Source organism: Heptranchias perlo, chromosome 6 (assembly GCF_035084215.1).
Source record: "Heptranchias perlo isolate sHepPer1 chromosome 6, sHepPer1.hap1, whole genome shotgun sequence".
NCBI lineage: Eukaryota > Metazoa > Chordata > Chondrichthyes > Hexanchiformes > Hexanchidae > Heptranchias > Heptranchias perlo.
Genome location: NC_090330.1, coordinates 54,053,458 through 54,114,405, shown reverse-complemented (window position 1 = coordinate 54,114,405; position 60,948 = coordinate 54,053,458). Strand labels below are relative to the sequence as shown.

The 60,948-nt window shown below is 46.1% G+C and overlaps 1 long non-coding RNA gene across 2 annotated transcripts; it reads right to left on the bottom strand.

Moving 5' to 3' along the window:
• Positions 1-4,421: 4,421 nt before the first annotated feature.
• On the bottom strand, positions 4,422-31,066 carry LOC137322527 (uncharacterized). 2 transcript variants are annotated; one of them, XR_010963154.1, is made up of 3 exons: positions 31,018-31,066; positions 29,887-30,021; positions 4,422-4,559 (listed from the first exon to the last, which is right to left on the bottom strand). It is a non-coding gene; the product is annotated as an uncharacterized lncRNA (long non-coding RNA). The 2 variants fall into 2 exon arrangements; XR_010963153.1 differs by lacking the exons at positions 29,887-30,021; positions 31,018-31,066 and adding an exon at positions 6,848-6,888.
• Positions 31,067-60,948: the final 29,882 nt, after the last annotated feature.

The following is a 60,948-nucleotide window of genomic DNA, read 5'->3' as shown; positions in this document are numbered from 1 at the left end:
TTTAATGTTCTGTGAACATTACCCCCAAGTCCCTCTGCTCTTCCACAGCACTGAGCATACTTGCGTTTAGGATATAATCACCGCTGTTACTTTTTACCTCAAACTGACATTGAATTCGATCTGCCACTTTTTAGCCTATTCCCCAATCTCTTTGCAGTTTCCTTTGATGTTCTAAAGAATTAACTATACTTCCTATTTTGGTATGATCTGCAAATTTCAACACCACTCCCTCTAAGCCTATGGGCTAGAAACAGCCTGCTTTGCAAACCGTGCTCAGAGCTGATTGTGTTGGCCAATGTATGCTCATGTGTCAAATGTTATATCTACTGCAGCAGGAGTATGTGGTGAATTTTATGCGGTTTTGAATTAAATTTAAATTCATAGCAAATCAGTCACAAGACCATGGCAGCACATTATTAATCCTGTCACTCTGCCTTCCTACTTACAAACCTGGCAAAGTTTTTAGTTACACAGTTCACTAAATGACAGTGCCCCTTTAATAAGATTAAGTCTGTTCAATATTCTTTCTCTATAGCTAGAAATCACAATGCACTTCTTTTCCCCCACCTCCCAATACCAGTGCAAAGCCATCAAGTGCACAATTAGTTCATACGGACATGTCACAGGTATGACAGGCTGGCACGGTGGGTCAGAACAGCAGTTTCACCCCTGCCAACGGCATTTCAAGCCACCCAGTTCGAGGATACAAGTGTTTCCTCTGCATATCTCCTAACTGAAATTTAGGTAATCTCTACTCCATCCTACAAAAACTGCCAATGCTTTGCTACTAAGTGATCTCATTTAAAGAAAATCATAGGGCTAAATTTTGAGGGTGGTGAACTTTTCCTGCATTATACCTCAGCTGAATCTGACAACAGGTGGGAAACGATCCATAGAAGTAGTATGGTCACAACCTTAAGCACACAAAACACAAGAGAAGAAGTGAAAGTAAGTACAGGAAGAGCAGTTTATGGTTTGTTACACAGGACTTCAATAATGGACTTTCATACTGTTCTGAGGGAATGACTGGAAAGGCTTGTTATAAACATTAGCTGACATTCAAATGGAAAGTACCAAAGAATCCAACATCTAACAGTCAGACAACTGATGCCAGAGCATCCAAACTTCACCAGAAGTCGCTCCCCAATAAATGGAAGTCCCCACCCAAATATATAATAAAATCTTGCTATCAGGGGTGGAACAAGCGAATCAATGCCGTTCAGGAGGTTTCCCCGAGTGCTGGCTGTGACCTGTAATGATTTACTAACCGTGAGGAACCTGAGCCTCATGTGTACCCCTAGGCTCTGTTCTAATGTGACTGCCTGCAGGTCACTCAATCCACCGGCATAAACACAGCTGAGCACCTGATACAAGTGGAGCTCAACCCGACTCCGAGTCCCCTGCTACCCGCAACTCAACTGGCGACAATTTAGGCAATTAAACACTTCCAAATCTGAACCCACAGGCCACTGAATGGAGAAGGTTAGGCTGGGTTTGGGTTCTCGCCTCCCCCCACACCTGGACTGAGTAAAGCTGAGATTGCTCCCCCCTCCATCACTGGCAGTGTGGGTCGGAGAATTCTGGTGGGAGCGCGGGTCAGAGTAGCAATGCAGGAAATAAGCAGGAGCAAACCACAGGTACAAAGCTCTATCTTCTCCCGGGTTGCTAGCTGCAGTGCCTGAGAGATTCATCTTTCATTCTTGGAAACGTCTGGACAGTCTGGGAAGGTGGCAACCCAATTATCAGTCAGAGTTGCATATTGTAAAGACATCCTACAGAAGACATTGCCAGCACTAACATCTATCAACACTTGCTTCAAATTTCAATTCTCACAGGGTTAACACCAAGGAAAAGACAATTTCGTACCTGTTCACACAGGTCCAGAGATTCCTAAGCGGGGATCAATAATCATCATCACTACCAGAAAAAGTAATGATTTCAGTTCATTCATTCACACTTCAACATTTAACATCAAATGACACCTGAAGCAGTGCCGTGATTGAAAGTCCCACTCACCAGCTTCTATCAGTCAAAAAATGGGGGTTGAAGTTTAATAAAAAAAGCCTAAGAAAAGAAAAATCTTAAGAGTGTTTAAGAGGAGATGCAAAGACAGGGGAAAGATGGGACAGACCATAAGAAAAGTCTAAGGAGTCCAGTAAAGGTTGTATATATAATCAATTGTTGATCAGTCCTCTCTCTTATCATAAAAAAGATCCATGTTACTACAGTGATTTTTATTTGCCATCAAATCCTCATAATGACTGAACGGGGACTGCATGAAATAAAATGTTAAATGTTAGAAATAAAACAGCACACAAGAAAGTCTCATAGGGGCTTTGTGCTTCAGAAATGCTTTAAAAATGTTTTCAAAATAGCTGAATAAGTATCTCACCAGCCATCTTTAATACATGTACCTAGAACCTTTGCTAGATACCCTCCTATCGCGCAGTATTTAGTGCTTGCTATTTACCTTAATCGATACCCTGGGCCTGAAAATCCACAGCCCTTCTGGCATTCTTCTGCCATAAATCTGGTGGCAATGTGACAGAAGTGCTGTGAATTAGACTGGGGCCTGGGTACACTGGCAGGTTCCCCGGGGCCTTGATTGGGGCGGAGCCACCATCTGCCCCAAACACAGGCCCTGTGTGAGCCTATGTTTCAGTATGAGCGTGGTCAGACGAGGGATTTCCAGGCCAAGAGTCTTCTCGGATCCAGCCTGCCAGAAAGGCAGAGGGCAAGTACGCTGGGTAAGAGCAGGTGTATCTGCCCACTATCAGCAGAAGTGACGGCCACCTGGCGGGTCAGGCCTGGGTCATGACCTGAACCTCTGATTATTTAAACATTTATGGCCTGTTTTGTTGTGCTCCCTAGAAACATGGCCCATATAGCACATCTATCCCAGGGGAGGGGGGTGGTGGTGGTGGGTTTGGCACACTCCTGGACCAGGTACCTTCCACTGAATCTTGCTGTCTTACCCCACCATTGAGCACCTAAGAGGCACCCCCAATGGCATGACTGCCAGTCCAGATTATACCAATAGGGTCACCTTCCCCTTCCCTGCATACTTTGGTGGAGTAAGTACTGGAAGTCACCAGCGGGCTCATCATGACATTTACACTAGGATGGGAGATCCATATTCCCTATTTGGTATCTATCTATAGCTTTTACTATATAGCCCCACATGCATCTACATTTAAATTCTTTTAAAGCCTCAGACAAATTTCATTCTCTGTGGCAACAGTTCCTAATTTCAGCTGTGCTGTTAAAGTAGACATCAAACGTGTGGTTAGCCACATCCCTACAGGAAAGGTGAAAAAAAATCTAAGGGTGAGCCAACCTGGGCTCCCAATGTCTAGTTTCAATGTGTCACTGGTGACCTGGGAGCTTTCCCACCCTCTCAGCCTTGTGTGGTTTGGTATTGCGAGGAGAAAAAGCAAAGGAGAGATCATTTAAAAAAAACGGATGAGAAAATAGTAAGAATATGTGGAGCTGAGAAATGAAGAAAGGTCTTTCCGTCGATCAAGCCGCACAGTTTGGTTCGCTCTCTGATTGTCCCTCCACATATCCGGTAACAGTGTACCAAACTGTGCAGTGTTGGGTGGATCTTTAAAACAGTGAGAGAGGAAAACCACGGTGATAATGCACAGATGTTTCACTATTAGTGGGGGGGGGAAGTAAGAGCTCCATATCTGCGCAAACATTTGCAAAGAACTTTGCTCACATCCCAGTAAGATTTCTGAAGGTTGATAAGAGACGATAGAAGAGTCAGCTCTTTCCAATCAGTAGAAAGAGGAAGATAATACTGTGACCCAGTTAAGGCTTATTTTTAACTTTAAATTTTACAGGAACCACTGCACACTGGTTGCAATTATACTGCAGCGGCCCACATCACCTGTGCCCAGAATCACCTTTTGCAAATATTGTTAAAAACAGCCTGCAATGTCAGATTCGGCAGAGTTGTACTACAGATCTTATGTTGGAGTAGTGTGAAAGACTGTAGTGTAAGTGGGACTTTTGATGCTGATGAATTAATGCAGACAGATACTACCTGCAGTTCTTTTCTACGTCCCTACTTCACAAACCTCAATTCCAGTTATCACTATCACCAATGGCACATTGTGCTATATTCAGCAAACATTTGTACAGAAATGTATATACGTAAATTAGGAAGGGAACAGCAGATGCAGTAAACATTTGCTGAATAGAATTGATTTTCATTGTATTTTCTTCACTCAATCATATTTCTGTAAGATGATAGCAGAATAATAAAAAATTAAGTATTCAACAGTGCCTAAGTGCAAATAAAGAAAAAAGCTGAGCTGTATATTTTTTGTTATGAACATTTCAATCACTCCCTTGAAACCCCTGTTGCGTGAACAAGCCTCTTGCTATCAGAACAGAAGTGAGACTAGAGATCAGGAGGTTATTTAAATTTTTAATTTATGGAGCTGCTTTCAAAATTGGCTCGGCAACTCCATTTCTCAAAATGCTAATTTGATTGTTTCCCCATCACAAGGATCTTCGTAGTTCAGGGATACAGCTTTTCATCACCATGGATACTAGAAGCCAAGAACAAAATGCTGTAAATATCAACACATTTATTATACAAGCTAGAAATCTAAACAGTCAGCAAACTGAAAACTCTGGTGTGATTTCAGTCAATTGATGCATCTGGCTAGTTTGCAAACTAAATGTCATCATTTAACTCCTGAAAATTAAATTGTGCTCAAGGTCGAAAAATATAAAAAATATGCAGGTTCTCCACCTTCATAACAATAGACAACTGTGTCGCTCATATGGGTGTATATGTAAATTAGCTGAATTATGAGAAAACATTTATTATTTTATCAATTTTTAAAATATTTGTCTTTTCTTTTTAGGGAGACATTTTGGCCTTCTCAGTAAGTTAATTATAACCTGATTAAAAGTTGTATATATATATATATATTTAAAATCATTTCTTTGGTCGTCATGTCTGGCCAGGAAGTTTGGCTGGCAACCTAGCCTGCTTCATTGTCAGTATTGGTGTATAAATGACCACTAGGAGAATTCAAGAGTAGACTGGAGTGAATTACACTCTGCTTCTCCCTCCCTTACTGTGGAAAGCACCTAGCCCCTGCTCAGTACCTCCCGTAACAGAATGACTGACTAAGAATTCCCTGTGCAGAGAATCACACGAGTAAACCCACGCCTTGCTACAGAACACAGTGCATTGGACACATGTTGTCTCAGTCACAAAGGTCACTAAGATAAGTACAGATGAGGGAGGTTATTCAGTCCATCTAACTCATCCTTCCAACAACTTGCATAGTACTTTATACAGTGCTTCCCACATGCAGGATGACATTCTCAAAGTGCTTTGCAATGCAAAGGAAAAGGATATGTGGGTATGGTAGTGTGGTGATTATGTTACTGGACTAGTAATCCAAAGACCTGGAGTAATAACCTAATACATCCCATCATAGTACTTTGAGAATTTGAATTCAGATTCAAAAATCTGGAAATAAAAAGCTGGTATCAGTGACCATGAAGCTGTCAGATTGTCATAAAAGCCCAACTGGTTCTTCAATGTTCTTCAGGGAAGGAAACCTGCCATCCTTACCCGGTCTGACCCATATATGTCTCCAGTCTTATATCAGTGTGGTTGACTGTTTACTGCTGTCTGAAGTGGCCCAGCAAGACACTCAGTTCAATCAAACTGCTAGAAAGCAGGCCCCCCACCACCTTCTCAGGAAAAATGTTTGGTCGGCAAATGTGGCGATCAACTTGCTCGCAGACAAGCAGCAAATACGATAAATGACTAATTCATCTCTTTTGGTAGTAGGATAAACATTAGCCTGAACATCAGGAGAATTGGCTGCCAGCAAGGCATGCAGCCCGATATTTGCACTGTTCAAATGCACTAGCTGCGTGTGGAGGTGTGAGAGACACCAGCAGCTCGCGTGTAAAACTCATGGTTGGGGTCCAGACAAATTTTTACCCCAACGACTGTTAAAATAGTGCTCACGGGAATTTCCACCCCTGGGTGATGTGCACTGTAATTTGCTGCAAAGAGAAATGTTTGTGTTAAAAACATACTCTACTTTTGATTCCACAGAGTTACTGGCAAATATGTCTGCTGCATACTTATATTAATGTAGCTAATGTGCTTTGGCACTGGAGTATCTATGGTGATTTATTGATGCTGAGTGAAGACACCCTTAGGAAACTCACTGACCTGTATTTAGAAATGCAAAGTGCAACTGTTCAAGCAAATAAATCCATCTTCTTGTAGAATACCTACATGGTTTTTAATGGTAGGATATTGTACTAATGTCATTATAAAGAATAATGACATATAAATGTATTATTTTGCTGAACTTCAATGTGGAAAAACATTCCAAAAAAACCTGGAAAAGACAACTATTACGTAACAAAAAAGCATATTGTTTTGTTTTGCTTTTGATACATTTTAAGGAAAAGTCTCAGTTTAACATTTTGGGGCAAAATTGGAGAGGCTCAAAATTTTGAGGGACAACTGCATTGGAACAGTGCATTAGAAAATTGTTTTAGTATATAGTCACTGGGCTATCAGGAGTTGGGTTTGAATCCAGATCAAACAGTTAGATTTCAGAGTACTTTTGCTCACTTTTTCTTTGTAATAAGTGTTGAGCAAAATGAACTGTTGCAGACCTAATCCATGTAACAGTTTCACTGTGATCTTACAATCTCATACTGAGACCACAAAGTTTATAAGAGAAATATAAAAAGGTGCTAAGAATACGAGGAAATTAAGGGGGAAAAAATTCTATAAAGGTCCGTTTTGGATGGTGGTAGCATGATGAACTTCGTGCTGCCTGCTACTTACCACATAATCTCCGAGCGGCCAGTGCAACCCGTACTGAGAATGAGGAAGTTGGAAATGGGGTGTGCACGTCATCAGCAGTCTGCACTTCTTAAAGGTGCAGGCACATTTCAAATGGCAGGTACACAGTTTACCTGCAGGAGGGAAAGATGGCCATGAGAATAGCTGGACCAGCACGAGAGAGGGCTCCACGCTTTTCCGATGATGCTCTGGAGGCCCTGGTGGAAGGCGTGGACAAAAGGAGGGCCAGCATGAACACGCAGGGTGGCCGGACACCCTCCAGACTCCAGCTCCGCAGGCACTGGCAGGCTATGGCGCAGGAATTCAACGCCAGGAGCATGGCACCATGCACGTGGGTGCAGTGCCGGAAGAAGTTCAATGATTTGACACGAGTGGTCAAGGTGAGTGAATACAACAGTCAAGTAGCACATCCAACCAACTGCACCACTGCTCCATGCACGACACCTCCTGTCACCCACCCACCAACAAACACTGCCTGTCCATACGCAATGATGCACTCGGTATGCTGCATCTCACCTGCACATAGTACCACAATTGCAGGCCACACAACCACCACTCACAAGTCACACAAATTGGTAGCTATTCGACTATGACAGGCACATCACCCACACACCATGCAGGATACTCACTGACACACCGTCCTCTGTCTTGCAGGAGAAGGTGGGGCATAACAGCCGGCAGCAGGAGAGACCTGAGGCTGGACGGGCACATTTGCACGCCCTGGTGAAGGGAGTCTCTGCATATCGAAGGCTCCTTCTCCTTTTCCACATCTCCCTCCTCCCATCATCTTTTCTGACTCACGTGCTGCACATGCTGTCAGCACACACCTCTTACTTGCTCCTCTCCCCATTCAACAACTCAACCTGTTTCCCTTTGTCATTGCAGATACCCAAGAACACGTGACAGCACCCTCCGAGGAGAAGGAGGAGGACACTGAAGCCACACCGTCACTCGCTCTGACACTTGCTTCCACCAGCTCAGAGACTGACACTGTGCGTCCTTTAGAGGTTAGGTTAGAGGAGGGATCTGCACATGGTGAGATACTGGGCACAAGTGCGCAGGAGCCGGGGTGGGGGGGAACAGATACCACAGGTGCCAGCTCACCGGAGGGTGAGGTCACTCACTAGTTCTGCTGCAGAGGAGTCAGATGATGACTTCGATGGGCCAGGCTACAGAAGACGGCTGATAGACGTACACCAACAAATGCTTAGGGCACTGAAAAGCTTGCGCACAATGAGAAGGGGCATGGAGGAGTCCAGCTCCAACTTGGCGCAGGGCTTTGCGCAGAGCTTGGAGCCCATCCTTTCCAACACGGAACAGGACGTCACCTCCATCAGCGCACCTGGGGAACCCACAGTGATGCAGGGTCTGATGGCCGATGTCACAGCATCCATTGCAGCACAAACATCTGCCATCAAAGATCTGACTGCTGCCTTGGAAGCTGAGACTTCTGCTATCGTGGGTTTGGGGACCAGTGTGGATTGGGGCTTCCAGGGCGTCACAGCACTCCAGCAATTCATTCTCCAGCTGATCACCAGGATTGCTGAAGCACTGCCCTGTGAGAGTGGCAGTGGTGCCATGGCAGTCGGACCTGCTGTCCTCTCTCAGGACGACAGCCTTCCTGCTCCCACCCCTGTCACTCCGCCAGTGCCCCTGTTGTTGCCTCTCGGCCAGCCAGGCCAGACTGCTGCAGCCCATGCTGAGATGGTGCAGTCTGAAGCCAGGCCCTCCTGGCCCAGAGCTGCTCGAGGTCGTCCTCCAACGTCATCTGCACGCTCCTCCATTGAAGGCCAGCAGCCTTCCACCACCCATGCTCCAGCCATTGGGGAAGCACCTCGTAGGAGCACTAGGAAAGGTAAAGGCACAAGAACAACAGGCACTAAGGGAATGCAGAAGGGTGAATAGTTCTGTTATGTTTGCATAATTTCATTTATTCATTGATAAATGAGACTTTGATTTTGCATTTGGTGGTGGTTTTTATTTATGCAATGAGCTGAGAGGGACATCAATGTGTAATCAGATGGAGGGCGATTTGATTGTCTTGTGGGAGTGGAAAGGTGGGGAGTGTAGGACTGTTGGTGAGTTGGGGGATGTAGTTCAAATTATTGATAGCAGGCACGGATCAGGCGAGCACACAGAGCCCTTGCAGACAAGGCGTGTGGTTCCTGTTGCACCCTTGTGCCTTCCTCCACTTCCTCTTCCGGTTCCACCCCCTCCTCCTCCTCCTCCTCAGCCTCTTCCTCCTCCTGCTCCTCCACCTCTTCCTCCTCAGCCTCCTCCTCCTCCACCTCTGGCTCAGGGTCTTCACCGATTATTGGTGGTAAAGGCTGGTCCCTCATGATGGCGAGGTTTTGCAGCAAGCAGCGTACCACCACAAATCTGCCCACCCACTCAGGGGAGTACTACAGGGCTCCTCCAGACTGGTCCACACGCAGGAAGCGATGTTTCAGGAGGCCTATGGTGTGCTCCACGATGTTGCGTGTGGCATCATGGCTCTCATTATAGGCCTGCTGTGCACGTGTCCATGGGTTCCTGACCGGTGCCATGAGCCACCGCGTGAGGGGGTAGCCCTTGTCGCCCAGTAGTCAGCCTTTAACTTGCCGAGTCGGATGAAAGATAGCTGGCACGTTGGACTGCCGCATGACGAAGGCGTCGTGACTGCTCCCAGGGTAGCGGACATCAATCTCCATGATTCGATGCATGTGGTCATACACCAGCTGCACGTTGAGGGAGTGGAAGCCCTTTCGGTTGACGAAGACGGCTGAGTTGATGCGCGGGGCATGCAGGGCAATGTGCGTGCAGTCAATGGCACCCTGCACCATGGGGAAGCCAGCAATGCGAGCGAACCCCTGTGCTCACTCGTTCTGCTTGTCTCTGATGAGAGGGAAGGTGATGAACCTGTTCCTCATCTGGTACAGTGCGTCTGTGAACTCCCTTATGCAGCAGTGCACTGCATACTGCGAGATGTTGCACATGTTGCTAGCAGAGGCCTGAAATGCTCCTGAGCTTCAGAAATTCAATGCCACGATGACCTTCACAGCCACAGGCAATGTTGTCCTCGCCCTGCTCTGAGGCTGCAGTTGTGGCCACACCAGTTGACAGATCTTGGTCACGGCTTCTTTGGTGAACCTCAGGCGTCAGATGCAATCCTCCTCAGTCATGTTGAGGTAAGAGAATTGGTCCCGGAAGGCCCTCACTGGGTAGGGCCTCCTGCTCAATGCCCTGTGCCTCCTCGTCCTCCGACTCCTCGCAGCTTGACCTGCTGGGCGGGACCTCTCTAAATGCTCCCAGTCATGCTCAATGCCCAGCGGGAGCCCTAGCAGACCGCCCATGGTTGGCAGGAATGTTGTTCAACCACGGTTTTAACTTTCCGATCCAAAAGGCAGTATCTGCCAAAGCACTCTCAAAAGTAGTGTAGGAATTCTCAGTAAGAATAGGGAGCTTCAAAAAACACTTCCTACTCCACCAGCAGCCAGAAGCAATAATCCAGCCACTAACCTGCAACACCTGCATGACCCCTTTAAATAGCACAGGTGGGGGGGTCCTTCAGGCACTGTAAGACACATTTAGATGGTCGGGGATAAGACTGTCCGTTGAGTTGAGCGTTAAGGTTGAAAATGGTGTCTATCACTTTAAATCAGCGTTGCACATTGATTGCACGCATTTTCTCCCTACTTTACATGCTTCCAGCATTCGCTATCTGCGCCTGCGCTAACTCCTCTACCAAGATGGCATCTGGCGCACGTCACGCAGGAAACGTGCGTGTGCATCCAAGACACCATCTTGGATGTCAGAGAGGCCGTGTAGCGCCAAAACAACGGGCGCCACACGGCCCAATTTAGCACCCGAAGTGTTGGAACAATGTAGAGGGAAATCCGTCTCAAGTGACCTGCACTAAAACTTGACATGTGAACGCTAAACTTGGAAAAGTTTACTTTTTTTCTGTACTAGCATGCCTCATTTTGTTGTCTATCATTAAAAAACAGTAGTGCATGGCAAGCAGGGCCATTATCACAACTTCCTTTAATCTCAATTCTGTGATTTGTGAATATAGTCACAGAAAGTTGTAAAATGGTACAAAACTCTTTGAAGTTTTGTATACTACATGAGGTTATTAATCTTCCCTTTATCTTTTGACATTGTACACTTTTATCTTTGACCAGTTGTTAGGAAAAGTGAAACGAGATGTTGAATCTGCATTTCAAAGTCTGAAAGAAGTACAATCTCCTGTGAAGTCGAGGAAATTCTGTATGAATATATTTGATTAGAGTTGAATGATTCTATGAGTGGATAGAAAAGCCCAGAAATTATTTTCAAATGGACTCTTATGTATTCTTAATAAAATTTAACTGATAAATTCATGGAGCTTCATTTGAATGTGAAAGGTTTTGTCCTTGAAAAGAATTAATCAGATTTTAATTATATCAAATTTCAGCCTACATAAAGTACTCTTGCACATTGTATGTGTATTTCATTTATTTTCAAATGTTACAGTTAACAACATCTAACTTTCAACATTGCATCCTTTATTAATCATTTGAACGCCAAATTTCCTTGTAGAATTTTGGCAAATATACTGAAATCTGAGAATTTCATGTGTTTACTTGCAAAAATAATTTGAAAGTGATTTGCACCAGGTTTATTTTTCTGAATCCTAGCTTTTTTAAGAATGTTTTTCTCCCCTTCACTTCTCAAGGCAGGAGTGCCAGAAACAATATGACATTCGTAGGGCAGACTTCCCCATGACAGAATTTTTCACTAACTTTTCACCTCCTGTGACTTCAGTAGTCACCAAGGACGCACCAGGCACCTGTGGTTACACCACTTTAAACACACAAGTCGTGCCTTACTGGTCGGGCAAATTCCATACCTGCCCTAATCCTTCCTGTACTTTTGTGCTGAGGAATGGTTGTATGGACTCTGGCAACCTTATGATGCCTTGCCTTTCTTTAAGCTTGACAGCCAGTTTTGACAGGTTATTCAAAGGTCGGGGGGTGGGGTCAACATCAGTGCCATATTCATTTCTTACCCAATATCTACTTACTGACACTTTCCAGCAAGAATCACTGGGTTATTATCAGAAAAAGCAGCAGTGACTGATTTCTCCTCTCCCTGAACCTGGGTTCTGAGGCCCACACTGGCTAAACCAGGGATCAAACTTAGGTACTTCTTGGTCTGTAGAACTTAGCTACATATTAAGCAGTGCACTCGAAGGAGCTCTATCTGGTTCTTGGATGAAGATTGCACTGGCTCTGCAGCAAATACTAAAAACAAAACGCATGTTTAATTAGAACTAGTGCTTTTAACCTATTGAGAGAGCTGTAGATTGAATGTATCTGCTGAACTGGATTATGAAGCAGAATCAAAAGAGAAAACATCTACTTGAGAAATGAAGTAATAAATATGTTTCAAGAGGCTGCAATGCACCAAAGTGTCACTGCGCTCTCCTTAAAGGAAGCAATAGAATAAAATGAATGTAAATAATGTGAAAGAGAAGCATATTTAATTTCTTCAGTGGGAGTTTCAATTGCAAATCAGAGAACCTGATTTTCAAAACATTTATAACCTCATGAATGCAGTCCTGGCACATTTGCTAGTTGGAGTGAATTTACAGACCTGATTACATCTCAAATGTGCAGAGGAAAATGTGCAAATTGTATCTTTTCCTGTTCCCTCAGTATTTTCACCTTGCTCCTTCTCTACAGAAAATGGTAACTCCAGCTGGAGTAAAATTCCACATGTGGCCCCTGCCTTCCAGCACCCATACATACCGATCTAATATAAAGACTCGTTCAAGCACTGGATAACAGAATCTTCAATATCTTCCAGGCAAAATTGCAAACATGGTTATGGAAATAGAACAGAGTGTATTTAATAATAACTTTAAGTGCAGAGCTCGGTGAGAGTTGGGTGAATCTGCTAAACAGAGGGACGACAGGAATTTGGTGAGAGTTAGGTGCAGAGGTAGCCTCAGCTGTAGGTGTCTGGTGTTAATGTGCTGCTGAGCTGCTGGATCCGGATCTGGATCTGGAAATTGCTTTTTCACATATTCGAAGAGGAGGAAGGAGGAGGGAAAGAGGAAAAAGAAAAACATCTAGCAGAAGGAGGGATTTGATTGACATCACCAGCAGCAGCAAGGATAGCAGGGGTGTGGTGTATGGTTTGCTGGAACAGGAAGAAAGAAAGAAGAGGCGGGTGTCAGTGCACTCGGGACTGTGGCTTGTTGGTTGTTTCTGCCTTGTTAAGACCTAAGAGGAGAGGGGGGGGGGGAAGAAAGAAGAAGGCAAGGGTGGGTGTGTGTGTGTGTGTGTGTCCAAACACACTGTATAAACACCCCCATTGCCTGACCCAGGACAGCTGGTGCTGCCTGGTTGAAGCTTTTCCTGCAACAACATCCTGTGGAGAACTGAGCCTAGGCAGTTTCAACTGTCTGGGTGAAGACATCTCCTTCCCCCTACCAAGAAGACCATCGAGGAGCAAACATCTTAAAGTGCACCCCACTCTTAACCACCGTACCCCACTTCAGCAGCAACCCACTCCTGCAGCCTCCTTCCTTCCCTCCTATCCATCCCTCTCTCCTCTTGTGGAGAGAGCCCATGTTTATTTTAAGGAGGAGGGAAAGCCCCTCTCCCATTCTTACCAGCTTGGGTAGAGGTGCTTTTTCAATTTCAACCCTCTCTGATATTAAATAAATAAAGGTCATTGACATCAGGCCTGAGACTTGGGGAGTGTAGCTCTCAATAATATGGCTACCCTATCCACGCCAATGCCAGGTCCTAGCAGGACCTATGCAGGGATGGCCACCACAGCTGCTCCTGCTACCCCTGCACCTTTCAGGCTTACAACAAAAAAGCACGGGATCAAGAGCTACACCCACCCCAATATGACCATAGAGGCATGCATGTAGGCCATGGCTGAGGTTGTTGGCCCCTTATCCATGGTTGCAGCCTCTAAATTGCACGGAGAGGCAATGGTTTTCCTGAAGTCCGAGTGGGCGATGCTCCTGGCCCTCAATAAGGGGCAAGTGGTGGGCAGGACCTTCCTGCCAATGGATCCTCATGAGGCCACTGCGCAGAGAGTCGTGTTATCAAATGTCCTGCCCCTTATAACCAACCAGCTCCTCCTCCCCCAACTACATCAACTGGGGGAGGTGAGGTCAGAGGTGACGCCGATCCCGCTCGGCTTCAGGGAGACCATCCTCCGTCATGTCTTCTCCTTCCGGTGCCAACTATTTATTTACGGGAGGAGGATGCTGAAGGTGGGTTCTACATCCACCACCAGGGGGCAGCTTACTGCGTCTTCTGGACGTCCAAGGGAGTGCGACGTCACGCCTGCAAGGAGGTGGGTCACGTTCGCAAGAACTGCCCCGCCTCCCAGCCGTCGAAACAGCCAAGGCAGCAGAGGCTGGCGCTGCCACCGCTCTTCCCCCCACACCTGCCCCCGCGTCGGAAGCAAAGATGGTGCAGTCAACGGCGGAGGCGCCTGTCAATAAGGCCTCCAACGGGGAGGGGGGAAGAGCGTCCTCGTGGAAGGAAGGTGCGGCATAAAAATAAACACCTCGAGGCGGGTCCCCTGGTCGGGGAGTGTGATACGGAGCTCGTACCCACGACTGGGACTGATCCGGCTCTAAATCCCACTGCCACTTTCCATCCCATGGTCGTGCCCGAGACCAGACACCCTATTGATAAGGAAGGTGCAGAGGTGGAGGCCCCAGCAGACCTGGAGGTCTCCCTCCCTCCGCAACTCTCCGGGAAAAATAAGGAGGCGCCTCTCCTTGGAAGTGGAGGAGAACCTTGCAAAGGGACGTCCCCCCGTGGAAGAGGGTAGGACAGATCCCCCCTGAGGAGGGAGAAGAATGCCCTGCCTATAGGGGGGCCTGCGGATTCCTTAATCAAAATGTTAATCATCACCGTATCGAGTGTCTTGGGGGTTGGAGTGGGCAAGACTGATGAGGCTGAGCTCGCCCAGCCACAGCAACCTGACATCTCCCAGGAACTACTCGAGCTGGCCGAGGTTTTTATAAAAACAACCCACCCGCTGGTGATGGGGGAGGGGAAGGCCCCCCCTCTCCCCATCTCTGAGCTTGGTGCCGGGTGAGTTAATGGAACTGGGGATAGTCTTGCTCCTGGTTTCGCTGTACAGCCCAGCGCTGGAGCTACAATGCTCGGAGAGGGCCTCCGTCCTCTGCCGCCCTCTGCCCCTGACCCCCTGGAGGAGCCCAGGGAGGACTCCTCAGCCGCTGGTCCTGGGGGTGGGAGCGTGACAGAGGAAGGGCCGGCTGGTACGGCCAATCCGTTTGCTGCACTCTATGCAATGGGCGGTTCGGTCGTGGGCGGCGATGACCCGGGGGAGGATGGCATCCCTGTGGCGGACACCAGGGATGATTTGGAGCCCATCGCCAGTGAGGCGGCTGCTGCCCTCGTATCCCCTATTGAGTTCCCCCCTCATCACCATTGAGGAACTCCAGGAGCTTGTAGCAAACAGCTTGTATCACTGCAACAAGATTCAGCAAGCTCTCGACCAATGGTCGGAGTTGGTGCTGCTCATCCGATCCGTCCGCTCCACCATCAAGGCCGTGCGGGCGAGGACGTGGACGAGTTAGAGTTTCGCCGGCTCAGGAATTTCTTCACTGGCTCCTGAGGGAGTGGAGGTCAATTCGTAGCCCCGCTCCCTCTACACGGTAGGGTTAGGTAGAGGTTGAACAAGGCTCTTGCCATGAAGATAGCCATAGCCAGCCTCACATTAATGGCAGCAGAGAGGACCGTCGCAGATTTAACAACTTCTCGGTCCTCCGGGAAAGGAGGTATGCGACGTGCTCCCTGCAGAGGGCCCACACCATTCCGGGAAACAAAGCTACATGGATCCTGGAATGGGGAGGGGGGGTTTTGCACGAGTCACCTTGCCACCACTTTCTGCAGGGTGGCTATCTTGTTGGCCCCACATTTTCAGCCGGAGATCTTGGGGGTCAAGGAGCCAGTGCCAGGCCGCTTGCTCCATGTCACCATTCGCCTTGGGGATGTGCCTCTTTACCTGGTGAATGTGTACGCACTCCCAGCCCGTGCTCAGCGAGAGCACTTCTTTGAAGAAGTGTCCGCTTACCTCAACTCCATCGACATTGGCAAGTGCATAATCCTCAGGGGGATTTCAAATGCGCCCTCGAGGCGAGGGACCGCTCCGGTCCCCAGTGGTGCCCACCGTCAGTGAGGGAAATTGAGGGACCTGGTCGGGTCCTTCGACTTGGTGGAAGTCTGATGGAATCTTCATCCCAACTCCAGCGTCTTCACCTGCATGAAGACCGGAGTGCTCATACTGGACTGGACTGAAGAGAAGAAGGGCACGCTGAAGGACCTGCAGCTTGTCTGGGACCTGGACCGCGGTTCCGCCTTCTTCTACTTGCAAGAAAAAAGACGGGGCATCCGTAAGTAGCTTCTTGGGCTGCTGGCCCACGACGGATCCCTTGTCTCAGATCCAGAGGAGATCAGAGCCAGGACCCGTGCCTACCTCGGGGCTCAGTTCTCTCTGGATCCATCCAACGAGGGTGCTCGTGGAGTTTTGTGGGAGGACTTGCCGAAGGTCAGCCCGGAGGGCACCGAATGGCTCGATGCTCTGCTAAGCCTGGCGGAGCTGATTGCTGCCCTTTGCCAGCTCTCGAGAAAAGACCCTGGTCTGGACGGGCTGATCGTAGAATTCTATAGAGCATTCTGGGACATCCTGGGGGGCGACTACACACAGGTCCAGGGGGAAAGTCTGGTGACCGGAGAGATTCCCCATTCTTGGCACAAGGCAGTTGTCATCCTGCTGCCAAAGAAGGGGGACCCCCCACACCTTAAAAACTGGCTCCCGGTCTCCCCCTTCACAGAGTACAAGATCTTTGCCAGGGCTATGTCTGCTTGCCTTGGCACCGTGCTGGCCTACATGATCCACCCTGACGAGTCCTACACAATCCCGGGCCGGACCATCCACGATAACATCCATCTGGTCCAGGACCTGATCCACCCCATTCCCAGAGAGCAGGTCTGTCGGTCGCCTTCCTTTCCCTTGATCGGGAGAAGGTGTTTAACAGGCCTGATCATGAATTCTTGCTTCGGACTCTATGTGCATTCAGGTTTGGGACGCATTTCGTCGCCCGGATCCGACTTCTGTACGCTGCTGCAGAGTGTCTGATTAAGGTATAAGATCTTTGACGATGCCCTTTCGTTTTGGGAGAGGAGTGCGTCAGGGATGCACCATGTCCAGCCAATTATACACCATCTGCGTGGAGCCTTTCCTGCGCCTCTTGCGGAAGAGGCTGTTGGGACTGGCTCTGCGCGAACCGGGCTTGGAGGTCTTCCTTTTGGCTAATGCCAATGACGTGCTCCTCAGCAAATTGGCAAGAGCTGGAGAACAAAGTCACTGCTCGCCTAGGTTGCTGGACAGGACTGTTCTGAATGTGGTCCTACAGGAGTCGAGCGCTGGACATAAACCAGCTGGTAGCCGCAATGTTCTGGTACCGATTGGTCACTTTGATCCCTCCTCCTGGGTTTGTCGCCAAGATTCAGAGGAAGCTCGTTGACTTCTTCTGGGACCAAAGGAAGCATTGGGTTGCTGCTGTGATTCTGAGTCTCCTGCTTAGGGAGGGCGGTCAGGCTCTGGTGTGTGTTTGCACCCAGGTTGAGATTCACCGCCTTCAGACCCTGTAGCGATACGTCCTTTAAGACGCTTCTTAAAACTTACCTCTTTGACCAAGCTTTTGGTCACCTGTCCAAATATCTCCTTACATGCCTCGGTGTCAAATTTTGTTTGATAACGTTCCTGTGAAGCGCCTTGGGACATTTTACTACGTTAAAGGTACTATATAAATGCAAGTAGTAGTAGTAGTAGTAGTAGTTGTTGTTGCACGTCTAGATGCTGTGCGCTGGCGATGTGTTTCTTCCGCCAGCTGCACAGCCTGAATTACGACACGCAGCTCCTGTTTGTTACGTTGTCGGGCGGCTACGCATCCTTACAGGAGCTGCCTGTCTTTTATCAGGCTCTAATCGAGGTCTGGAATATGGTTGCCTCCAGCCGGAGCTTTCCCCCATCAGAGGCAGGGGTCATCCTACAGGAGGCACTGCTCAGGAATCCGTACCTCCGCCTAGTCGGCTTCGGCAACACATGATTGGCAGCGAGGAGGGTCCTGGCTGCCAAGGTAACCAGAGTCAGGAACGTACTGAATGGCGGAGGAGCAGGCTGGATGTCGCCAGAGACATTGGCAGACCGGATGTGCTGGCGCTACGTTTGGCCCGCGGCCAAAGCCATCGAGGATGTGAAAGTCGCACTCGGCCCTGACTCCACTCGGTGCTTCGAGGAGGCTCAAGTGAGTGGAGTGATCCTGTTTGAGCTGATCCCCGTTCGGATGGAATTTCTCATCGGCGCGAGGCCCCGAAATCTCCCTCGGGAGCCTGCACCTCATAACTTGAGCTGTCTCTCAGAAATTCCCTCTGTGCCGTTTTACTGTGCGCGGAGGGATTTCCTGTACGGGCTGCTCATGCAAACTCTCTACTTACTCGCCCTTGTCATCCATCTGGGCTGGTATGCCACCTTGCTGTCCGGTGGAGGCGGCGGGCCGCAATGGAGGGCTCTCTATGTGGGAATTCTCCCCTGCACCTTTGGGGATCTGAGGTGGAATGAGTTGCATGGAGCAGTGGCGACCAATAGGTTCTTCACTCACTTCACGGACTCCCAGGCCGCCTGTGACTTTTGCGGCCTGGATGAGTCTGTGTTTCATATCTAGAAGGAGTGTGAGAGGTTGCAGACCCTCTTCTACTACTTGAAGGGGCTGCTCTTCAACTTCTGGCTGCACTTCAGTCTCATGCTCCTGGTCTTTGGCCGTCTGTTGAGAAGGGGCTAGGCAAGTCGGAGGACATCCTCGTGGGTCTGCTCTTGGGCCTGGTTGAATGCAGCCCGTGGCCGTGTTCGCTCTGGTTGCCTGCGTTTCTTCCACGGTCTTGTCCGCGCCAGGGTGGCCCTGGAGAAGGAGCACGCGGTGTCTGCCGGTACACTTGAGGCCTTCCGCGACCAGTGGGCACCTCAGGGACTGGACTGCATAGTTAACATCGGCAACAACATTATGATTTAATTTGATAAATTTCTTTTGTCCTTTTTTATGATTTGGGTTTTATTAGTTGTGCCCCTCAAAAAAATAGTCAATCAGCTGTAAGTGGGTCCCTGACTAGGTGTTAATTATTGTGGCTAGAAGTTAACTGACCAATTGTAACTAGCTAGTGTGTTTCTGAAGGGTATATATTAGAGGGATATCTGAAAAGTACAGAGCCTGGTGAGAGTTGGGTGAATCTGCTAAACAGAGTGACGACAGGAATTCGTTGAGAGTGGGAATTCGTTGAGAGTGGGAATTCGTTGAGAGTGGGAATTCGTTGAGAGTGGGAATTCGTTGAGAGTGGGAATTTGGTGAGAGTGGGAATTCGGTGCAGAGGGAGAAGAAGGTGCTACATAACTTAAACCAAGAGGCAACAGTAAATCAGTAAATATATAAATAATCAGAGTAATTAATTAGATCTAAGGGGAAAAAATTAAAATTAATCAAGTAGAGGATACCAACATTAAAGTGATCTGAATTGCATTAAATAAAAATCTGGCATACATAAATAATAAATAAATAATAAATAGGAGTAAGGGGATACTAAACTAAAAGCATATATATGTAAAAAACATAAGAGAAATATATATATAAAATGTAAGTAGATAGAGTTTTAAGCAAAATGATGGAACGGCTGAGACCTGTTGCCTGCAACTTCTGTGCTATGTGAGAACTCAAGGACACTTTGTGTGTCTTGGATCACCACGTGTGCAGGAAGTGCCTCCAACTGCTCAAGCTGGAGCTCAGGGTTTCTGAGCTTAAGAAGCAGCTGGAGTGGCTGCAGGGCATACGGGAGGCTGAGAATTTCCTGGAGCACACGTTCCAGGAGGTAGTCACCCCACTGTTACAGAGAGTTCAGGAGAATGGGTGACCATCTGGCAGGGTAGGAAGAAGCAGGCAATGCAGGATTCCCCCGGTGGTGTGGCACTCTCAAAACCGTTTTTCAGTGCTCAATACTGGAGAGGGATGACACCTCAGGGGAGTGCAGTCTAGAGCAGATCCACAGCACCGTGGGGCAAGTGACTGCACGAGGTGGTGGGGTGGGGGGGTGCACAGCAAAACGTAGCAATGCAGTGGTTATAGGGGATTCGATAGTCAGGGGGATAGACAGGCATTTCTGCAACTGCCTAAGTGAGTCTCGCATGGTGTGTTGCCTCCCTGGTGCCAGGGTAAAGGACATCACTGAACAGGTGAAGAACATTTTGAGGGGGAAAGGAGAACAGTCATGGTCCATGTTGGAACCAATGGAATAGGAAGGAAAAGGGTTGAGGTCCAACAGACAGAGTTTCAGGAGCTAAGGAGAAAGTTAAAAAGCAGGACCTCAAAGGTAGTAATCTCTGCATTACTCCCAGTGCCACGTGCTAGTGAGTATAGGAGCAGTAAGATAAGACAGGTTACCATGTGGCTGGAGAAGTGGTGCAGGAGGGAGAGCTTCAGATTCCTGGGGCATTGGAACCAGTTCTGGGGCAGGAGGGACCTCTACAAGATGAATGGATTGCACCTTAACAGGGCTGGGACCAATGTCTTCGCAGGGAGGTTAACTAGTGCTGTGGGAGAGGGTTGAAACTAATTTGGCAGGGGGATGGGCACCAGGATGAAGCATTGGAGAGGAGATGCAAGGTGCACAGAGGACTGGGGAGACAAACATTAGAATAAAGACTAGTTCAGAAATAGGAGGGATCAGACAGGGGCGAAACACAAGGCAGACTAAAGATGGGTTTAGAGTGCATGTGTGTAAATGCACGGAGTGTGGTAAATAAGGTTGGTGAGCTGCAGGAACTAGTAGCCACATGGGATTATGATATAATGGTAATAATGGGGGACTTCAATTATCCTAATATAGACTGGCTCAAACAAGGGAAAGAATGGGCACTTAATATTCCTGGCTGCGTTGTATTCAGGAAAGATAGGGAAGGAAAAAAAGGAGAGGGTTGGCAGAATTGATCAAAGATACTGTTACAGCACTAGAAAGAGATGATGTACTTGAGGGTTCAAAGACAGAGTCTATTGGTTAGAATTAAGGAACAATAGATGAGCTATTACACTACTGGGTGTATACTATAGGCCACCAAATAGTGGGAAGGAGATAGAGGAGCAAATTTGCAGGCAAACTGTAGAAAGATGCAAGAACTTTAGAGTAGTAATAATGGGGGACTTCAATTATCCTAATATAGACTAGGAAAATAACAGGGTGAAGGGCAAAGTGGGGTATGAATTTCTGACATATGTACAAGAGAACTTTCATGATCAGTCTGTTTCCAGCCCAACGAGGAAGGAAGCAGTGCTGAATTCTAGGGAATGAAGTGGAGCAAGTGGGGCATGTTTCAGTGGGAGAGCATTTAGGAAACAGTGATCACAATATCATTAGGTTTAGAGTAGTTATGGAAAAGGACAAGGAGCAATCAAATGTGAAAATACTCAACTGGAGGAGGGCTAATTTCAGTGAGTTGAAAAGGGATCTGGCCCAGGAGGATTGAAATCAAAGATTGTCAGGTAAAACAGTAAATGAGCAATGGGAGGTCTTCAAAGAGGAGATAGTTCAGGTACAGAGTAGACACATTCCCACAAGGGGGAAAGAAAGGGCATCCAAAGCTAGAGCTCCCTGGATAACTAAAGATATAGAGATAAAAATGAAACAGGAAAAGGAGGCTTATGATAAATGTCAGGTTCATAATTCAGTAGAGAACCAAGCTGAATACAGAAAGTACAGGGGAAAACTGAAAAAGGAAGTAAAAGGGGCAAAGAAACAATATGAGAATAGAATAGCGGGATAAAAGGGAAACCAAAAGTCTTTTATAAACATATAAATAGTAAAAGGGTAGTCAAAGGAAAGGCAGGGCCGATTAGGAGCCAAAAAGGAAATGTTCTTGTGGAGGCAGAGGGCCTGGCTCAGGTACTAGATGAATACTTTGCAACAGTCTTCACTAAAGAAGAGGATGCTCTTCATGTCACAGTAATGGAGGAGGTAATAGAGAAATTGGATAGGGTAAAAATAGATAAAGAGGAGGTAATTAAAAGGTTGGCAGCGTTCAAAGTAGGAAAGTCACCCGGTCCAGATGGGATGCATCCTATGTTACTGAGGGAAGTAAGGGTGGATATTGTGGCGGCTCTAGTCATAATCTTCCAATCCTCCTTAGATATGGGGATGGTGCCAGAAGACTGGAGGATTGCAAATGTTACACCCCTGTTCAAGGAAGGGGAGAGAGATAAACCTGACAGCTACAGGCCAGTCAGCCTAATGTCAGTGGTGGGAAACTTTTAGTGATGATAATCTGGGTCAAAATGAATTGGCACTTGGAAAAAATTGGGGTAATAAATGAAAACCAGCATGAATTTGTTAAAGGCAAATTGAGTTTGACTAACTTGATTGAGTTGTTTGGTGAAGTAACAGAGAGGGTTGCTGTGGGTGGTGCGGTTGATGTTGTGTATATGGATTTTCAAAAGGTGTTTGATAAGGTACCACATAATAGACGTGTTAGTAAAATTGAAGCCCATGGGATTAAAGAGGCAGTTGCTGCGTGGATACGAAATTGGCTAAGGGACAAAAAGCAGAGACTAGTGGTGTACAGTTTTTTTTAGACTGGAGGGAGACTCAGTGTGCAATGATGTCCCCCGGATGTCGGTGTTGGGACCACTGCTCTTTTTGAAATATATTCATGACCTGGACTTGCAAATGCAGGGCATAATTTCAAAGTTTGTAGATGACAAGAAACTCGGAAATGTAATAAACAGTGAGGAGGATAGTAACAGACTTCAGGAGGACATAGACAGACTGGTGAAATGGGCAGACATGTGGCAGATCAAATTTAACGCAGCGAAATGTGAAGTGATTTATTCTGGTAGGAAGAATGAGGAGAGGCAATATAAACAAAATGGTACAATTTTAAAGGGGGTGTAGGAACAGAGAGACCTGAGGTTGTATGTACACAAGTCTTTGAAGATGGCAGGACAAGTTGAGAAGGATGTTAAAATGGCATAAGGGATCCTTGGCTTTATAAATAGAGACAGAGTACAAAAGCAAGGAAGTTATGCTAAATCTTTATAAAACACTATTTAGGCCACAACTGGAGTATTGTGGCCAATTCTGGGCACCACACTTTAGGAAGGATGTCAAGGCTTTAGAGAGGGTGCAGAGGAGATTTACTAGAATTGTCCCAAGGCTGAGGGACTTCAGTTACATGGAGAGACTGGAGAATCGGGGATTGTTCTCCATATTGCAGAGAAGGTTAAGAGGAGATTTGATAGAAGTGTTAAAAATCATGAATGGTTTTGATAGAGTAAATAAGGAGAAACTGTTTCCAGTGGCAGAAGGGTCAGTAACCAGAGGAAAGAGATGTAAGGTAATTGGCAAAAGAACCAGAGGCGAAATGAGGAAAAAACATTTTACGCTGCGAGTTGTTATGATCTGGAATGCACTGCCTGAAAGGGTGGTGGAAGCAGGTTCACCAAAACTTTCAAAAGGGATTTGTATAAATACTTGAAGGGGAAAAATTTGTAAGTAATGACAAAGCAGCACAACAACAACAACAACAACAACAACAACAACTCGCATTTGTAAAGCACCTTTAACGTAGTAAAACGTCCTAAGGCACCTCACAGGAGCGGGTATCAAAAAAAATTTGAAACCAAGCTACATAAGGAGATGTTAGGACAGGTGACTAAAAGCTTGGTCAAAAAGGTGGGTTTTAAGGAGCATCTTAAAGGAGGAAAGAGAGGTAGAAAGGCGGAGAGGTTTAGGGAGGGAATTCCAGGGCTTAGGGCCTAGGCAGCTGAAGGCACAACCACCAATGGTGGAGCGATGGTGAGGTAAGAATTGGAGGAGCACAGAGATCGCGGAGGGTTGTAGGGCTGGAGGAGGTTACAGAGCTAGGGAGGGACAAAGTCATGGAGGGATTTGAAAACAAGGATGAGAATTTTAAAATCGAGTCGTTCTGGGAGCCAATGTAGGTCATGGGTGGGTGATGGGTGAACGGGACTTGGTGCAAGTTAGGATATGAGCAGCAGAGTTTTGGATGAGCTCAAGTTTATGGAGGATGGAAGATAGGAGGCCAGCCAGGAGAGCATTGGAATAGTCAAGTCTAGAGGTGACAAAGGCGTGGATGATGGTTTCAGCAGCAGATGAGCTGAGGCAGGGTGGATACAGGCGATGTTATGGAGGTGGAAGTAGGCCGTCTTGTGATGGAGTGGCTACGTGGTCAGAAGCTCATCTCAGGGTCAACTAGGACACCTGAAAGGTCTGGTTCAGCCTCAGACAATGGTCAGGGAGAGGGATTCAGTCGGTGGCTAGGGAATGGAGTTTGTGGCGGGGACCAAAGACAATGGCTTCGGTCTTCCCAATGTTCAGTTGGAGGAAATTTTTACTCATCGGACAAGCAGTGTGACAAATCAGACAAAGTGGAGGGGTCGAGGGGGGTGACGGTGTGGTACAGCTGGGTGTCGTCAGCGTACATGTGGAACCTGACGTGTTTTTGGATGATGTCACTGAGGGGCAGCATGTAGATGAGAAATGGTAGGGGACCAAGGATAGATCCTTAGGGGACTCCAGAGGTAACGGTGTGGGAGCAGGAAGAGAAGCCATTGCAGGTGATTCTCTGTCTATGACTGGATAGATAAGAATTGAACCAGGGTGACAGCAGTCCCACCCAGCTGGATGACAGAGGAGAGGCTTTGGAGGAGGATGATGTAGTCAACGGTATCAACGGCTGCAGACAGGTAGAGAAGGATGAGGAGGGATAGTTTACCACGGTCACGTTCACCTTTCATCTCTCTCTCTCTTTCTCTCCCCCCACCCCCAACCCCTGTTTTACATAACCTTCCGTTTTTATCTTACAGGCCCAAATTTCCTCCTCCCCTTCCCAAAGGGTGAAGGTGCCACAACTCCATCTTCCCATAGTCCAGTGCCTAAAGACTGTTACGTGAGGCAACTAACAAAACTGTTCAATGGTTTCAAAAAAGATGGCACAGCCCCAAAAAGCTAACAGCGCAAAACAGCCATGAATATAAGCTTAAAGCACATGAAAACAAATATATATACTAATGGTTCAGTTGGACATAAGCTTGTAACTTAAGCTTGAAGTATATACAGCATTCTTTTATTCACATTGGAGAAAAGAAACTGTAGGTACACAAAAGACTAAAGGAAAATTACACAAATTGGGGTTGTATTCTCTAGACTTTCGAAGGTTAAGGGGTGATCTGATTGAAGTTTATAAGATATTAAGGGGAACAGATAGGGTGGATAGAGAGAAACTATTTCCACTGGTTGGGGATTCTAGGAGTAGGGGGCACAGTCTAAAAATTAGAGCCAGACCTTTCAGGAGCGAGATTAGAAAACATTTCTACACACAAAGGGTTGTAGAAGTTTGGAACTCTCTTCCGCAAATGGCAATTGATACTAGCTCAATTGCTAAATTTAAATCTGATATAGATAGCTTTTTGGCAACCAAAGGTATTAAGGGATATGGGCCAAAGGCAGGTATATGGAGTTAGATCACAGATCAGCCATGATCTTATCAAATGGCAGAGCAGGCGCGAGGGGCTGAATGGCCTACTCCTGTTCCTATGTTCCTATAAAATACAAGATACAAGTGTTAAAGACACAACATTTATGTTCTAGGAGGATCCATCTTGATTTTTGACACTTTATTTGGTGCATTTCCCAGGATTTTAGATCTACTATGAACATAGGCATTGCATTTGTATTTTATGTATAAAGAAGTGAGCATTCCCAAAGAGTAATTGAAAATTATTCTCTATTTGCTGTTTAGGAATGCATGATTGCCATTGACATTTTAAAGCTTGTTTTTCACAGTAGCAGCAGATAATCTAATACTGGCAGAAAAAAAATGATTGTGCAAATATACCAGAAATTCTGGTACAACCATATTGCTGAATCCCTAGATTTCCAGATAGGCCAGAGAGTGCTAATTGTACTGTTGATGATGCAACACAAATTGCAGGCCCATTGAGAAGGTGCATATACCTTGGAGGACAAAAGTAATCAAATGAATTACATGGTCAAGGTGCCTTTCCAACAGCATAAACATTTGGTTAACATGTTAATTCCTAATCTCAACTGCAACTAAGTCACTTTATGTATCCTGTTTACCTAGGAGGAGGCTGAGAACACAATTAATTTATTTCCCAAGGGTAAAGAAAAACTCCTTGGTGGAGAGAATTGATTTAATTCGACAGCTTTTGCCTAAACAGAGCTCGCAAGCTGCAGAGTTCTGGTACAGCTTTCAGTCATTGTTTTAGGCAAACTCAGTTTTCCACAGCATTTTTCTTACATGACAGACACAGGCACCATGACTCCATTATGGCAACTTCCCTATCCAGTCCATTCTAGCATATAGATCACTATCAAAGAAGAAAGGTATAAAATGTTAGATTTGTTGATATATAGCCTTTAAATAGCCTCTAGACATCTCCAGTGATGCCCTTTCCTAAGAAGGGTAAGACTACATTGTACTGTGTAGATTAACCAATCAAAGCTGATGCATGTCCTTTGCCTCACACTGTGGACATCCTTGGGAAGCGAGGGGACCCGAAGTACCTGACAATTCTTGATGTGGAGATGCCGGTGATGGACTGGGGTTGACAAATGTAAGGAATCTTACAACACCAGGTTATAGTCCAACTGTTTTATTTGAAAATCACAAGCTTTCGGAGGCTTTCTCCTTCGTCAGGTGAGCGAGTCACTCATGATTAGTACTCCCGTGGGGTTACATGAACTTACAGGATGAAAATGCAACAACTATATTTCAGTGGCAAGTGGATTCTGTCCTGTTGATGGCCAGGGAATACATAATGATGTATGTTGACATTATTGCCATATTTTGTCAGACATTGGACCACCACCTCTTGTCGACCCACCCAGTTACAAGAAATAGGGTGAACAATTAAAGCGGAAAAATATCACATTTGTATGGCTGAGGTACTGTAGCTAAGACATTGGGGGTAATTTTAACCCCAAAGAATGGGTGAGTTGGGGGCAGGTGGGCGGTTAAAATAACAGCTCTTTAGATCGTGACGGCAACCCGGCTCCAACGTGCCCACTTATGGGTTTAACGAGGGCACAAAGGAAGATGGTAATGGTTCTTGGAGGCCAATCATCTCAGCCCCAGGACATTGCTGCAGGAGTTCCTCAGGGCAGTGTCCTAGGCCCAACCATCTTCAGCTGCTTCATCAATGACCTTCCCTCCAGCATAAGGTTAGAAATTGGGATGTTCGCTAATGATTGCACAGTGTTCAGTTCCATTCGCAACCCCTCAGATAATGAAGCAGTCCGTGCCCGCATGCAGCAAGATCTGGACAACATCCAGGCTTGGGCTGATAAGTGGCAAGTAACATTCATACCAGACAATTGCCAGGTAATGACTATATCCAACAAGAGAGAGTCTAACCACCTCCCCTTGACATTCAACGGCATTACCATCGCCGAATCCCCCACCATCAACATCCTGGGGGTCACCATTGACCAGAAACTTAACTGGACCAGCCATATAAATACTATGGCTACGAGAGCAGGTCAGAGGCTGGGCATTCTGAGGCGAGTGACTCACCTCCTGACTCCCCAAAGCCTTTCCACCATCTACAAGGCACAAGTCAGGAGTGTGATGGAATACTCTCCACTTGCCTGGATGAGTGCAGTTCCAACAACACTCAAGAAGCTCGACACCATCCAGGACAAAGGAGCTCGCTTGATTGGCACCCCATCCACCACCCTAAACATTCACTTCCTTCACCACCGGCGCACAGTGGCTGCAGTGTGTACCATCCACAGGATGCACTGCAGCAACTCGCCAAGGCTTCTTCGACAGCACCTCCCAAACCCGCGACCTCTATCACCTAGAAGGACAAGAGCAGCAGGTACATGGGAACAACAACACCTGCACGTTCCCCTCCAAGTCACACACCATCCTGACTTGGAAATATATCGCCGTTCCTTCATCGTTGCTGGGTCAAAATCCTGGAACTCCCTTCCTAACAGCACTGTGGGAGAACCTTCATCACAGGGACTGCAGCGGTTCAAGAAGGCAGCTCACCACCACCTTCTCAAGCACAATTAAGGATGGGCAATAAATGCCGGCCTTGCCAGCGATGCCCACATCCCATGAACGAGCAAAAAAAAACATTTGGATGCACGTATGCAGCTGAAACCCGGAAGTCGTATCCCCAATTAATGCCGGCGGACTGATCGTTAATGAGGCAATTAAACTAATTGAAATAGTTACGGTAGGTATCTTATTATTTAATGTTTACTCACCTTTAAATTTAACATCTCCAGAGGTTCCTGCTCCTATTTCTTATGTTAAGAACATAAGAACATAAGAAATAGGAGCAGGAGCAGGCCAATCGGCCCCTCGAGCCTGCTCCACCATTCAATAAGATCATGGCTGATCTGATCCCAACCTCAAATCTAAAGAACACAAGAAGTCGGAGCAGGACCCGGCCACTCAGCCCCTGGGCCCGCTCCGCCACCCACAGGGCCTTGACCGATCCGAACTCAGCTTCATGTCCAATTTCCTGCCCGCTCCCCGTAACCCCTAATGTTCTTATGTTCTCATGAATCTCGGCAGGTGAAAGGAGGCGAGAAGGGCCGGTTTATCAGGTAAGTGCCTTTATTGCACTGCTTGTGGGCCAGGAAGAGCAGGAGTGTTTCATCCAGGCCCAAGCTTACCTGCCACAATTGGACCCGCGCAATCGACCGAACCCCCCCCACCCCCGCTGGCTGAGACACGACCCCCCCGATGGCCGACTCCCCTCCACCTCCGACTCTTCTGCTGACCTCTGAACTCTGACTCCTCCCTCACTCCGACTCCTCCCGCCCTCCGACTCTTGCCTCCCTCCGACTCCTCCCTCCCTCCGACTTTTCACCCGAATTCCAACGCTTCACCCTTCCTCCGACTCTTCTGCCGATCCAATCACCTCCTAGCCCGCGATCTTCTCCACGCTCCCCCCCCACCCCGCAACATCCTCCATGGCCTATAATCTGTCCCTCCCTCCTCTCCGATCCCTGGCTGCAGGGCCCTACCTGTATCTGAAGAGTCTAACCTACATCTGAAGGACCCGGCCTGCGTCTGAAGAGCCCGGCCTGCGTCTGAAGAGCCCGGCCTGCGTCTGAAGAGTCTAACCTTCATCTGAAGGACCCGACCTGCGTCTGAAGAGCCCGGCCTGCGTCTGAAGGGCCTGACTGCGTCTGAAGATCCCGACCTGCGTCTGAAGGGCCTGACTGCGTCTGAAGGGCCCGACCTGCGTCTGAAGGGCCTGACTGCGTCTGAAGGGCCCGACCTGCGTCTGAAGGGCCTGACTGCATCTGAAGGACCCGACCTGCGTCTGAAGATCCTGACCTGCGTCTGAAGGGCCCGACCTGTGTCTGAAGGGCCCGACCTGCGTCTGAAGGGCCTGACTGCATCTGAAGAGCCCGACCTGCGTCTGAAGGGCCTGACTGCATCTGAAGGACCCGACCTGCGTCTGAAGATCCTGACCTGCGTCTGAAGGGCCCGACCTGTGTCTGAAGGGCCCGACCTGCGTCTGAAGGGCCTGACTGCGTCTGAAGAGCCCGACCTGCGTCTGAAGGGCCTGACTGCATCTGAAGGACCCGACCTGCGTCTGAAGATCCTGACCTGCGTCTGAAGGGCCCGACCTGTGTCTGAAGGGCCCGACCTGCGTCTGAAGGGCCTGACTGCATCTGAAGAGCCCGACCTGCGTCTGAAGGGCCTGACTGCATCTACCCCGCCACCCCTCAACTCCCCACCACGATTTCTCTCTCTCCCTCCCTCCTCTCTGATCCCCGGCTGCTTTCTCTCCCGACAGGCAGCCTGCCTGTCAGTCTGGCTGGCTGTTGCACAGGAAACCCGGAAATAAAAATAATTGGCTTCAATTGGGTTGCAATCGCACTCACTTCACTTCCGGGTTTCCCACGTGAAAATCTACCCTCCTGCTCTCTTCCCAGACGTAAGTAAAAATCATGCCCCTGGGTGGAAGAAACAGAATCCTGATTGGGCAAAAGTGGATACCATCTCACAATGGACGTGTTCTGCAACAAAGGAGAAGAACATAAGAACATAAGAAATAGGAGCAGGAATAGGCCATAGGGCCCGTCGAGCCTGCTCTGCCATTCAATAAGATCATGGCTGATCTTCGACCTCTGCTCCACTTTCCCGCCTGATCCCCATATCCCTTGATTCCCTTAGAGTTCAGAAACCTATCTATCTTAGCCTTGTATATACTCAACGACTCAGCATCCACAGCCCTCTGGGGTAGAGAATTCCAAAGATTCACAACCCTCTGACTGAAGAAATTCATCTCAGTCTTAAATGGCCGACCCCTTATCCTGAGACTATGCCCCCTAGTTCTAGACTCCCTAGACAGGGGAAACAACCTCTCGGCATCTACCCTGTCAAGCCCTCTCAGAATCTTATTTGTTTCAATGAGGTCACCTCTCATTTTTCTAAACTCAAGAGAGTATAGGCCCGTTCTACTCAATCTCTTCTCAAAGGACAACCCTCTCATCCCAGGAATCAATCTAGTGAACCTTCGTTGCACCGTCTCTAAGACATGTATATCCTTCCTTAGATAAGGAGACCAAAACTGTACACAGTGCTTCAGGTGAGGTCTCACCAAAGCCCAGTACAATTGTAGTAAGACTTCCTTACTCTTGTACTCCAAACCCCTTGCAATAAAGGCCAACATGCCATTTGCCTTCCAAATTGCTTGCTGTACCTGCATACTAACTTTCTGTGTTTCTTGTATGAGGACACCCAAATCTCTCTGAACACCAACCTTTAATCGTTTCTCACCATTTAAAAAATATTCTGTTTTTCTATTCTTCCTACCAAAGTGAATAACCTCACATTTCCCCACTTTATACTCCACCTGCCACCTTCTTGCCCACTCACTTAATCCCTTTGCAGATTCTGAGGGGGAAAAATCGATTAAGGGTCCACTCTGGGCAATGTTAGCACGATGACACTCCACGCCCGACGGACCCTGGGCAGGCAAGACGCAAGTTTGGTCCCAAGGGAGCACTTACCTGCAATCAGCGTTCCATTCCATTCCAGGCCTTGCACTTGGAATGAATGTAATTTGCACTTTCCACCACCAGAGGGAGCTCCATCTCTTAAAGGGAAGATGTTTCTTAGAAATCTCTTAAAGGTAGTTTGTACCTGTTATTTGCTGAAAATAACAGTCTACTGTCTGCATGGTGTCTGAGCAGAGATCAGACATCGCACACGTAAAACACAGATGCAGATCCCATCCCTATGTTTGCACACTGATGAGTTATAAGAACATAAGAACATAAGAAATTGGAGCAGGAGTAGGCCAATCGGCCCCTCGAGCCTGCTCCGCCATTCAATAAGATCATGGCTGATCTGATCCCAACCACAAATCTAAAGAACACAAGAAGTCGGAGCAGGACCCGGCCACATAGCCCCTGGGCCCTCTCCGCCACCCACAGGGCATTGACCGATCCGAACTCAGCTTCATGTCCAATTTCCTGCCCGCTCCCCATAACCCCTAATTCCCTTTACTTCTAGGAAACTGTCTATTTCTGTTTTAAATTTATCTAATGATGTAGCTTCCACAGCTTCCTGGGGCAGCAAATTCCACAGACCTACCACCCTCTGAGTGAAGAAGTTTCTCCTCATCTCAGTTTTGAAAGAGCAGCCCCTTATTCTAAGATTATGCCCCCTAGTTCTAGTTTCACCCATCTTTGGGAACATCCTTACTGCATCCACCCGATCAAGACCCTTCACAATCTTATATGTTTCAATAAGATCGCCTCTCATTCTTCTGAACTCCAATGAGTAGAGTCCCAATCTACTCAACCTCTCCTCATATGTCCGCCCCCTCATCCCCGGGATTAACCGCGTGAACCTTCTTTGTACTGCCTCGAGAGCAAGTATGTCTTTTCTTAAGTATGGAGACCAAAACTGTATGCAGTATTCCAGGTGCGGTCTCACCAATACCTTATATAACTGCAGCAATACCTCCTTGTTTTTATATTCTATCCCCCTAGCAATAAAAGCCAACATTCCGTTGGCTTTCTTGATCACCTGCTGCACCTGCATACCAACTTTTTGATTTTCTTGCACTAGGACCCCCAGATCCCTTTGTACTGCAGTACTTTCCAGTCTCTCGCCATTAAGAAAATAACTTGCTCTCTGATTTTTCCTGCCAAAGTGCATAACCTCACATTTTCCAATATTATATTGCATCTGCCAAATCTCCGCCCACTCACCCAGCCTGTCTATATCCCCTTGCAGGTTTTTTATGTCCTCCTCACTCTCTACTTTCCCTCCCATCTTTGTATCATCTGCAAATTTTGATATGTTGCACTCGGTCCCCTCCTCCAAATCGTTAATATAGATTGTAAAGAGTTGGGGACCCAGCACCGACCCCTGTGGAACACCACTGGTTACTGGTTGCCAGTCCGAAAATGAACCATTTATCCCAACTCTCTGCTTCCTGTTTGATAACCAATCCTCCACCCATGCCAGAATATTACCCCCAATCCCGTGATTTTTTATCTTAAGTAATAATCTTTTATGTGGCACCTTGTCGAATGCCTTCTGGAAGTCTAAATACACTACGTCCACTGGTTCCCCTTTATCCACCCTATACGTTAAAACATTGAATAAAGGTTATGCACTACTAAATCCCACATCCTCCAATCTGCACACAAGACCTCACCAATCTGCCGATCTGAGTTGGTACCAGGCCTGCGAGAGTGTATGCACCAAGGTTCTCTGCTGATGCACTAGAGACCTTGGGTGCAAGAGATGGACAGAAGGAGGGACATTCTATATCCGCAGTGGGGGGTGGGGGGACAGCAAGAGGCCCTCCAGACATATACTCAAAAGGCAGTGGGAGGCATCGGGGGATGAAGTCAATGCCAGGCGCACAGCATCATGAACATGGATGCAGTGCAGGAAGAAGTTCAATGCTTTGACATGAGTGGTCAAGGTGAGTGAGGTCAACTGTCAAGTGGCGTCTCCTAGCAACTGCACCACGCACTATACCCCCCATCCCCCACATACCAATAAACTCTTTCCATCAGAACTCAACTCTTCCAATCAGATGCTTCCTCTCACCCTTACACATTACCACTGTTTCAAGCCGCCCACCCACAACTCACAGGCCACACACAATAGTAGCTATTCAACCATAACAGGCACATCACCCAGCACACGCCTCGCTTTCTTGAAGGAGAAGGTGGTGCATATCAAGAGGCAGTGGCATTGAGCCCCTCGAGCCTGTTCCACCATTCAATGAGATCATAGTGGACCTGTGACCTAACTCCATATACCCGCCTTAGCCCCACATGCCTTTATACCCTTGGTTCACAGAAATCTATCAATCTCAGATTTAACTTTCACAAGTGAGCTAGCATCAACTGCCATCTGTAGAAGAGCGTTCCAAACATCTCCCACCCTTTGCGTGCAGAAGCATTTCCTAACTTCACTCCCGTGTGTCTTGGCTTTAAATGTTAGGCTATGTCCCCGCGTCCTAGTATTGAAGTCTAGGAGACCTCCAAAAACAGTTACAAATATCTCGGCAGCCAGAGGCAATAATCCAGCCACTAAACTGTAAATCCTGCATGGCCCCTTTAAATAGCGCTGGTGAGGGGTCCTCCAGGCACTCTAAGACAAGTTCAGATGGTCAGGGTTAAGACTGTTCGTTGACTTGAGCGTTAAGACCCAAAATGGTGTCTATCACTTTAAATCAGCATTGCACACTAATTGAAGCCGTTTTCTCCCTACTTTACATGATTCCAGCGTTTCTTATCTGCGCCCGCGCAAACTCCTATGTCAAGATGGCGCCTGGGTGCATGCGCATCCAAGACGCCATCTTGGATGTTGGAGAGGCCGTGTAGCGCCGAAACAACGCTACACAGCCCAATTTAGCACCCTTTGTGTCCTCCTCACAGCTTACTTTCCCAACTAGCTTTGTATCGTCAGCAAACTTGGATAAATTACACTTGGTCCCTTCATCTAAGTCATTAATAGCTGAGATTGTAAATAGCTGAGGCCCAATCACCGATCCTTGTGGCACCCCACTAGTTACAGCCTGCCAACCTGAAAATGACCCGTTTATCCCTACTCTCTGTTTTCTGTCCGTTAACCAATCCTCTATCCATGCTAAAATATTACCCCCAAGCCCATGTGCCCTTATCTTGTGTAACAACCTTTTATGTGGCACCTTATCGAATGCCTTTTAAAAATCCAAATATACCACATCCACTGGTTCCCCTTTATCTACCCTACTAATTACATCCTCAAAAAACTCTAAATAAATTTGTCAAACACGATTTCACTTTCCATGATGACTCTGCCTAATCATATTATGATTTTCTAAGTGCCCTGTTACCACTTCCTTAATAATGGATTCTAGCATTTTCCCCATAACTGAGGTCAGGCTAACTGGCCTGTAGTTCCCTGTTTTCTCTCTCCCTCCTTTCTTGAATAGCGGTGTTACATTTGCTACCTTCCAATCCGCTGGGACCGTTCTAGAATCTAGGGAATTTTGGAAGATCACAACTAATGCATCCACTATCTCTGCAGCCACCTCTTTTAGAACCCTAGGATGTAGGCCATCAGGTCCAGGGGATTTATTGGCTTTTAGTCCCATTCATTTCTCTAGTACTTTTTCTCTACTGATATTAATTACTTTAAGTTCCTCACTCCAATTAGCCCCTTGGTTCCCCACTATTTCTGGTATGTTGTTTGTGTCTTCTACTGTGAAGACAGATACAAAACATTTGTTTAACGTCTCTCCCATTTCCTTGTTCCACATTATAATTTCTCCTGTCTCAGCCTCTAAGCGACCCATGTTTACTTTCTTCCTTTTTACATACTTGCAGAAGCTCTTACAATCTGTTTTTATATTACTTGCTAGTTTACTTTCATATTCTATTTTCTCCCTTTTTATCAATACAGAAGGTATTGGCTTTACGTGGGATGGCAGGCTGCCATCTGAACTTCATTCCCAATTGCAATCACTTAACTGTACCATTAACAGACTTTACCTGAAAATAGCTCTGGAATCCGATGGCTTGGTCACAAGACTGTGAGGACTCCTTCAATTAGCTGAAGGATGCTCTGTGTGCAGATCTGTGCTGATCATAATCAAGGATTCAGGTTCACGTGGACAATTCAGGCTGGAGTGTTGGAGCTGCACAGAGTCAGATGAATGACCGAGGGGAAGAGCACAGTCTCATTTGCCTAAGCCACAACTCAGTGCTGTGAGAAATGACATCCTAAGTGATTGAGAAAGAATGGGTCAATACAGTGTGCGTATTACAGAGACTTCAACTTTAACTTCATGGTTCACAGTTCACAGTATGCTTAAACAACAATTTCCGGTATGGCTAAATTTGACTCACAACAAAGGTGCATGGTTCCTACATTGGAGTATGCCTTACAGGTGTACAACTTGGGCATTTTCCATTGGAAGGCAATACTGAGTAACATAATGATTTACCATTACAAGAATGATATTGGGAAGTTGTCAATTTACAAGGGTGCCGCTAGAGCAGCTCCCTCAAGAAACATCCTTGTTGGGGTGGAGTGATGTAATAAAGTTTGAGTTTTTTGCCTCATTTACTTAAAGATTGTGTTTTTGAGCAAAACATCTTATTGGTTTGTTTGCTTCATTTAATCAGCATAATTGGTCCTTTGAAGTGAAAAGAACTGGTTCATGCAATTGTGAAGATTTGTTTGATGAACACTGGCATGCAAAGTGTTCATATCTTCCTGATCACATTGTTGACTTTGTGATACCTATCCCTTATTGCTAATTGTATATTTGTATGAAGGGTGTCAGGCTGTACTTAGTAATGAAAGAGTCAAGAATGAAGTGTGTGTACAAGTCAGGTGCAGAAGAAAGAAAGGAAAAGCAGAGAAAAATTAGAGCAAGAAGCAGGGAAAAGAACTTTAGCATCTTTCAGATGGAAACCAGTTCAGTGCAGCAGGAAATCTTCATAGAATCACAGAATCATAGAAAGTTACAGCACAGAAGGAGGCCATTCAGCCTATCGTGTCCATGGCGGCCAATAAAGAGCCATCCAGCCTAATCCCACCTTCCAGCACTTGGTCGGTAGCCCTGTAGTTTACGGCACTTCAAGTGCACATCCAAGTACTTTTTAAATGAGTTGAGGGTTTCTGCCTCTACCACCCTTTCAGGCAGTGAGTTCCAGACCCCCACCACCCTCTGGGTGAAAATATATTTCCTCAGCTCCCCTCTAATCCTTCTATCAATTACTTTAATTCTGTGCCCCCTGATCACTGACCCCTCTGCTGAGGGAAATAGGTCCTTCCTATCCACTCTATCTGGGCCCCTCAAAATTTTATACAGCTCAATTAAATCTCCCCTCAGCCTCCTCTGTTCCAATGAAAACAACCCCAGCCTATCAAATCTTTCTTCATAGCTAAAATTCTCCAGTCCTGGCAACATCCTCGTAAATCTCCTCTGTACCCCCTCTAGTGCAATCACATCTTTCCTGTAATGTGGTGATCAGAACTGTACGCAATACTCAAGCTGTGGCCTAACTAGTATTTTATACAGTTCGACCATAACCACCCTGCTTTTATATTCTATGCCTCGGCTAATAAAGGAAAGTATCCCGTATGCCTTCTTAACCACCGTATCTACCTATCCTGCTATCTTCAGGGATCTGTGGACATGCATTCCAAGGTCCCTCTGTTCCTCTACACCTCTCAGTATCCTCCCATTTATTGTGTATTCCCTTGCCTTGTTTGCCCTCCCCAAATGCATTATATCACACTTCTCCGTATTGAATTGCATTTGCCACTTTTCTGCCCACCTGACCAGTCCATTGATATCATCCTGCAGTCTACAGCTTTCCTCCTCACATGGCCTATTTTTGTATCATCTACAAACTTCTTAATCATGCCCCTTACATTTAGGTCTAAATCATTAATATATACTACAAAAAGCAAGGGACCTAGTACTGAACCCTGTTGAACCCCACTGGAAACAGCCTTCCCGTCACAAAAACACCTGTCGACCATTACCCTTTGCTTCCTGCCACTTAGACAATTTGGATCCAACTTGTCACTTTCCCTTGGATCCCATGGGCTTTTACTTTTCTGACCTGTCTGCCATGCGGGATCTTGTCAAAAGCCTTGCTAAAATCCACGTAGACTACATCAAATGCGCTACCCTCATCGACCCTCCTCCAAAAATTCAATCGAGTTAGTCAGACACAACCTTCCCTTAGTAAATCCATGCTGACTGTCCTTGTTTAATCCGTGCCTTTCTGAATGATGATTAATACTGTCCCACAGAATTTTTCCCAATAATTTGCCCACCACCAAGGTAAGGCTGATTGGCCTGTAATTACCTATTCTATCCTTTTCTCCCTTTTTAAACAATGAAACAACATTAGCATTCCTTCAATCCTTCAACACCATGCCTGTAGCCAGAGAAGATTGGAAAATGATGGTCAGAGCATCCGTTATTTCCTCCCGTGCTTCTCCCTCCGACTGCTTGGTGGTCTATAGTACACTCCCAGTAGTGTGATTGCTCCTTTTTTGTTCTTTAGCTCAACCCATATGGCCTCATTTGATGATCTTTTGAACATATCATCCCTCCTCACAGCTGTAATTGTTTCCTTTACCAAAATTGCCGCCCTCTTTTTCTTTTATCTCCTTCTCTATCTCGTCTGAAAACCCTGTAACCAGGAACGTTGAGCTGCCATTCCTGCCCCTCTTTAAGCCATGTTTCAGTAATAACTATGGTATCATACTTTCCACGTGTCTATCTGTGCCCTCAGCTCATCTGCATTATTCACTAGACTCCTTGCATTGAGGTATATACCATTAAGAACTGCCAAACTCCTTTGTTGTCTATTTTCTAATGTTTGTTTCCATTGCCTTCCAAACTCGCTTACTAATTTTCTGCCTTCCATTTCCAGTTCTGATTCTGTCCCAACTGAATCTATGCTCAGGTTCCCATCCCCCTGCCAAGCTAGTTTAAACCCTCCCCAACAGCACTAGCAAACCTCCCTGCAAGGATATTGGTCCCGGCCCTGTTGAGATGCAACCTGTCTAGCTTGTGCAGGTCCCACCTCCTCCTGAACTTGTCCCAATGCCCCAAGAATCTAACGACCTCCCTCCTAACCATCTCTCCAGCCACACATTCATCTGCTCTATCCTCCTATTTCTGTACTCACTAGCCAGAGATTATGACCTTTGAGGTCCTGCTTATTAATCTTTGTCCTAGCTCCCTAAAATCTGCCTGCAGGACCTCATCCCTCTTTCTACCAATGTCATTTGTATCAATATGGACCACGACCTCTTGCTGTTCACCCTCCCCCCTCAGAATATTCTGCAGCCGCTCAGTGACATCCTTGACCCTGACACCAGGGAGGCAGTATACCATCCTGGAATCATGTCTGCAGCCGCAGAAATGCCTGTCTGTTCCCCTAACTATTGATTCCCCTATCACTATTGCTCTCCTGGCCTTTCTCCTCCCCCCCCTGTGCAGTTGAGCCACCCATGGTGCTGTGGACCTGGCTCTGGCTGCACTCCCCAGAGGAACCCCCTCCCTCACCAGTATTTACCAGTTAGAGAGTGAGATGCACTCGGGGAACTCCTGCACAACCTGCCTGGTTCTTCTTGTCTGTTTGGCGGTCACCCAGTCCCTCTCTGCCTGCACACTCCTAAGCTGTGGGGTAACCACCTCTTGAAACGTGCTATCCATGTAACTCTCAGCCCCGTGAACGCACTGCAGTGACCCCAGCTGCTGCTCAAGGTCCGAAATCCTGAGCTCAAGCTCCTCCAGCTGGTGACACTTCCTGCATATGTGATTGTCTAGGACACGAGAAGCATTCTGGAGTTCCCACATGGCATGGGATGTGCATTCAATGGGTGTGAGCTGCCCTGCCATGCATCGATTTATTAGATTATTAACTAAACTTAACAGAAATCAGCTCCTTCCCTTGTGCTGACGTCAGTTTAGGTTTTTTTCTTGAGAATCATCAGAGAAGGCAGAGAGTTCAGAGACAGAGAGTGGTGAAATATCTAACACATCTCATGCTGGTGACAATGACAACGAAATGGAGCAGGACCAGTTTGAATCTGAAGCTGAAAAAGATGGTAATCCTCCTGTTACTAGTCTAGATGAAGGGCAGGAGGAGGAAGAGCACAAAGAGGAAAAAGATGAACATGAACAACCTCCTGTTTCTGTTAAGAAAATTCTTTCATGTCCAGGACTTCTAAAATAGGGTGACATAGACAGACTTGTGCTTCATAACTGGAAAATAAAATTCCATCCAAAAAGGGATATCAAAAGAAAGCTGTTTCCTCATGCACTTCTCTCCTACACTCTCCCTAATGGAGAGAAAATTGAATGGGACTGGACAGCAGTGAGGCAGCGTGCTGCTTATTGCATTCCATGTCGAATTTTCCCACAGGGTGCAGCAACTCAAAGTTTTCTTCCAACCTTAGCCACGGCAATTGGGCGGACTGCAGATCACGGCTGGCACCATTTGTATAAAGAAATCCATGACCACAAAAAGGTATGTAAAATGGATAGATAAGAGAAGGAGATTGAAAGGTGGTAAAAACATCCACTCGTTACTTGGCAAAAATTTTACAAATGATAAAGAAAAGTGGAAGGAAATCCTTAAACGTATTTTAGGTGCTGTTTTGTTTCTTGAAGAATGAGGATTAGTTTTCCATGGCACAAACTCCAAGCTGGGTGATAAATCCAATGGCAGTTTCTTAGGTTTCATTGAATTGTTAGCCAAGTATGATCAGATGAAAAAGACACAGGCTCAGAATGACTTGTCACCTGAGAGCAAAAACGAATTTATTGAAGAGTGCACTGAGGCACACTGTGAAAACAATCCTAGATGAGGTTAAAGAGGCTAACTACTTTTCAATAGTTTGTGATGCAACACCAGACAGCTCACACAAGGAACAGATAGTACCAGTGATCAGATACATTCATCAAGTACCTGCTGGAAACTTTGTGATTCAGGAACATTTCTTGTGCTTCAAAGACTTTACCAAGAAGACTGGTGAGGAACTAGCTGAGATGAATCAAAACACCATAGCTGAACACGGAATTAGGTTTCAAACTCTGTCTTGGATAATGGAGCCTTATTATATCACATTCTGTTATTACTGACCTACCATTGTAACAAATATTCCCCTGCTCCTAGCTGAAGCTTCATTGTGGTCACTAAGGAGCTCATAACTCAATAAGAAATTTAAAACTATATTTTTAAGTCCTCACAAGTTTCTAATAATGAGTTTTATCTGCATTAAGATTCAATAACACCTACCAAACACTAAGTATGCCAAAAATAACTTTAAAATGATGTTTTGAAGTTATTTGTTAAGTAAGTTAAATGCCTGGCAGATTACAAACATTACAAGATAGCCCATATTATTTTTAAATACATTCTACAGAAGCAAAACAAATAAAGCATAAATTCTGGGACATGGGAGCTTTAAAGTCATTGCTGCAGCTTTACCTTGCCTGCGAATGTTGTAGTAAATTTTGAAATTGACGTTAATGGAAATGGTTATCGCTATTTGGCCGGTATAAGTGACTGCCAGTTTTAAACGTTTGTCATTTTAAGTGGTGGGGACTGTACACCTGTAGGGAAAGCATATTCAGTGAGGGAACAACTTGCAAATACTTAATTCATTCTGTGAGTAAAGAAGTGCTTGAGTCACCCATGAGTTATCAGGCCTTTCTCAATTGCAGAATAAATTATTTGTTTTGTACAAGGTGTGAATAATAATTATTTATCTTTAATCCGTATTTCACATTGCTTTTTAATGAGGATTGTTACAAATACAGAGGGCACTTTAATCCCTCTCAATAGGTCCTTGTGAACCACTGCTCAGATTTCTGCACAGTTTACCAACATAGGAAAAAGGACAGCAAAAGTCCAGCTGGTCCATCAAGCCTGTCCCATCCTGTCATGGTGTAACTTCTATACACCATCATCCCCATTTCTCCCTCCCCTCTCCAATGCAACCACATAATCTCCTGGCAGAGGCAAAAAAAAATGAGGCCAATTTAGGAAAAACCTCTGAGAAATTCCTCCCTTACCCCCTGAAAGTGATCAAGCAAGCTTCAGGAGACCATGGTGACTGAGTGACACAGTTCCCAATGGCCCACCTGCTTTCTATATATAGATATGTTACTCTTAGGAATTTGTGCAGCTCCCTTTTGAATGTTGGCACTTCACATGCTGGCAGCTTATTCTAGAGGTCAACAATTCTCTGTGAAAAGAAGTGCCTCCTAGCATCTAACCTAGTTCTATCCTTTCACAACCTGCACCGATGTCTTCTGGTCCTTCCAAGCCATCAAGCTCAAATAGCTTTTCTGCTTGGACTGAGTTTAATTCTTTTATTATTTTAAAAATCTCAATCATATCTCCTCGAAGTTTACACTTTTCCAAATTAAAGATCCCCAGCTCTCTTAGCCTGGCCCGGTAACTGAGGGCCCTTAAACTAGTGGCTCTCCTCTGAATCTTTTCCAGGGCCTCTACATCCACCATCAAGTGAGGAGACGCAAAATTCCAGATGTGGCCTGACCAAGACCTTATACAAAGCAAGTATATTACTTCTTGTTTTATGTTTAATTACCCTGATAATACATCCTAACACCCTGATCACTTTCATAATAACCTCGCAGCACTGATCATGGACCTTCAATGAATCATGCACCATGACCCCCAGATCTGTCTCCTGCTCTGCAGCCTTCAGCATGCAACCCTCTGTGTTTTTAACTTTTGTTTCCTTTTGGTGTTCAGGGTCACTACGTGTTATCTGAAGGAATCGGGTATTACAGTACTTATGTCACAAAGAAGTCATGGTCATATTTCAGAGACTGCACCGAACAGCTAATCTATTTTTATCTGTATCCCTCCACCCTCCCATCCCCAGCAGTTTCTAACAGATAAGTTTTTGCTTAGGTTCACAACGCAATAAAGTTGCAATGTTTTAGGATTTGTATCTGCAGGAGCTATTAATTTCAAAACTTCAAAAAAGGTCAAAATATAACCAGTCAACAGTTTCACTTTTAATATACTGGATACACAATGAAAAAGAGCTTCTATCTGCTCTTAGAGTTAGCAATTGTTCACTGTATTAATACTTATCAATTTGTGATAACTGTATGAAGTAATGGCAAGTAAAATTGGGCGGGGTGTAAAATGGGAAGCCGATCGAATCCCATCAGTTTCCCACTGGGCGGGTGTGGTTAACATTACTCCCGATGTAAGTATTGTTCTAAAAATACATCGACAGGGAATTGCTGGTTTTGAAAGTACATTGTACTGCCCAGTTCTTGCAACTTTGCTAAATCGCAAAACATGACAGACTGATATCATCTAAAGTCAATTACTCAACTATTCGCACTTCTTTCGGGTCTTCTGATTTAACATTCTTCCAGTTAAAACATGTAACTTATTGAACACTTTAACGGTAAAGAATACAGATACAACACCAAAATATATTAAACATTTCTTACGATACATTAAACAGTCTCTCCTAGGGGCAATTTTCGTGCCCTGGTCACCCATTTTGCACCAATTTGGTGGGACCAAAATAGAGCGTGTAGTCGAGGCACTGACTGAACTCGGGATCAACTGATGTAGTTATGACCCTCGATGCCATTTTCATCTCTGCCTCCCGGATTACCGCCAATTTCTGCTCTCGTCCATAGTAGAAGTTGGGAGCTGACCATTTTGAGCATATGTTAAACGGATCCTTAGCCAGAGGCTGGAAAAGCTGGAACAAGGTTTGGCATTCATTTTTACTGCAGTCGCTTGTGGGTTTTGAGTCTTAAAGGCTTCCATATTTAACCTCCTTGCTGCTGTGGGTGCTGCAAAAAATTTGCTTGCTGCTCAAAAGTACTGCTTCCTGTCACTCCTGACGATTCACCCCTTCCCTTTAAGGAGCTGCTGCAGGCCCTTCAAAATTGTCTGCTCCGCCAGATTTCCTGCCCCCAGATTGGCGAGCTAACTATAACGAGCCCGTTTTGTGCTGGAAGCTCGCTAAATTGATGGAAATGAGGCCCGGCCACAAAAGCATCTCGGACTCCATGCCAACTCCTCAGGTAGGAGCAGCACTCGCCCTTCCCCACCACCTGCCCGATTGACAGTGGAATCGTAAATCACCCCATCAATGTCATGTTAAGTCACACAAGTTTGGTTCTCATAGCTTTAGATGTAACCATACAAATTCACATTTTAATTAAATCGTCCAAGAGTTTTGGATTTAGTATGCACCCATATTTGGAATGTCAGACACTGTACAAGCTTCCTAAGTCTGGGCTCAACACATTGTTTGGGTGTCTGGACCATTGTTGCTGAAGTTCCATTTCCACCGTCTGGGGCTGCACTGTTACAGCTCTCACTTGTGGGACTTCTGTTCTTCTGATTTCTTTTATGGGTTGGGTTTCACTTGTTGGTACCGTTTGTGTTGATATCTTAACGGGCGTGCTTCGGTTCTGGATGGATTCATGGATAAAGTTTCACTTACGATGATATGACGTTCCATCATCAGTTCTGATGTAGTAAGATCTTGGTGTGTCTGCCTTTACAATAACAACTGCAGATTTCACACAGATCCTTTCTCTGTGTCAGCCTTCTTCAAAGGTTTCAGAGGTTTTGTTGCTCGATCACAATGCTGTCTCTGCATTATGTGGCTATTTTGTAGTCACTTGTGTACAGTTTATGGACCTATCAGCTTAGTCTGGATGTTTTTGGGTTTGGCCGGAATTACTGTTTTTATCTGTTGATCGGCAGGTAGATGTGCAAGACTGGGGAAATCATTCGCTGGTGTTAATCCGTGATTTAATAGACCTAGGTAGAAATCCGGACCATCCTGCTGCATTTTTTAAGAATGTTCTTTGCAATCTACACATACTTTTCTGCAAGACCATTGGCCTATTCATGATGACGATGTATTGAAGTTGGCACTTTTGTGTCAAGTCTTTGAGCTTGGTGGATGTGTACTGTGGCCTGTTTTCTGCAGTCAGAGTCATGCACACATTCCTAGGATTGACTTAATTGCGCTGTGTTTGCTTTTATATCCACCAGAGGTATCACTTCAAAGTAATGGCTCCACCTGGCTTCGCAAAAATAAAAATTTAAAATTTCTTTGTTTTTCAGCAGCTCTGCTGGTCTCGTTAAGGACCAGTGGTCAGGTCGCCCAACACCTGGTGCAAATGGGCAGAGCTTGTGCAGCACACCCTCCGCCCATTTGTACCTGAAAATTGCAATTGGGGTCTTACAAATTCTGTAGGACCCTGATTTGCATATTTAAGCAGCTTCCCACAGGAAACAAGCGGGCGGGCTGTTCACCAATTTTAGGCGAGAGACAGGCCGTCGGCACTTGAAAATCACCGCTATATTCTTCACATAGCCCTTTATTCATAAAATATCTCGGTAGCCTCAGCTCTACTTAATGCTTCTAACAATGGGTAGCCAGAATCCTTCTGGCAAAACAAGTAATTAAGAATGCCATTTATAATTTTTACAATGAAAAAGATTAAATATCATGAGGATCCTTGCATGGCATGCTGATAATTAGCAAACAATTAAACAGACCCAAAAGCCCTTTGAAATGAATGGAATCATTTAATTATTCCTTATTTCTTTGTCTTTTAACATGGCTCTGTGCAGCTTTAAATAGACTTTATGGTGCAACAGCAGGGAAATTACCAGAGTATGAGGCTTTTCCAGAACAAAATGTCTGAAGGCTGAACATTAGTCATTCTTGCTATTGCTTTCAAATTCAAATAGTATTCCTAGAATGGAGACACTAAAGGGGATTGATGTCCACTATCTAGCTAATGGGAATATTTAAAAAGTTCGATCTGTATCTCAATTTATTGTGAACTACAATATTATTTATTAGCTTCAGTGTTGATGTATTCAACTACTCACAGTGAGAGTGACTCATAAGTTTCCTGTTTTGTCTTGAAGCTGATGGTTTATAACAAAGCGAATATGATTGCTGCATCATAACCTGGCAGTTATGATTTCAAAGCATCAAACTGCTTTCTGGTTTGTTTCTTAATTATCTATCTCACTTGTTGTCATATTAGTCTTTCAGTTATAAGTGTATTTTCAGAGAACGTGCAAACTTACTCTAAAGTGTTTCGTACCAAACCAAGGTACAATTGGGGTAATTTGGTGAGACTGTGCTGGCAGCACAAAGCCTTGTTTGAGCTACAACACTCTGATTCTCTGACCCATGCTCGCTGCCAGCATCCTTACTCCTGTAGCAAGAATCTTTGGCCTTATGAATAATTGCACTAATGCATTAACATGTCAGGATCCCTAATCTTCAAATCAATGCTTAACTCTCCATTTGTCTAATTTTAAACAGCCCTTAAATCAATATTCACTTCACTTGCTTACAGCACAACACTTCAGCCTCTCTATGTATTTGATTACTTTTGTATTTCACTTTTGTTTTGGACTCTATTCTTTATATGTACACGTCAGTTTTGTGTTATAGCCTGATTAATATAACCAACTAAGGCACAATGGGTCATGTGCTGTCTTGTCAGTAGCATAAATTCACTAATCACTGACAGTGAAACTGGTGAAAAACAAGTGACCGACATTAAAATCAGAATAACATTTCTGCAAGTGGTGTTCTTAAATGACTAAATGAGGTACATTTTCATCTTCATTGCCTAGGCAGTAATCTGGTAAGGCGGATTGGCGGGCCTTTAAAATCTGCCTGATTTTCATTATAATTGACTTCAGGGACAATGGCCCTGATATTACCAGGGAGGCGGGATGGCAGCGGGGGGGGTGACTGGGCGTGTGTGTAACCCGTCCAGTGAAATCGGTCCGTTCCCTACGCGATCGCGGGTAAATTGAAGGCAATTACCGTGGCTTCCGGGTTTCCCGTCATCAACCTGCGCAGAGGGGACTGCGCACCTGAATCAAAGGCTGTCAGCTGGAGGAGCCCTCTTTAAAGGGGCAGTCCTCCAATGCTGCTCCTGCAGCAACCAACCAAAAGTGCAGCATGGAGCAGACCAGGGAAAGGCTGCTCCCAGATTTAACGATGCCTCACTCCAGGTTTTACTGGAAGGGGTGAGGAGAAGGAGGGAGATTTTCTACCCGGCGGACGGGAGGAAGTGGCCTGCCTCTGCCACCAAGAAGGCCTGGCTCGAGGTGGCAGAGGAGGTCAGCAGCAGCAGCAACATCTCCTGCACCTGGGTCCAGTGCAGGAAGCGCTTCAATGACCTAACTAGGTCAGCCAAAGTGAGTACACTTACTGATTCTCCTATACTCCATCTTCCACATCACCGCCCCCACCCCCCAACTCATTCTGCACTGCCAGCACTACTTTATCACATCACTCCTCACACCCACTCAAAGCTCATCCTCAACTTACCTGCACTTACTCACCTCCCCAGTACTCATCCCACCACTACCACTCAACCCAATCCTCATACACTGTCATGGCTCTGTCTCATACTCACCCTCTGATGCATCTCTTTCACGGTCAGCCTCACCCAAACCAATGCATTCAGCGGTTGGCCACGTCACCATCCCTCACTCATGCCTCCCTACTTTCTCCCCTTATAGAAGAGAGCCCAGTATGCACGGGAGAGAGCAAAGACCGGAGGGGGGGCCGCAACATCAGGTTGTCCTCACAGACGCAGAGCAGGAGGCTCTTGAAGTGAGCCACACCCTCGAGTGCCTGTCCGTCGGGGACGCCGAGACTGCCACCTGACAAACGGCTGGTGACAGAACTTTAACATTCAGCCCTCACAATAGCAAATGATGTTAACATGCCATGCCATCTTCAGCACCTCAACATCTGTCATCATGCTTAATATTGCCTTCTGTTCTCTTACAGCGCCTTCCGTGACGGCGGAGGACAATTCCTCAGAGGACCTGCCGGCCTCTGAGGGGGCACCGTCACTTCTGAGCGAGCCATCCATCAGCGCAGATACTCACACCTCGGTGGGTCCCCGTCCTCAGTTAGTTGGGGTTGCACATGGTGAGTCACCACACACATGTGAGCATGAGCAGACAGTGGTGGCAGGGGCAGCTGAAAAGAGTCCGCGTCGGTGGGAGCTCTCCTCTCCAGGCTCTGCTCAGCTGGACACGGATGCTGAACCCTGGGGGCCATCCTTTAAAAGGAGAATGATCGAGGGGCAGCAGCGCATTTGCGAGGTGCTGGAACAGGTGCCACCCGCACTCTCCACAATCGCTCAGAGGATGGAGGAGTCCAACTCCTGCATCAGTGGAATGGTGGCACAGGTACGGGAGGGAATCTCTGAGATAATGTCACAGGGACGCGAGGGCATCTCTGAGATAGTGTCGCGGGTAAGTGCGGGAATGTCTGCGATGGAGGGAAGGCTAGCCTCCATGAAGCTTCAAGCACGGCTCACCAAGGAGTCCACTGAGGCCCTGACAACGGCCCTTCGGATTCAGGGTGAGCAACTTTCTGCCGCCTTAAACAGGCAGGCAGATACACTAGCATTGGCCTTACAAGGCTTCACACATGTCCTCCAAACTGTCATCCAGCAGAGTGGTAGGAGTGATGTGGGCCTGGCCCAGGGGAGGGATGATGGCGAAAGGGGACATGGAAGTGGGGACGCCACTCAAAGTGCTCTCACGTCTCACCCGTTGCCCCCCTCTCAGCCAGTACCCGCAATGCTGCCTCCCCTACAGGTGGTCGAGTCTGTCTCTGCACAGGTGCAGGTGGAGCAGCCTTTGGAGAAGCCCTCACGGGCACCAAAACCCAGAGGGCGTAGGCCCAAAGCATCTAATCGGTCAGGGCATGAACAAGAGGAACCTGCCACTACCTCTGCTGCAGCCACAGGGGAAGCACCATGTAGGAGTACTCATAAGCATAAGGCTAAGGTTTTGTGAGCACAAAGGGGACGCACAAGGGTGTTTGACAGTTTGTCATGTTTTTTATTTATATTTGATTTTTGTTAATGGCACATTAAATATTATTATTGTCGCCACTGCTGCCACATCTTGGCCATTCTTGACTGGCTAGTGTAATAAGCCCCTTTCATGAGGTTCTCCATGAACACCCACTCTTGATGCCACCCATTGGGTCACCCTACAGTGTGTGGATGTGTAGTTGCACAACTATTTTGTGCAGGTGCCTGTGGCGCAGCACTGTGTTGTGGAGCTCCACGTGGCAGAGGTGGACAGAGTGCCTGGCGAGGCTGGTGATGTTGCTCATCCTCAGATGAAGTGATGAATGCAGTTATGGTGCCCCCCATCCTGACGATGTGAGTTTGAGGGGGTCCGCAAAGTAGGTAAATGTGTTTGCACAGCAGAGTTTAGGGGATAAGTTAAGAATTTTGAGGGGAAAGACAAAGGTGTTGCAGCCAAAACTTTGTCTGAAGTGACAGAGTGCCCTGCTGCAATAAATGAGATTTTCCCCCCAACTGTCAAAAAATCCTTTGCATCTCCCACTGGCTGCTGGCTGGAACATGTCTGCTCTAACAGGGAGTGTTTCCCACAGCATAGGAAACACGCTGAGGATCATTCAAAATTGTACCCCTGCCAAAATCTCCACTCAATGAGGTCTGTCGAGTACCTCAACTAGCTAAATAACTATCTAAATTATCATCCCGCCGGCTTTAATTGCCGGTGGGAGTCCTGAATGCGGGAGCTGCGCGCGCACCCGAACGCGTCATGGGGAACCCACTTCGGGATTCCGCCATTTCTGGAGCCCCCTTGCCCCCAACGCACCCACTCTGCCAACCAAAAATCAACCCCAACATTCCTGTCCAATTCATCTTGGGAATGCTCAGTTCCCAGCTGCAAAGGAGAAGAAAAGGGGGCTGAGACTTGTGATGAGGGACCTCCACTCCTTTTATATTGCTCAGGGATTATGAGGTGTCCTCCAAGAAGGTGCTGAGTACTTACAACTGCAGCAAGCTCGAGCAAAGAGCAGACAGTGTAATGCAATGATATAATAGGCCTCCTGCCTAAGTTTTCCTTCTCAATGCCAGATGGGTGCCTAGTTTGCGGGGTGCCCAGAAGAAGTGGGCTTTAGGTTCTATGCCCAGCTGTTCTCTGATTCTCCAGAGGACCAAAGAAGGTAAGTCCATTTTCTTTCAGGGACAGTGGGCCAGAGAGCACAGGTGGGAACATCTGTTTGCTGTCCAAAAGCAGCAGACAGAAAACCCTGATGCTAGTGGCCTTTAGCGCTGCTGGAGGTCTCTCAGGCCTGGCAGCAGTAGCTGCATTCCATACCCTTTTCCAAGAGCAAGGCCCTGCTGAGGGGAAGCCTAGGGCCTTTGGTGCATTAAGTCTAAGCCTATGACTTGAATCTGCAAATGTGGGCAGTTTCAGGTCAGGTGGAGTGCACTTTGCCTGGCATCCAGGCACAGGGGGACAGGAAAATCGACCCATTTAAGTCCAAAATGAAGACCACTTTCAACTGCCGTTCTTCTCAGTTCCCTGCCCCCTTAACTCCCAGTCCTCCTTCCTACCCTCTGCCCGAGCTGTAAGGCAGGGGTTAAAACCGCTTGAACATTGTGAATTTAAAACCTACTGGGCTTTTGGACATTAAAGGGTTAACGTTGCCCCCTTTTAACATATAGACATCAGTTTAAAACTGCAAATGTGCAGAGACTTCAACAAGCTTTGGTTTGCAAAATAGCTGATAAGATACCATACAAAGTAGTTAAAAACTACTGAGATGGTTATTGTGAAGCCATGCAAAGCCATGAGAGAGAGAGAGACAGGTCACCATGGCAGCACTGATAATGGCAGCCTATCACATTCTAATTGTCTGAACAGAACTGTTAAGGCAGCTAGAACTTCTAAGGAAGCATGGCCACTGCAGACAGGTTGCCATGGCAGCACTGATAATTGAGGCCTATCATATTCCAAGTGTCCGGAAAACACATGAGACCATTGCACCTGGTTGTAACTGATGTAACTGTCAATCATTTTGTCCAATCCCCCATTGTTACTATGCCTCGACCTCGTGTGGCCGAGGCGTAGTAACAATGGGGGATTGGACAAAATTACACTTTCCCTATTAGTCGATGCCCTGTTGGGCAAAAACAACATAAAAGAAGGCATTGTGGGTAAATTCGCCACTGCAGTCAGGTTGGAGCCCCCATCTCTCTCTCAGCCCTCAGCATGTTCTTTAAACAAGAAGCCTACCACCTATTTTGTCAATCCACTCTGTCCCAACTTCTGACCAGGAAATTCACGTTCTCATTCCCATGATTGCTGACATCATTAGCCTATTTCTATCCACTGGTACTATCTTTACTTTCTTCAAGACCACTGTTATCAGCTTCTCTGAAAAAAACACCCTCAATCCTTCCTCTCTCTCCAACTATTACTTGATAGTTAACTTTCCCTTTCTTTCCAATGTTCTGAAACGCATCGTGCCTTGCAACTGCATCTCCTGACGCTTCTTGTTTGGGTCTGTTCAATCTGGCTTCCACCTTACCCAAAACACTGAAAGTAAACTGGTCAGAGTCACCAGTAATATCCTGGCTCACATTATCCTCTTCAACATCTCCACTGCCTTCCAAAGTCTCAACCACTCTGTCCTCCTCCAATATCTCTCCTTTGCAATCTTCAGTGGCACTGCACTCTCGTGGTTCTACTTATACCTGTTGCAACACAGACATTATATAATTGCAAATGTTTTTTCCTCCTGCGCTCACAAGCTGTACCCCAAGATTCTATTCTTGATCTCATCCTCTTCATCATTTGCATACTCTATCTTGGTAATTTCATTAGGAAGCACAGGGTAAGTTTTCAAATATCTGCTGATGACACCCAGCTTTATTTTTCTGCTTCTTCTATTAATCCACAAGCTGTTTATGTCCGTCTGACACCAAGATCTGAATCAGCCAAAATTTCATCCAGGTCAATGTTGGCAAACTGAAGCCATCCTCTTTAGCTTCTGTCAGCAGCTATGTGACCTTGGCTTCAAGTCCAAATTCTCTCTCCAGCTGCCACCTCACACTATGTCAGGAGGTGGGTGACCTCAGCATATTGCTCAACGTTGAGTTGAAGTCCTCCTCCACATCTGTTCCATTACTAAGGCTTTCTTCCACCTCCTAAACATTGTTCCCTTCTGCCTATGTCTCTCCAACAATCACCAAAACCCTGGACCATGCATTATTTCCTTGAGCCTCAACTTCTCCAATGTTTTCATAATCAGAGTCCCTGCTTTCACCCTCAATAAATTACAACACATCCACAACATTGTAGCCTGCATCCTCACCGACACAAAGTTCTGCATTTCCATCATCATCATCCTACCTAAGCTCTGCCTAATCTCTGTAGTCCAGTGATCAGACTTTGAGGTTCTGATCCTCACTTTCAAATCCCTCCATGATCTTGCCTTGCCTACCCTACATTGACAATCTCCTCAGACTGTGTGCACCCTCCACTCCTCTGGCATTGGTCTGCTCCTTGTCCCCTGCTCCTTCCGCTCCATTATTGGTGGCCACTCATTCAGCCACTATGTCTCTGTCCTCTAGAATTCCCTCCCTAGATCCTTCGCCTTGCACCCTGGCTCCTGTTTTCAAAAACCTCCTCAAAACCCTTCTCTTCAATCATGCCTTTGGCTCCCCATCCTAACTCTCTTGTTTTCCCTATTTCCCGCCTGCTTGGTGTAATTGTTTCTCCTCTTTATGTAAAGTGCTTTGAGAATTCATCCTGTAGGTGAAGATATCTATAGCAATGCAAGTTGTTGTTGCTTTAACAATTTAGAAAACATGAAAGGCTCAAGAACTAATTTATCCATTTAAAAAATATTGCAAAAAATACTTATAGTGAAGAACTCTTCTAAAATATTTGGTTTTGTTTGAATAGTGACCTTTGTGTTTAGTCTTTAGGATTTTCATTCATAAATTCTTCCTCACTAGAAATACTGTGTGTGGAGGTATGACATTGATCAAGGGTATTGTAGTAACTCAGATTTAATGTATTACCTTATTTCACTTGTGTGGACATGTGGTGCATACACAAGCATAGACGATTAGTAGCTAGAACAATGTCTGTGCCAAGGATTTTATGCCAACATATCCATGAAATACTTAAGGATAAGACCCAAGTATAGCATTATCCTGAAGCATTCCTATATTGGAGAGTTTAAACACTTCATTAAAAATTCAAATTTAAGCCGAGGAATTACCGTGAGTGATGTCATCATATGAGCTCTTAACGTGTTAGTAGCAACTTTCTCCTTCCAATATTGTAAAAAGGTATTAACCCATTTGAAATAAAAAGGATAATGCCCCATTAAAGTAGCTGACAGAGGAATTTGGCACAAGTGCATTAAATTATTCTGTAATTACTGCACTCACAGTAATTTCATTATTTCAACCATGTACGTACCAAATATGAGGAGCAAATGATTTTGGATATTGGTTGCTTGTTTTAGATAATGGTAGCAAACAAAGTCTAAAAAGAGAAAGAAAAAGATTGATACGGAAAGCAAACAGCAAAAATAGATTGTGAGCCAGCATTTAACAAGGGTAAAAAGAGAAAATAGTTCTTTAAACAATGATGTACAGAGGAAGTGTAGCAAATAGCTCACCTATGAATATTTGATTTGCTTTGAGTGAAAGCTGACATACTTTCCATACAATACGTCTTTCTTACTATAATTAGCGTAGGATAACTTTTACGAATTCACACTTCTAGCACTAAGCTTTGCTACCAGATGATGATTTCCCAATGCACTTAAATTCCTTGAATGCATTCCCCCTCCCTTCTCCATATGGAGTCATGTCTATAAAATCTATCCTTATATGTTGAAATGTAACGTTAAGCAAAGCTGGTTGTATAATAATCAAAAAAAACAAAATACCTCAGATGCTGGAAATCTGAAAACACAAACAGAAAAAGCTGGACGAACTAAGCAGCTCAGGCAGCATCTGTGGACGTTTGAGATCTCAGATCTTTCCTCAGGACTGAAAGATATTACCGATGAGATTCATAATCAACGTTGAGAATGACTACAGACATTCTTCATAGGTAGACTACTAGAGATTCAAGCTTCATTATTATCATGATGTTCTTGGAGGTTAATGATGTACTGTTTGGTTCAGCCTTATTATTGCATACAACTTCATTGATTTGTTACAACAAAGCAAAATAGTCCCTAGAATAAACAGCTGGCTGAGTAATCATACAAGCCTAACCCCGATGATAAGTGCCTGATGATGTATCATGTAACAGTTTCCATTTAGTGTCAGCTTAGCTCAGTGATAGTGCTCTACACCTACTGACTCAGAAGGTGTTGATTCAAGCCCCACTTGAGCACATCATTTATGGTGATACTTCAATGCACTACTGAGAAAATGCTGCTTTGTCGGAGGTGTCGTTTTTTGGATGTGATGTTAAACCGTGATTCCGTCCACCTGTTCAGGTAGATGTAAATGATCCCCTGGCACTATTCAAAGAAGAGCAGTAAGTTCTTCTGCTGTCCTGACCAACATATACCCCTCAACCAACAACATGAAAACAGATTAACTGTTCACTTATCTCATTAGGCCCTAAGCTCTGGAATTCCCTCCCTAAACCTTTCCGCCTCTCCACTCTCTCTCCTCCTTTAAGACATTCCTTAAAACCAACTTCTTTGACCAAGCTTTTGGTCACCTGTTCTAATATCTCCTCACGTGGCTTGGTGTTAAATTTTATTTGCTAACGCTCCTGTGAAGCGCCTTAGGATGTTTTACTACGTTAAAGGCGTGATATAAATGCAAGTTGTTGTTGTATTACTCCCTGTCATACCTTGCTGTGTGCAAATTTGTTGTCGCATTTGCATACATAACAGCAGTGACTAGGCATCAAAAGTGATTCCTTGGCTGTGAAGCATTTTGGGATGGCCTAAGGACATCCAAATGCAAGTCTTTCTTACGAAGGATGTGCATTTAATGGAATTGAAATCCAAAAGTGGTACAAATTTGGCCATTTTGCATTTATTTGCAAAGGCATCAATTTGATTTAAATCAAACTATACTGTTTAGTTAGAATATAGAAATCAATTGGTTGACATAATTATCATCATCGCATGACAATAATAAAAACATCCATTTTAAAATTTTAACTACAAATGCAATTCCTTTTTGGCAATTAATTTTATATTCATCAAGGTGAGGGATGCCATTGTTGGGGAATGGAAATATTTTCCACTTTTTAACATCCAGTATTGAATGGGTTGGGTAAAGAGTAAAGCTGTCTCTACATTCCCCAACATACATTAATCACAAGCTGAATGTATCATTGGCTGCACCACTATCACAAACCATAAGGTATCCATGTGCTCCATCTGACTGAGACTGCCAATTTAATATTCTGTGCCAACCAAAGAGCAGTTTTGTGCTGCTTACCTAAATGTGCTCAAAGCAAGGTTAAAGCTATACAAGTTAACTTCATTTTGTGACCTTAAAGCAAAGAAAGAGGAGAATGTCATCCCATTCTTAATGAATTCGAGTTCAGTTCCTAGAGGTGAAAGCAGAGTGGCAATGCACTGTGCTAAATAATCCCTTAAACTCAACTGCAAACACAATATGGCAATTTATACATCATTTTATTCAACATAATCTTTTCAACAGTCATAAATGTTTTATCTGTAAAATCATGTATCATTTTAATTAATCTTGTATGACAGAGATAAGGTAATCTCGGTTTATTTTCATTATTTTCCTTATTCAACAATTTACTGCTGATTGTTTTCCTGTACAATTATTCATGCACTAAGTGAATAGAATGATATATAATATGTTTCAGTAGCTGTAACATTGAGCTTGGATTTGATTTAACTGGTAGAAAATGTTTAATTTTCCCTTAAGAACTTTTGAAATAACCTAGTATTCGATACATAATAAAATAGGATATGTTTCCTGATGGATGCTGAACGCCGACTCTCCGACACCTCCTCCTACCTCCCCCTGGACCATGACCCCACCACCGAATATCAAGCCATCATTTCCCAGACCGTCACTGACCTCATCTCCTCTCGAGATCTTCCCCCACGACCTCTAACCTTATAGTCCCCCAACCCCACACAGCCCGCTTTTACCTCCTTCCCAAGATCCACAAACAGGACTGCCCCGATAGACCCATCATTTCAGTCTGTTCTTACCCCATGGAACTTATTTCTTCCTCGACTCTATTTTTTCTCCCCTAGTCCAGTCTCTTCCAACCTACATCCATGACATTTCCGACGCCCCCCATCACTTTAACAGTTTCTAGTTCCCTGGCCCTAACCATCTCCTTTTCACCATGGACGTCCAGTCCCTCTACACCTCCATCCCCCACCAGGATGGCCTGCGGGCCCTCTGCTTCTTCCTTGAATGGAGGCCCTATCAGTCCCCATCTACCACCACCCTCCTCTGCCTGGCTGAACTTATTCTTACGTTGAACAACTTCTCCTTTGACTCCACTCACTTCCTCCAAGTAAAAGGTGTCGCTATGGGAACCATATGGTTCCTAGCCATGTCTGCCTTTTTGTAGGATACGTGGAACATCTTTGTTGCAGTCTGTTGTGGGAAAAATCACCACTCGGAGTCAGACTTAAAGATTCAACATGCAGTTTATTGGACAAAGCTTTGGGAGAACAGCTGGACACTCCGCAGTGTACGCAGTCACCTTTCTCAACTTTAAAATGGTTGTCATGCTTTTTTATACCTTTGAAATACAGATTTTCAGTAGCTTTTACATCATTAATCTTGATTACACACATTAACCAATTAAGCCCGCATAGCAACAACGGACTGCTTACACATTAACCAATTAAGTCCGAACAACTGTTATCGCCTTAAGACAGTATGCCTTTGTTTCACGCAGTCTGGTTCTATAGTTTCATCAGTTCGTTGTGAAATGTCTTTTGTATTCCCAGACTGTAAGCCAGTTTTGGAATGTACAAACTCAACACTTTTAACTGTCTTTCCCACAGTCACAGAATCCATTTTGTTTAGTAGTGTCCATTTTGTTAGTAGTCAAGTGTTATGTTTAAGCTTTAATTAGGGTTAGTCTAATCTACACAAAGCGCATTTCGGTGTGGTTTCAGGGTAATGACCACCGCCATGTACCCAATAGTCACTTCATCTTTGCCTTTAACCCAACAGCCCAAATTTTACGCGAACACAGCCCAACTCAAGTCCCCTCCCTCGCCTCTTTTTCCGGTGACTGTATCGGTGCCGTTTCCTGCTCTCGCCCCGAACTGGAAAATTTCATCAACTTTGCTTTTAATTTCCACACTTCCCTCTCCTTCACATGGTCCATATCTGACTTTTCCCTTCCCTTCCTTGACTTCTCTATCTCCATCTCTGGGGATAGGCTATCAACCAATGTCTATTATAAGCCTACTCTATTCCCTTCTCCCAGTTTCTCTGTCTCCGTTGCATCTGTTCTGACGATGCCACCTTCCACACCAGTGCTTCTGATATGTCTTCCTTTTTCCTCATCGAAGGATTCCCCTCCAGTGTAGTTGACAGCCTCGACCGTGTCCGTTCCATTTCCCGCACTTCTCACTTCTGCCCTCACCCCTTTCCCTTCCTCCCAGAACCATGATAGAGTCCCCCTTGGCTTCACCTTCCACCCACCAGCCTCCACATTCAACGTATCATCCTCCACCATTTCTGCCAGTTCCAGCGTGATACCACCACCAAACACATCTTCCCATCCCCTCCCCTTTCAACATCACCCCCAACACCTGCTCTCGTTCCCACAGCACCTTCCTGTGCAAACGGAGGAGATGCAACATCTGCACTTTCACCTCCTCCCTTCCCACTGTCCAGGGCCCCAAACCACGTGAAACAGCAATTTACTTGTGTTTCTTTCAATTTAGTACACTGTATTCGCTGCTCACGGTATGGTCTCCTCTACAGAAGGGAGACCAAACACAGATTGGCTGGTCGCTTTGCTAAACACCTCTGCTCAGTTTGCAAGAGTGACCCTGACCTTGCCATTTTAATTCTCTGTCCCACTCCCACTCTGACCTCTCTCTCCTCGGCCTCTTACACTGTTCCAATGAAGCTCAACGGAAGCTCAAGGAACAGCACCTCATCTTTCGATTAAGCATTTTACAACTTTCTGGACTCAATATTGATTTCAATAACTTCAGATCATAACCACTGCTCCCATTTTTTCAGACAGCAGGTGCTGGAAAAGGTTCTGATGTTGACATTCACAGCTCCTCTAGACCCATCTTTTGTTTCTTTACTTGTCCCATTACCACCTACCTCGCCTTGCACCATCATCCCTTTTGTCATTTAATCACTTCTGCCCTCCACCCTATCAGGGACCTTCCCTTTTGTTCTTTCCTCTCCTCCCCTTCCTCCCCCACTTTGTTTGGCTCCGTATTTGCTTCAACTACTTCCAGTTCTGAGGAAAGGTCATCGACCTGAAACGTTAACTTTGTTTCTTTCTCCACAGATGCTGCCTGATTTGCTGAGTATTTCCAGTATTTTCTGCTTTTATTATGTTTCCCGACTGTTGGGTGTAAAGGCACTTCACACAGGTGGGAATCATTTTTTTTTATTCGTTCATGGGATGTGGGCGTTGCTGGCGAGGCCAGCATTTATTGCCCATCCCTAATTGCCCTCGAGAAGATGGTGGTGAGCCGCCTTCTTGAACCGCTTCAGTCCGTGTGGTGAAGGTTCTCCCACAGTGCTGTTAGGAAGGGAGTTCCAGGATTTTGACCCAGCGACAATGAAGGAACGGCGATATATTTCCAAGTCGGGATGGTGTGTGACTTGGAGGGGAATGTGCAGGTGGTGTTGTTCCCATGTGCCTGCTGCTCTTGTCCTTCTAGTTGGTAGAGGTCGTGGGTTTGGGAGGTGCTGTCGAAGAAGCATATAGTTACTCCTGAGCCGATTGTGTACCTTTTCAACTCTAATGTGCTGGAACATATTACCAACAATAAGTTAAAACATTCAGAGCTGGAAATTGGTCCGCACAGCTTCTGTTTCTCGGGCTACTAAGGCTCCAATATAGCGGGCAGGAAGCTTGTGCACATGTCCATCCAAATGCGTGCCGGCAACTATATTGGGTAGGGACAAACACCTAAATCAGGCGTTAGGATTTTTGCACGCCTGCTTGAGCTCCCGTCTCCAAGATTGGTTTGCCCTGAGGCAGCCGGCCATATACAGGGAAACCAGCCCTAGGGATCACCTGCAAAAAAGAAGGTAAGTAACTTATCTGAATTTGGAGCCGGAAGCAACAGGTTTTCCTCCTCAGCGTTTGGGTGGAATGCATTGCCTGAATGGAGTGTGAAAGGTAAATTCAGATCTTCAGCCAGAAGTGCCGAGTGGATGATCCATCTCGGCCTCCTCCCAATATCCCCACCATCACGGAAGCCAGTCTTCGGCCAATTCGATTCACTCCACGTGATATCAAGAAACGGCTGAGTGCACTGGATACAGCAAAGGCTATGGGCCCCGACAACATTCCGGCTGTAGTGCTGAAGACTTGTGCTCCAGAACTAGCCGCGCCTCTAGCCGAGCTGTTCCAGTACAGCTACAACACTGGCATCTACCCGACAATGTGGAAAATTGCCCAGGTATGTCCTGTCCACAAAAAGCAGGACAAATCCAATCCGGCCAATTACCGCCCCATCAGTCTACTCTCAATCATCAGCAAAGTGATGGAAGGTGTCGTCGACAGTGCTATCAAGCGGCACTTACTCACCAATAACCTGCTCACCGATGCTCAGTTTGGGTTCCGCCAGGACCACTCGGCTCCAGACCTCATTACAGCCTTGGTCCAACCATGGACAAAAGAGCTGAACTCCAGAGGTGAGGTGAGAGTGACTGCCCTTGACATCAAGGCAGCATTTGACCGAGTGTGGCACCCAGGAGCCCTAGTAAAATTGAAGTCAATGGGAATCAGGGGAAAAACTCTCCAGTGGCTGGAGTCATACCTAGCACAAAGGAAGATGGTAGTGGTTGCTGGAGGCCAATCATCTCAGCCCCAGGGCATTGCTGCAGGAGTTCCTCAGGGCAGTGTCCCAGACCCAACCATCTTCAGCTGCTTCATCAATGACCTTCCCTCCATCATAAGGTCAGAAATGGGGATGTTCGCTGATGACTGCACAGTGTTCAGTTCCATTCGCAACCCCTCAAATAATGAAGCAGTCCGAGCCCGCATGCAGCAAGACCTGGACAACATCCAGGCTTGGGCTCATAAGTGGCAAGTAACATTCGCACCAGATAAGTGCCAGGCAATGACCATCTCCAACAAGAGAGAGTCTAACCACCTCCCCTTGACATTCAACGGCATTACCATCGCCGAATCCCCCACCATCAACATCCTGGGGGTCACCATTGACCAGAAACTTAACTGGACCAGCCATATAAATACTGTGGCTACGAGAGCAGGTCAGAGGCTGGGTATTCTGCGGCGAGTGACTCACCTCCTGACTCCCCAAAGCCTTTCCACCATCTACAAGGCATAAGTCAGGAGTGTGATGGAATACTCTCCACTTGCTTGGATGAGTGCAGCTCCAACAACACTCAAGAAGCTCGACACCATCCAAGATAAAGCAGCCCGCTTGATTGGCACCCCATCCACCACCCTAAACATTCACTCCCTTCACCACCGGTGCACTGTGGCTGCAGTGTGTACCATCCACAGGATGCACTGCAGCAACTCGCCAAGGCTTCTTCGACAGCACCTCCCAAACCCGCGACCTCTACCATCTAGAAGGACAAGAGCAGCAGGTACATGGGAACACCACCACCTGCACGTTCCCCTCCAAGTCACACACCATCTCGACTTGGAAATATATCGCCGTTCCTTCATTGTCGCTGGATAAAAATCCTGGAACTCCCTTCCTAACAGCACTGTGGGAGAACCGTCACCACACGGACTGCAGCGGTTCAAGGAGGCGGCTCACCACCACCTTCTCGAGGGCAATTAGGGATGGGCAATAAATGCTGGCCTTGCCAGCGATGCCCACATCCCGTGAACGAATTTAAAAAAAAGATGGAGATGATCGACTGTCATAACATACCTATCCAAATTTCCATCTAAAATGATGGATTGCGTTACAGACAAACAGGGCTCAATTTTGAAATGGTGGCGGGTTGGCAGCAGGGGGTGAAGGTGCGCTTGGCAAACCTGCATAAACAAAACTTACCATTTCCGATGTGATCGGATCGTAATTGATGGAGATTAAAGTTCTTTCCGGGTTTTGTGGCTGGCTGCCGACAGGAGCTGCAACGCGAGGTGTGGGGGAGAGAAAGAGAGAGAGTAGTGCTGTAGACTTGTGCTCCAGAACTAGCTGCGCCTCTAGCCAAGCTGTTCCAGTACAGCTACAACACTGGCATCTACCCGACAATGTGGAAAATTGCCCAGGTATGTCCTGATCACAAGGAGCAGGACAAATCCAATCCGGCCAATTACCGCCCTATCAGTCTACTCTCAATCATCAGCAAAGTGATGGAAGGTGTCGTTGACAGTGCTATCAAGCGGCACTTACTCACCAATAACCCATTCATTGATGCTCAGTTTGGGTTCCGCCAGGACCACTCGGCTCCAGACCTCATTACGGCCTTGGTCCAAACATGGACAAAAGAGCTGAATTCCAGAGGTGAGGTGAGAGTGACTGTCCCTGACATCAAGGCAGCATTTGACCAAGTGTGGCATCAAGGAGCCCTAGTAAAATTGGAGTCAATGGGAATCAGGGGGAAAACTCTCCAGTGGCTGGAGTCGTACCTGCCACAAAGGAAGATGGTAGTGGTTGTTGGAGGCCAATCATCTCAGCCCCAGGACATTGCTGCAGGAGTTCCTCAGGGCAGGGTCCCAGGCCCAACCATCTTCAGCTGCTTCATCAATGACCTCCTCTCCATCATAAGGTCAGAAATGGGGATGTTCACTGATGATTGCACAGTGTTCAGTTCCATTCGCAACACCTCAGATAATGAAGCAGTCCATGGCCACATGCAGCAAGACCTGTCAACATCCAGGCTTGGGCTGATAAGT